General features: G+C 37.5%; 1 protein-coding gene and 1 long non-coding RNA gene across 3 annotated transcripts; both read left to right on the forward strand.

The window, feature by feature from the left end:
• The first annotated feature begins 29889 nt into the window (after positions 1 to 29889).
• On the forward strand, positions 29890 to 44787 carry LOC117965777 (uncharacterized). Of its 2 annotated transcripts, XM_059016619.1 has the most exons (5): positions 40203 to 40608; positions 40698 to 40733; positions 41767 to 42081; positions 42736 to 43044; positions 43762 to 44787. In XM_059016619.1, exons 1-5 carry the CDS (start codon positions 40578 to 40580, stop codon positions 43896 to 43898), a joined length of 828 nt encoding a protein of 275 aa, XP_058872602.1. In that variant the 5' UTR covers positions 40203 to 40577; the 3' UTR covers positions 43899 to 44787. The 2 variants fall into 2 exon arrangements, 1 of the variants encoding a protein (XP_058872602.1); XR_009320149.1 differs by lacking the exons at positions 40203 to 40608; positions 40698 to 40733; positions 41767 to 42081 and adding exons at positions 29890 to 29970; positions 32356 to 32671.
• Positions 44788 to 45742: 955 nt separating this feature from the next.
• Positions 45743 to 52928, forward strand: LOC131723158 (uncharacterized). The gene is made up of 2 exons (XR_009320150.1): positions 45743 to 45858; positions 52154 to 52928. It is a non-coding gene; the product is annotated as an uncharacterized LOC131723158 (long non-coding RNA).
• The last annotated feature ends 19161 nt before the right edge of the window (positions 52929 to 72089 follow it).

A 72089-nucleotide genomic window follows, 5' to 3' on the forward strand; every position in this document is an offset into this window, starting at 1 on the left:
TTGGTTATCTTTATTGTAGCTTAAGAGTTACACATAACTCTGTTCCCCTCCCTTGGTACACAGAAGAAACAACGCTAAATTAAATGAGGAGCAGAGCAGTAAGATGTGTCTTCCCTCTACACCAAAATCTTCTTCTCTCCTCTAATCTCAAAACAGGACACAACAAATATCACAATGCAACATTTCAGCATTTGGGAGGTGACAGTTTTTCCATCAGGTTCGCTCAGAGACACACACCCTTATTGTCACAAGGCACTGTGTGATAACGTGCCACTCGACGGGGGATATCAGCTGTCTGTGGCTGACCTCCTGGAACTCATTCCAGACTGCAGGCCTCCTGGTGAAGACTTCCATCCCTATTCATTTCTAGGGCTGTGCTGATACTCGTACTCGGGATTGTTTTTAAGAAGTATTTATCAGCAGGTATTCAATTGATCCCTTCATTAACGTGTTGATTTCAAAACAAGAAAACCTGCCCTTCACTCAGGTTTACAATTCAGTACCAATCAATGAGAATGAACTTCTGCATTGTCAGGCCAATTTTCAATTGTTTTGCTTGTGAGCTAATTTTGCACTGCTCCACTTTTCATAGCTTTGCTCCACAATACTATTTTCAATCCCTCGCTCCACTGGTGCTTTTGCTCCTGTGCATCTCATTATCTCAGTGCACCTGTTACTAAGTTCCAATTTCCAATCTGACCAGAAGAGCAAAAGAATCAATTTAGCTCCATATTTTACACTTCCTTTATAGTGATGTGAAATGAGGAGCGAGCTGTAAAACAGCATCATCCATGTAAATCAGTTTGGACTGTCCACAACGGTTTTCTATTCAAATGAGAAATCATAGGGTTACCATGTGGCTCCAGATTAACCGGACGCTGTGAGACAGAACGGGATTTCAAACTTGCCCCTAAATTGAAATAAATGAAGGTGTAAATGAACCATCCTTAGCTACAATTAATAATGGTGCTTAAATACCCGCATGCGCGTCAAATAATTGTATTATACCAAGAATGAATTGCAGCCAGTCGCTATTTTTTTCTGTTTGTTAAAATTCAATCGCCCATATTATTCTGCAAATACAATATCATCATCATCTCATTGCTCTATCGATAAATTAGCTATTCATTAAGATCTGATCAGAAGCAGCTGATCAGTGTGAATTGTTTGCTGCGCCCAAGCAATTCCACCACAGCAGGATTAATCTCAGCAAAGGTGGAGCTCATTTATACGTGAATTACTTTCAATTTAGGGGGAATTTTGAAATCCCGGTCTGTCTCAAAGCGTCCAGTTAATCTGGAGCCATATGGTAACCCTAGAAATCACAAACAGTACTTTTTAAATGCATTAAATGAATTTTACCATTTCCAAACTTAGTTACTACAAGATGTTAGAGGGAAGCTGGGGGGTTTTCTCAAAACATGGAAACCTCTCAAAGATTATGTCCCTGCTTGTTAGCCCCAAGCACCACACTTAGAGAACACTTGTTTAACTTCATGGCTCCGACTCTCTCCCAGCTTTGGTGCGTGATGCTCCCACCGTCACTCGCTTTAAATCAACTCTCAAGACCCACTTGTTCTCTTGTGCTTTCCATGCTCTTTAAGCCAGATTATTATTATTATTTATTTCTTAGCAAACGCCCTTATCCAGGGTGACTTACAACGGTTACAAGATATCACATTATACATTATTTCACATTATACAGATATCACATTATTATTTTACATACAATTACCCATCTATACAGTTGGGTTTTTACTGGAGCAATCTAAGTAAAGTACCTTGCTCAAGGGTACAGCAACAGTGTCCTCCACCAGGGATTGAACCCACAACCCTCCGGTCAAGAGTCCAGAGCCCCTAACCACTACTCCACACTGCTGCCCAGATATACTTTTTTATGCATCCACTATGTTTTAGAATTTTCACATCCTAGCCTTGTATTTATTATGCAATGTTTTTCACTGTATTTAATGTATTATGCATTGTTTTTTTTTACTGTATCATGTAAATCACTTTGTCAGTTTTTGGGTTTAAATTGTAATTTTCTCTAGTCGTGTAACACATATGGGGCTGTGCGTTCGTCTACCTTTCTGTCCGTATGTATTAAATATTCTCACAAAGCATGAAATGCAGGAGTGCAGAAATAAAGGTAGAACAGTATTCTACTTTATTATTTTTATTTACTAGTCTGCAATGTGTTTAGCTGTAATCAGATTAGTCTCTACTCTCTGCCTGAGTGAATGACTGACCAAGTTTCACAATGCAATAAAATATGGAGTTGATGTTTTTGATCAGATGGCACGGAAGTATTCCATGAAAGCTGAATCCCGACGGTGGTCTGTTCAGGTGTTTTACAATGCATTGGACCTAGCAGCCATCAACTCCTGGGTATTTTACAAAGAATGCACTGAGAAGAATTTACCAAGGAGAGTATATATTTTACAGTTACAGTTACATTTTACAGCAACTTCGCAAGAAGCATTTGGAACAGAGGGAGACTACCCTGAGAAGCTGGGGCGGAAACGCACCCCCGGTGAACCTGAAACGAGAAGATTGCCTCTTGTCACAAAGAAAGAGCTCCTTCTGTGAGTTAGCTAGAATAAGCTTAGATCCTCAGATTGCAAGGGAAGCAATAGCACATGAGATGCTTAAAGATTGGGTTTGGATGGGGGTCCCCTCTTACTCACTAAGAGAACCTCCCTCATGTAGCTAAAGGAAGCATAGCAAAAGTCGAGAAAGTGTGACACTAACCCACCAAAAGGATGGACCCCCGGCTCCCCGCTAAAGATGAGTGCAGACAAACAAAATGACCTTCAATGCATATACAAACAAAAAGAAAGAAAGCATTTAACACAACAAAGAGGGTTAGTAACTGGCTCCCTACTAACTATGTGAAGACCCTCCGCTCAGTGGAAAGGAAAAAAAAAACTTTCTTTTTTGGGGGAAACCTTTGGTGGTCCCGATGGAAGGGTTGTCCCCACTCTGGACATACTAGCAATAGACGGTTGTGCAGAAGAGATCTGGGGAAGAACGTATGTATGATTCAACTGCTGATGCAGTCCAGTGCCCATATTTTTAATTAGATGCTGGTTAATCTTTGCTGTTGCTGCTGATGTGGCTGCCCTGATTCTGAATGGATGGGGAGTATGGAATTGCGGGGGAAGTCCTGCTCTTTAAACCAATGTGGACAGATGAGATGTGTACCAATGTCTGGATATAACAGTCCGGTTTGAATCGATGAACAGGGGGTCAGAATTTGAAATAGGTTTGTGTTCTGCGATATATTTCTGCATGGAAGCATATCGGCATAGAGGAGAGCTAAGTAAATTGACCTTGCCGAAGCTGATCGTTTTGGAAATGCACAGGAAGAGGATAAAGAGGGAATCTAAGATGAGTATGACAGCAGACCACATTTTAATGTCTTTATTAGCTTCTAATGAAATACTGATGTAGGAGTCCAAGTTTTGTGCTGTTGATGACACAGCGAGTAATCGACATATAAATGTCCGTCCCTGGTGGATAATGCGAATAGCAAAACTGAAATGGCCCAGCACAGGAGTGGAGTGCACGTTTCCTGATTGTTTTACTGATCTGGGGCAGCAATGTGGAGTAGTGGTTAGGGCTCTGGGCTTTTGACCGGAGGGTTGTGGGTTCAATCCCAGATGGGGGACACTGCTGCTGTACCCTTGAGCAAGGTACTTTACTTAGATTGCTCCAGTAAAAACCCAACTGTATAGATGGGTAATTGTGTGTAAAAATAATATGTAAAAAATAATGTAATAGTATGCAAAAATAATGTGATATCTTGTAACAATTGTAAGTCACCCTGGATAAGGGTGTCTTCTAATAAATAAATAATAATAATCTGAAAGTTCTGAGTAAGGGAACGAATATGGTCGAGTTTAGATACTAAAAGATAACTTTTCTGTGTCCAGTATGATTCACAGAAATTACATTGAAAGAAGGCGGATGATTGTTTTTTCCTCTGAAAGCAGGACACCAACTTCTAAAAATAAACTTTTAAGATTGGTGACCGCTTCTGTTGGTGGACCTGAGGGAGGAGAGATCAAGTGAAAGTCATCGAGTAGGTGGAGCAGAAATGGACCATGATATGAATTGAGAAGTATCCAGCATAAAGCGTATCAAATATTTTCGGGCTGCTGCAGCAGCCAGAAGTTAAAAAAAGAAAATGTTCCTTCCCAGCATATACCAAACAGGTGACGGAGATGGACTGGCATTACTTTAACCCTTTGCGGTCCATTGTCGGACCTGGTTCGACATTGCAATTATTCCTATCAGGTCCATTGTCAGACCCTGTCCGACATCATTATAGAAAAAGTCGAGAAAACCACTCAATGGCCGAGTGGGAATGACAGGAGCCGAGACAAGTCAAAAAAAAAGGCGTATCTCATGAATAGTCATACATGGCCCTGGTATCAGATAATGGGGCAGATTTCCAGAAAGCTTTTGACAAAGTCCCGCATAAAAGATTAATTCTCAAACTGAACGCAGTAGGGATTCAAGGAAATGCATGCACATGGATTAGGGATTGGTTAACAGGTAGAAAACAGAAAGTACTGATTAGAGGAGAAACCTCAAAATGGAGTGAGGTAACCAGTGGTGTACCACAGGGATCAGTATTAGGTCCTCTGCTATTCCTAATCTACATTAATGATTTAGACTCTGATATAGTAAGCAAACTCGTTAAATTTGCAGACAACACAAAAATAGGAGGAGTGGCAGACACTGTTGAAGCAGCAAAGGTCATTCAAAATGATCTAGACAGCATTCAAAATTGGGCAGACACATGGCAAATGAAATTTAATAGAGAAAAGTGTAAAGTATTGCATGCAGGCAGTAAAAATGTGCATTATAAATATCAGATGGGAGATACTGATATTGAAGAAGGGAACTATGAAAAAGACCTAGGAGTTCATGTTGACTCAGAAATGTCTTCATCTAGACAATGTGGGGAAGCTATAAAAAAGGCTAACAAGATGCTTGGATATATTGTGAGAAGTGTTGAATTTAAATCAAGGGAAGTAATGTTAAAACTCTACAATTTTTATTATTATTATTATTTATTTCTTAGCAGACGCCCTTATCCAGGGCGACTTACAATTGTTACAAGATATCACATTATACATTATTTCACATTATACAGATATCACATTATTTTTACATACAATTACCCATTTATACAGTTGGGTTTTTACTGGAGCAATCTAGGTAAAGTACCTTGCTCAAGGGTACAACAGCAGTGTCCCCCACTGGGGATTGAACCCACAACCCTCCGGTCAAGAGTCCAGAGCCCTAACCACTACTCCACACTACAATGCATTAATAAGACCTCACCTAGAATATTGTGTTCAGTTCTGGTCACCTCGTTACAAAAAGGATATTGCTGCTCTAGAAAGAGTGCAAAGAAGAGCAAACATAATTATCCCGGGTTTAAAAGGCATGTCGTATGCAGACAGGCTAAAAGAATTGAATCTATTCAGTCTTGAACAAAGAAGACTACGCGGCGATCTGATTCAAACATTCAAAATCCTAAAAGGTATAGACAATGTCAACCCGGGGGACTTCTTTGACTTGAAAAAAGAAAAAAGGACCAGGGGTCATAAATGGAGATTAGATAAAGGGGCATTCAGAACAGAAAATAGGAGTCACTTTTTTACACAGAGAATTGTGAGGGTCTGGAACCAACTCCCCAGTAATGTTGTTGAAGCTGACACCCTGGGATCCTTCAAGAAGCTGCTTGATGAGATTCTGGGATCAATAAGCTACTAACAACCAAACGAGCAAGATGGGCTGAATGGCCTCCTCTCGTTTGTAAACTTTCTTATGTTCTTATGTTCTTAAACAAGATGGCTGCCTGTGAATCAGCACACAGAGAACGGACATTTGCAGAGCTTTTTTGAGATGTTATAGTAATAAAATAATGACATGGATCGCATTATTGAGGAGTTTGGTGATAAAACGAGTGATCAGGAGATGATTGATCGGTATGTACGACTATTATTATTATTATTTATTTCTTACATAGGTGAAAGCTATAGCAAACGAAAGGGTGGGGCGGGGCTGGAGATGCCTAGTGAGTGCTTTGTTGATATGCAGGGCCATTTAAACCTGTTTGACTGTGAAAAAAAATACTTTTAAACAGCGCGTCTAAAATTAACTTCGCGTGTGAAAATAAATTAGACCTGGCGTGCCTGACACGCATTTAATAAATGGACTGCAAGGGGTTAAATGCGTCTGATATATCTGCTTTTGCTAACTAGGAACCAAGACCTGCTAATTTAATTGAATGAATTGCGTCTGAGATGGTAATGTAGTGTAGAGAAAACTGGTCATGAGGAAGTTTAAGTGTTGGAGAGAGTCACTTTGGAGTTACTGGGAAGGTGGCTTTGGAATGGGTGACCCACAGAAACCGCACACATGGATGTTTTTGCACTGTTTAAAAGTGCATATACCTGAGTTGACATTATTACAGATGTGCTTTCCTCCTGTGAATCTGATTATTTGCCTGTTCTTTGTCTTCCCTTGTAGATTGCTCAGGGCTGAAGAATGGATGGAGTTAGGGATCGATATTCTGTTATAGAAACAGGGAGGAGTGATGCCAATTGCTGATCTGGAGGAGGTTGATGCTAAAGCAGCATTTGGGCAGAGAGAGATTGAATAGCCAGTGGAAGCGTAGACCCCACATGCATTGGCTCTGAGAGTGCTGAAAATCCTGTTGAACAGATCTAAATCAGGTTATGCCCAGTCGATGATGTGGTTATCTGATGCCAAAATAGCTGCTGCTTTTGCTGTAAATGATCGGTTGAAAAACATGGTTCCTCCATATCTGACAGATAGCTCCACTATGTAGAATTTGTAAGAATCTAGTTCTTGTCTGCGGTTTGGGTATACTGAACATAGCACATCCCTGTCTCTGGATTTCAGCGTGACTGATAAATCTCCACATTCCACCACTCTATGGTCCAGAAATTCAGATGTAGCCATTAATAGAGAAACCAGATTAACGTCCTTTCCTTCAATTATGCTTTGCCAAATCTGTGGGGATACTGAGTGACGATGGGCAGTGGTTGAGGTGAAGGAACCATATGCTGTGGCAGTTGCAAGGTTGTAGATCAGAGGCTCGACCATAAGGACCGGTGTTGTTATCAAACTGGGAGTGACTGTAGCTGCTACAGAGGCAGCTGAGTTTAGTGCAGGAATGGAAGAAAATACTTTAACTGCGGAACCTTGCTTCGCTTGCTTGATGTTGGACACCCGTTTATCCAAGTTGAGTTTGGTATTGACTGAGGATAAGGTATCCGCAAATGGTGGCATGAATACTTTTATTTCATTAAAAATCCGAGAGTGTTCCTGCTGAGTTTCGTTGACTGGAGCGGCTGCTTGCTGACCTGATGTGCTGGCTACTGGAGTAGCTTGGTCTGAGACAGTCTACCTGCTGTCTGACCTGGGCCTCTGAACAGCCGAGCACGGCTGGGGAGTTTTCTTGGGTAGAATCTCTTGGGTTTCCTGATTGCTCCTTGCCGGGATCTCACTGCCGTTTTTGAGGAGGATCTTTCTGAGTTTGTTGAGAGTCCAGTCTTTAAAGTACTGTCGCTCTGGAGGTGTATCCTGGGCCTGGAGCCACTTAGATCGATGGGGATTGGCTCCTTGGACGGTGGGTAGTATGCTGTCCTGCTTGGGAGGCACCTGTTCACATGTTACTGCGACGTCTGATAGAGGAAAGAATGGTGGGCTGACCATACCATGGGTTAAAGCTGTCAGAGAATATTCCGACACAGACAAGAAGTTATCTTTGAAAATCTCTGAATCCGAGGAAGAGATGTGTGGTAAGTACACCATGCTTGATTTTTCATTAATTCTTTACTCTGAAAGAAATTGCTGGGGGTCTTGCTATCTGCTTAGGTTCACAACCAAAATGAAAAATCACAAGACAGAGGAATAGGGTGTGACTAATGTTTAAATAGGAAGTAGATTTGATTGATGATAGGAGATCAGAGGGCAGTGAGGAGCCTAGCTCCCACCCCCGAACCACACTTAATAGGTTAACATTTGTTGGGATGGAGTAAAAGCCGGAATGGCCCAGAATGGCATTTTAATAAATACAGTCGTATTAAAAAAAACAGCAGAGGAAGTTACATACACTTTAGAAGAATGTTTTAGGAATGAGAACCACTGTCATTAACACATTCTGGCCCAGAACCGCTTTAGTAACACCATAAAGGACCCAGATCCTGGTTACACACCTTTGCTGCACATCATCTTTCTTTCTTTATTTTTTTAAAATTAATTTTCAATAAATAACATAACATCAATATTAAACTACTAACAGTAATTCATTCACATAAACGTTCGTCAACATGTTTATAAAGAAAAGTACCCCTCCCCCACCTGATACAGTCTTATAAGAAATGATGTTGAAATAGAAATAGTCAAATATAAACAGTTCCCGCCACAGAACACCTTGTGTTAAGAGCCACTCACATGCTGTTAATCCAGGCCTATAAATTGATATACCTTGATGGCCACATGTGTGGGCTTACAGTGTGTGCAGTACAGTAGTTATATAAAGGAAACACACATTTCTATTGCGCATGAGTTCCCATTACTGTATTATAATCTCATAGTATGCACTGTTACATTTAGTTGTGTTACAGATTGAGGAACTGTATAGTGTTAGTTTCAAAAATTAGTTCAACAGCATTCTAATATGCCTTGGAAAGTTAACTTAATCATGATATGTAAGTAATATGTCTTTAATACTTTTTTATGTCAGTAAATTTGAAATGTTGCTTTTCTTATTTGTAAAATGATTCATTTGTTTTTCAGTTTTTGCACTTGGAGATGTGCTGCTGGTTTTGATAGGTATGTGTGTCTCTGACACGTTCACATAATAAGATACAATGATTTAAAGCTTGATTACATTAGAAATGAATAACATTTAGGGTGAAATTCACAGACATTTACTCCATTTACACCATTATCCATGAAAGAATAAACACACACAATGAAGTAACCCAACCTGAAATTCAGGAATTGAATTCTTAGGTATTCTTATGTTGTTTATTTCTAGTTTTCTCACATTAATGGGTGTCTTTATCTTTTCAGAAAGAAGTGGTGCAATGATAGTTGTGTTTTTCTACCAAATGGCATCACTGTTACTATTCTGAAATGCTTGAACTAGGGCCAATTTGAAATAGCTACATGCAATAAACATGTGTTTATAATATTACTGATAAATGTATTAACATTTGCGGAGGTGTCTCTGATAAATTTGCTTTTTAAGTGACCCTGGTTTTAACCACGTTCATAAATAGAGATGACTTAATTTAAACGTTGTCTTGTACGGAATTCCTCAACATCTTCACTTTTATACACTTCTTACATAACATCTACAACACAAACGCACAAGACCATAACAAAAAAGAATTAAACATATCTAAACTTTTCTTCTGGTTACAGATAACTGATTTTTTTTTTTACTGAATTTAACTTTTATAATGCCTTTTGAAACACACAAAAAAACTGTACTATTGTTATTGGATTAAATGTTCCAGATCACATGAACACAGAAAAGTGGAGTTTTCAGAGAAGAAATTGTCTTTTTTTAATTTCCTGAAAACTACATGTTTCAAACAGATACGTGTCCATATGATCATGTTCTTATTTGCTTGACAGATTATTCTCTGTCATGCTATTTGTATTTTTTTACAGAGCCACTCCGTACAGCTATGATTCAAATTGGGAAAACAACTGTACTGGAAGGGGAGAAGGTTGAATTCAAATGTGTAATTTCAGCTGTGCACGGAGGACAACCAGAGAACAAGGAGAGGAATTGGTTCCATTTATATAAAAACAGAGAGAAGATCACCTCACTGCTGGAGCCCAGAGGAATGGCAGCTGTCACATTTATAAAACAAGACATCAGAAAGAATGATGCTGGAAACTATACCTGCATGTATGGAAATGAGAATCCAGGAGATGTGAAAAACATCAGCCATGGTTCTTCAGTTTATCTCAATGTACAGGGTAATTACAAATAATGATAAAAGACATGAATGTAACTTTCTGTGAAAGAAAGAAACTGATTAACATTAAAAATATCAAACATAGGACTAGATAAGGTGTTTTTAACTATAACAAAAAATTACAAAAAACAATTTGAAAATGCTTGGCTTTGTTCTAAATAGATGGGTTTATTTTTAAATGGATTTGTGTTACAACTTTTAGATCCTAAATCATTCAAATAATGTTATTGTACTTGAAATGTATATACATAATATACTGCTCATTCAGTCAATTGATGAGTTTTTAAAACTAGTATTAAAACTGTTTTAAGATATTTCAGCTAAATTTCTCATACTCTAAACTCCCACTAATCCAATCCATGCTATGGTAATTAAATGCTTGCTGATATTGGATGGAGAAAGTTCAATCTTATAATTATGTGAGAATGTATGAAATAGCTGTTTATGAATTTTTTATTCAAATGGTTCTGATTTATCATGAACTATAACTTACAAAAATATATAACATAAGACTAGAGAAGGTGTTTATAATATGATACAGATTCCGATCAAACCATTAATCGGAACAGGGTTTGGATTAGTAAGAGTCTGTTTGTTATTTTTAGATACGCTCACACTTCAGCTAGACAAACCGAGCCCAATGGAAGGAATGGATGTATCATTTACATGTATGATACCAGCTGAACTCAGAGAAGCAACAGGAAAAGAAGGATTTTTCCATCTATATAAAACTGAAAGCCTTGTCGATTCACAACCCCATCCCAAAGACGTACCAGGTGTCACGTTTTCCATTAAAAATGTTACGTGGAATGATACTGGAAACTACACCTGTATCTATGGAAAAGAGAAGCTTGTAAACTCAGCAAACAGCAAACGCAGTCGCCCAGTCTACCTTCATGTGACAGGTAAGGACTGAGCTGAATACTTTGTGACACAGTATGGGTCGACTCAGTTGATCTAAACGGTGGCCCATACAGCCTCCATCTTTTAATCATCAGATGAGGGGACTTTGTGAAAAACAACATCTGTAAAGGTGTTTGTGAGTCTTCTTTTCAGTATTTTTAGTAAGATGAAACTAATGACACATGTCATAGGTGGAGCTCCGCTAAAATCGTAAAGATTAAAATTAAAAATACTTTTGGGACATATAGTATAGGAAAATAAATATAATAAATATATATATATATAGTAACCAAGCCACTACTCACTCGGGTTCGTTGCCCCTTTAAAACACCAACCAAGGACACAGAAATGGATTCTAAAGCGCTGACGCGCTCTTTTTAATAATCACACAAAAACAAAAATAAACAAAACAAACACCTAGCTCTATACAAGCACTAACTAGACACACAGAACCTAAACTAAATGGCAGGACGGCTAAGCCGTTTACCTGCTACACAACTCCAACAAAACCACCCAGGTTTACACTGTGCACACTTTTAACGACTGCATGGAAGCAGAGCACCCCTTCTGCCTCCTTCTACTCAGCAGCCCTGAGTACCCTGCACCTGGATAATTAATAATAAAACAATTAACAAATTAAATTAAACAATAAAGCAAAACAATTTAAATTAAGAGATGTGCATTTGCACATGTTTTTTCATGCAGGTAGGATTAAACCCCTCCTTGCTGTGTTACACTATACATATATATATATATATATATATATATATATGATTTACTTATTGCATTGTGTGCTGTACAGCACTGCAACGACTAACATGAAATAGTCTATGATATATTCTAAAGCTGGTATGTTTGTCTGCTTGATGACATGTTAACTATTGTGTCTCTCACGTGGTTTCAATCAGACACTATATTGCTTTGAAATGTGACAAAGATCAATTTCCATGTAGTTCATAAATCTGGGGAGGTAATCAGAAGTCCTAGGTTTATTAATTATTTAGAAAAGAAACTGCCACCTCAGCTTTAGTTTCTAATTTGTGTTGTTTTTGTTGTTTATATTCCCACAGAATATATATATATATATATATATATATATATATATATATATATATATATATATATATATATATAATATATGGGTTAGTTTCTTCAAATGAAACCATTCTGACAGGACTCACCATGAAGTACAGTACGCTAATATTATGCTAATACAGCATGCTAATAGGGGAAATTCATTCACCCATGCTTTTGATATTATGGCCAAATATGTTTAATTGAAAGTGACAAGATTTCACCTGGTAGAGTTAACAGTGCCATGGGAGGACGCTGTAGATGAGGCGTATGAGAGGAAGAAACTGCGGTATGCTCAACTAGCCACTGAAGCGGAACAGCGAGGATGGAGAGTTCGGGTTTACCCAGTGGAAGTGGGTTGTCGAGGATTTGTGGCACATTCTACAACCCGGTTTCTCAGAGACGTCGGATTCAGTGGCCAAGAGTTGCGTTGCACAGTGAAGAACTTATCTGAAGCAGCAGAGAGGAGCAGCAACTGGCTGTGGTTGAGACGGAAAGATTCTGGCTGGGGACAGGTAAGTAAGCTGGGCTGAGTTGAGTGGGGGACGGAGGGGGGTGATGCTGGGACGCCAGAATCACCGTCGAGCCCTCTTGAGGTGTCATGGGCTAGTCGACGAAACACTGAGGATGGAAGGTGCCCACTTGAAAACCCCAGAGATGTACCCTACTTAGCTCAATCCAGACGGTTGTCATGCTGATGCGCTGGGGAGGCCGCACTTTGGTTGATCCCCGGAGCCAGCATCGCAGCCGTTGTGTGTGCTGATGCGCCAGGGAGGCAAAATAAGCTGATCCCTGGAGCCAGCATTACACTTCAGCCATTAACACCAGACAGAAGGATATCTACATCATCATATGGAAGGAAACGTAAATGGATGGAGACACATATGGATCACATTAGTTTACTGTAAAGCTACGTCTTAGTTGGTGCTTATCTTGGCGAGAGCCGAGTTCAAATCAGCATGAAGTTTTAACATCTACTCTCGTGTAATGGAAATCATGATGGAAGTAGATAAAACTCCGGACAGGAGAACAGCTGTGGATCCAAATACTGCCACTCAAAATGACTCCCTCTGATGCTTCCCCCAGAGTGATTCATTGAAACCCTTTTTAACATGACTACAGATAATCAGGTTTATACATTATAGGAGCGGTATTTAGATCTCCCACTATCCACATCATTACAAAGAACACATTATCATCACATTAATATTGATCTGAATTATTAAAATTATTAAACAGCTGGCAACTTTTTTTTAGCCCAATGGTGATAATTTGCTATACGTTGTTGCTTATGTTCCCACAGGAGATATGACAACTCCAAACACATCTAACAAGACCCAACAGACAAATGGAATAGGCAAGTGTAAAATAAGTGATAAGTTTACTGATAGAAAACACAGTTATTTAAAGTAGTACAGGTTTTAGAAAGCAAAGTAAATTCTTAAGTTGTTAACCAGAGTCAGGATTAACCATTAAATAACCATTAAATGAAATAAGAAATAACCATTTCGCGATTTGGGCATTTAAAATTTATCAAAGAATGAACAGATTTTGAAGATGCTGCTCAATCTGCGAATAGCAAAAAATGGGCATCAAGTGAAATACAAACTTTAATACAATATATTTTATTGAATGGACATAAAATCAGTAAATTATGTTCGAGATACATGTCATTGATTAATTATTGATGTATTTATTATTTATGCAGGAAGTTAACCCATTGAGACCGTGGCATTATTTGCACGGGGGCTGTGGTAAGCAATTTAGGAGGATAATGACCGCAAACATTCTTCAAGCAAGTTTGGATTGTTCCCACCTTGTTATTTAGAAAATACAGCTTTAGAGGAAAAAACGAACACATTTAAAATGGATTGTTTTGTTCATATTATAAGAGTTCTGTATACACAGATTTAAACTGCAAAGCCACATGTCAATCCATGTTTGTCTAATCATTTTTTAAGCGAAAGAAAGAAAGAGAAAGAAAGAAAGAAAGAAAGAAAGAAAGAAAGAAAGAAAGAAAAGTATGCTTATTAAACGTTTCATATTCTCATAAATCGCTGGAAGGTCTGTACCACCACTTTTTAGAAAACAGGTTTTGCAGACCCTCCATCAGCAGCAGACAGTGCCACGCCTCTGGAATAAAGACAGAGACTGCCGTTTGACAACAAGAACACCTTCCTAAATGTTTTTTTTTTATTTTAGATGATGACAACTTTGATAAATTGGCATTTTCAAAAGAAACCGTATTGAGAGCTCCACTGGGATACTGAGCCTCATTGTAAAACATCGATTTGATTGTTTAGATAATAACAGTGAAGTAAAATGAAAGTAGTTAATCAAATTAGATACATAAAGACATTTTTAAAAAATCACAATTTAAAATTTAGGAACATACAAATTACGGAATTTTGTATTTGTTTTTGCAAGGCTTACTGCTTGGGATTCAGAATTGCACTGAACTCGCTAACTCGCACAGAAGCACTTCTTTGTTTGACAAAACTTGTTGCTGCTGTATGAAGAGAACATTTGTTTTCTTTGGGTACATTTTTCATTTAACCTTTCATTTCGTTCTTTGATAATTTGAAATGTTAATGTTAATTTTAATTGTTAAATGTTCAAATCGTGAATTGTTATTTTTGTTGGTGATTAACCAAATCCTGACTCTGAGTGTAACATATATACTGTATCAGAAATGATATTTGAATCAGAATGGCCACAGCTCTGATTATTGGTGGTACATATGGACATTTTCATACCAGATTAAACCAACTCCAAAAACTAGGCTTTCTGGAAAGCGTGATTATTGTGTGTTTGGTGTAACTGCTCAAAAACCAAGAATGTATGTCTTCACTGTGGAGCATACTGTATGTACCCTATCCACATACTGCAAGATCAAGTCACTGTAAAAACAGGATTGGATTACATCTGTTTTAAACACATTGTGATCACACTTTTATGTCAATAGGTTATTAGTGAATTATAGAATCTGTTTACACATATTTAACTGGATCTTACAATGAATCCCATTTGTATGTGGATCCCCCCAGGATCTCTTCTAGCTCTGTGCCTGGGTGCAACGGTAGGATCTGGGGTCCTTGTGCTGTTGTTACTGCTGATAGGAGGAGTGCTGAAGTGTCTGCAATCCAAACGAGGTAGGGCACAGCATTCTTCACCACAATGGATACAAATGAAGTATGTTTAAATGATGGTGACTTCTTCATCTCGCTGTGTCAATTTATTGTGACCCTCAATCATGTTCAATTCTATATTAAAGCATGATTCTTGGGTGAGTGTTTACGCAGTCTTCCATTGTTCAGCCTTTGGTGTAAAATAAATATCTTGATGTTACTGATGCATAGTGTGTCACTAGCTGTTTTCACCACCATTCAAACTAGGAAACTAATCTATTCGATACAATTCCATTCCAGACCCTGTTGTCCAGACTGATTCTGCATACGCCACGGAGGTGAGTCCTATATGTTACATGTCTCTCAAACAATTAGCTTGTACATATACAGGTTCTTTCAGATTTTAATAGATACAGAGGAAGTTTGAGTGTGTCTAAATCCCGGGAAAGACAGACGCGGTGCGGCACGCAAGGCATTTTGCCACCTGTATCACTGCCGTTACTTTCATATGGTGCTGGACAGATTAAGCAATCACAGCCAAGTGCGCACAACACATGTTTGCCAGGAAAAATCATGAATGAAACTGTTGTCTACGGAGGTGTCAAAGCACCCTGATGTGTTTGATCCCTCCAGTATTTCATACAAGGCCAGGCAAGTCAATATTTTATACATCGCCCCTGATAAGCATCCTTCCTGGCTTTTTTAAAAATTGTTTCTGTAGTTCACTACATTTTTACTAAATAACTGGCTGTAAAAGGATATATTTTCTAACACTTTAGAGGTAGGCTACTTGCTGTCAGCAACATATTGTATGTTTCTTTGCTAAGCTCAGGTCACTCATTTCATACACCTGCATATAGATGACAGAAATACAACATTGAAAAACAAACCAGTGTTTTTATTTAGTAGATTATATGAGGGGGGGGGCATTACAACTATGGCCAAAAGTTTGCATCCCGCCCTATAGAATTAATAATGTTATGTGAACATACTGAAATTACATATCACTTTGTAGTTTTGAAATCTAACATGAAATACTGTACTACTATTGCAGTTTCCAGTAGCATTTTGACATACCATTTTGCAGTTTCTTAGATTGCATGATGTTAAATAACATTTTGAAATTGTGTTCATATAGCTTTTTTTTTAATTATGTCTGCATCCTAATATTTACAAGGTGATGCAAAAATTTTGTAAATTATATTCGAGAACATAGCCTATGGTGTGGTACTGACAACTACTGTTCCGCGGAGTGCATACCGCTCCTGTTCGTCCGGGTGCTGACTAGCGGTACCACACAGTGAAAATACCCAGCGGTGCCACGCCATGCCTGTCTGTCTGTCTTGAGCTTAACAGCTCATTCACATGAGCCAAATAATGCATGATAATCACATGCTGAAAACATGACTGTGAACAAAGTGAATGATAATGACATGGTTTCAACACATTGCGCACTGTTTAGGTATTATTTTTAGTGATGTGGATAGGGTATAATAAGAAGATATTGTGCAGCTACTGGTATATATTTACAAATGGAAAAAAGGTTCTTCTTTTATTTGTTTGTATCTCTTTGTTTGGGCAATTCCTTTAGTACAGTTTAGACATCCTGATCACTTTCCAATCTGTTAAATTATTACAGAATAAGCTGGAGCAGCCTTCAAAGCAACAGGAAGACACACTCACCTACTCAGAAATAAACACTGCCCGTGTCACCAAGAAGAAACCCAGCTCTGCACCTGATGAAGACAATGTAACATACGCAACAGTTAGAATTTCCACATACTGAAAACCACTGGGGAAAAATGAATGTTGTTTTGAAAAATACCTGAATAGTCAATCAAAATGATCTTTCCCTTTTATCTACATACTCTCTGCTTTCATTCCTACCAGAATAATCATACAGAGTCCAATCTGAGGGAGACTATTTAGTTATTGGCTCAGAACTGACAAACCATTTGAGATAAATAATCTAAGAGACTGTGGTGGAATATGTCAAACAATAGAAGACACATTGATAGCACTCTTTCATGCAATATTATTTTAATATTATTATTTTATACCCTTACCCTAACCCTAATAATTTCTCTGTAAATCTCACCTGGCTTCGAGGATCCAGGACTGAACAACTTGCCTCATGCCAGCCCGACTTACCGGTACTCTAAATGACAAATCATGTGACAACATGACCTTTCAACTATGCCAGCCTCACTTACTCCAAATGACAAAGAGATCTGGATAATCATTTCATTATTGTTTGAAAGCAAGATCAGTTCTGAATTCTCAATGAAGTGATTTAGTTTGCACTGAGGTGTGGTGTGAATGCAAAAGGGTCTAAAATTAGGTTAATTTTGCAACAAACCATATCTGAAAAGGTCCTAAAATGTTTACTATTTTTAAAGCAAAACTAGTTCAGTAAAATGAATCAAGTTCAATTCTTTTCACTTTTTTCCAGACTGAATTGGGTTAATTCAGAATAGTCCCAACAGTGAAACTAGAGTAAAACATTTACGACAATACACAAAGTTCAGTATAGTAAAACACATAGCAATGGCAATCTGACGTTAATTCATAACATTGGAATGGGAATTAGAAAACGTATGTGAATTTTGGTGGGCTCATCTTAGCCCCCTACAAGCATTCATTATCAAGCAGTTCTGTACAACTGCCAGCATACTTGAGAGAGGCCCAAGACTGAATGTCCAGCTTGTAAGTTGTTTAAAATTGTAAATGTTATTTTTTACTTTCAAAAAAACTTGATAACAGCTTTGAGAACCTAATCTGTTGTGTTATGAATGAAAGCCAGAAATAATTTTTATTTACTGTTGTTCATGTGTTTCCTGTTCATACTGTAAAACAATTAGATGTACTTCAATAACCAGCAGTGGGTTACACAGACCCCATTTAGCAGCAGTGCTAAGTTACCTTACCTAAGGTACACAGGCAGTCCATGATTAGTGCTCATGTGGGTCTGTTCAATCAGCCACATCTCTGAGCTACAGCCACTTCAGCATGGCTCTGTATGTATTTAACTTCATTGTTAAGTGTACAATATGCATTTGTGTGGTTGTGTTGTCTGTTATCTATGATCTCAACTCACTGTTTTGTTTTCATCAGGGCCACTACCACCGGACATGTTTTGTATTGATGGTCTTTTATAATTTCTGTTTTAAATACTGTGGTTTGCTTAAGCGAGCTTCTCTGTCATTCTTGTCACTTCGCTACACATGCTAAAATTAAACACTGCATCTGCCTTGCACAATGAGGCTGTGAGTAGCATTGGCTTTCTCAGAACTTCTGTCTAATGTCTAAAAATAATTCATTTCTGTTTGTATATTAGTCATTTCTATTTCACCTCAGCCACGCATTGTCTGCTTTGTGCTTTCAGAGTCAGGGGTGCTGAACCCAGCATCTGGTTTCGTTGCTATATGCTGAGCTACATGCACAGTATGTACCTAACTGTTGTTATGTTTGCTCATGTTATCCGTCTGTTCCTCAAACTGTCACTAAGTCCTGGAGGTCATTGTCCGGCAGCTAAACTTAGTGACAAAGGATTGTTATAGACAAAATAATGGAACATTGTATTGTAGCCATGAGCCATACATTTGCATTTGTTCCCTTTATAACAGATGTAAATAAGTAAAGACATTGAAAGGAATGTGTGTCTGAATGATTCTGATTCTTAAGTGTAGTTAAGTGTTAATGTTTCAATATCATTATACATGTTCCAGTTCAATATGCTGTCCTTCCCACTCTGCCCATGATTGCTTCAGAAGAACCCCAGCAACTCATCCAGCATGTTTCTGAAATCCATTCCAGGTTGCCCTCGTCCACAAACTGGTAAAGAGTCAGTTTAGGAACAGAGGTGATATGTATGTCTGAAGATGTGGTGGACATACTGTTGGGGAAATCTTGAAAGCCTTGGAAGAAAGTAGATGGGAGTGAAAGACCTGAAGACCTCTATTCACTAGATTGTGAGAGAGTGGTCAGCCAAACAGAAAGGCAGGGACAGTGTGATTCAAAATCAGAAAAGAGCGCCCCTTTCATCCAGGAACTGGAATGTGGTACAACTTGCTGGGAGTGTGGATGTGTCCTGCTGTTTTTTTTTTGTTTTTTTTCAGTGGCGCTGCCCGGTGATTGACCCTCAACCCTGCCAAAGACTGATGGAAATAGATCCCAAACTCTGCACTAGGTTTTGTGAATGAAATAAATTGAATCGACTCCGCTTTGGTTTATGCAATGCAGCTGAAACTCCAGCGCCTGATGAAATGATTCAATGGGACACCTGTTTGAGCAATATACTTTTCTTTCAAGGAATATCTGGTTTGAAATTATACTGTTTGTTCAGGGACTACTATAAACCGAGAAGTCATATGTGAAGGCATCCTACTATATGGGCAGCAGTGTGGAGTAGTGGTTAGGGCTCTGGACTCTTGACCGGAGGGTTGAGGATTCAATCCCAGGTGGGGGACACTGCTGCTGTATCCTTGAGCAAGGTACCTTACCTAGATTGTTCCAGTAAAAAACAAAAAACGGTATAAATGGGTAATTGTATGTAAAAATAATGTGATATCTTGTAACAATTGTAAGGATAATGGTGTCTGCTAAGAAATAAATAATACTATATGCATTGTATGGCTGCTTACAACTCTTATACGTCTAGAGCTTCATTTGAGTGAAAGTATGGAACTGAAAGCAGGAAGGAGAGTTATCAGTTTTATAGCCTGGAATGTGGGTTGCAACAAATTAATGTAAAAAGATATATGAAAATGGCAGAGTAAGTGGAGGTCACTGTTTCTAAGACACCTGTCATGTTTACTGTTTGTAGGGATATTTTAGTACCTGATTCACTGGTGCATATACAATATTGTGACATAGTCATACTACACCATTGTTGTGTAAACCTGTTTAAGGAGGCATCAAACATGGACCACATCAGAACTTTTTAAAACAGTTTATAACAAACAGTTAAACTGATCAATAAAGAATTGCTGTTGATCTGTTTCTTTGATTGTATCAGAAAAACAGGTGGAACGGAAACACTAGGTCAGTATTATCTCCCCATATCTATGCAGGGGGCTGTGGTATTTCCATTACTGTGTCTTTAGGTGTGTTACAAATAGAGGACCGGTGCACCATAAGTAGTCACTGGACAGCTTGTAAAAATGACTTGGGATTTTAATGTAATAATGCTTTGTAAGTATAATTTATTTCATTACTTTTTTATGTGTGTACATACTCTTCCTATTATTTTTAAATAATCATTTTCAGGTTTTCAGGTATTCATTTGATTATGCCAGAAACAGACATGCATAACGGAAACACACATTTCTATTGTGCATGAGTTTCCATTGGTGTATTATAATCTCATAGTGTGCACCGTTATATTTAGTTGTGTTACAGATAGAGGAAACGAATAGTGTTAGTTTCAAAGATTAAGTAAACTGCATTTTAATATGCCCTGGAATGGGAAATTAACCATAATACGTACGTATTATTTATTTTATAACTTGTTTATGACAGTATATTGGAAATGTTCCTTATTTGTAAAATGATTCATTTGTTTTTCAGTTTTTGCACTTGGAGTCGTGCTGCTGGTTTGGACAGGTATGTGTGTCTCTGACACGTTCACATAATAAGATACAATGCTTGATTACATTAGAAATAAATAACATTTAGAGTGAAATTCACATGGCTGTTCACTCAAGTGTCTTTCTCATTGTTATTCCTGAAAGAATAAACACACACACATTAAACACATAAAAGCTGAAATAAACAACTCAGAAATTGAATGCAAGGTCTCTTAGGTATTCTTCGGTTGTTGATTTCTAGTTGTTGATTTGTAGTGCTAACATTAACGGGTTTTTCTATCAGAAATATTTATTTTTTTGCCTTAAAGATGAAACTATAGAGAAACAAAGTCAAGAAGACAAAGGCTTTGGCTAGTATCTTCATATCATACTGATAAAGGCACTGGCCTTTACTCAGTGCTAAATTGAATATTCCTATTGGATTAACCAGTCCAAGTCATGTGTCTTATTTAGTGTTCTGATATGCATGATATGCATGTTTAATACAGGTTGAGCACATGCACGGGTATTCTTCTTCTTCTTCTTCTTCTTTTTCTTCTTCTTCTTCTTCTTCTTCTTCTTATTATTATTACATCATGTAATATATGCTAATATTGTAATCTGTGGTTAATAACACATTTCAGTTATACAATGTCCATGTTTTTACTTGCTTAACAGATATTTCTGTCATGTGTTATTTTTCATTTTTTTATAAATGATTACAGAGCCACTGGGTATGACGATACTTCAAATTGGGAAAACGACTTTAGTGGAAGGAGAGACCATTGAATTCACATGTGTAATATCATCTGTGCACAGAGAACAACCAGAGAACAAGGAGATGAATTGGTTCCATTTATATAAAAACAGAGAGGAGATCAGTTCAATGCCAGAGCCCGGAGGAATGGGAGCTGTCACATTTATAAAACAAGACATCAGAAAGAATGACATTGGAAACTATATCTGCATGTATGGAAAAGAGAATCCAGGAGATGTGAAAAACATTAGCCATGGTTCTTCAGTTTATCTCAATGTAAAATCTAAGCACAGTGCAAAGATTAGCAACTGGCTGTCTCTATGTTAAGGTATTTTAGTACTGGGTCCAGTCCCAATTGGTTTCTGATGAGCAAGAGTCTACTGTATTGTTACTGTATATTATACAATTGCATGAAAAATTCCTGAGCTCTGATTGGTCAGCCTTGTACAAGACCTGTGATGTTATCCAGCTTAAAATAACGGATCTAGTACCGGCAACCTCCTCACTGAAAACCTAGACAAACATATAAATCTGCCACGACTGTCAATAACAGAGAATAAATAACACAATTCCTGAAGTGAATTTTACCTTAAACAACAAGACAACTTTGGAAAGCTAGTCTGGCAAAGAGCCATCAAAACACAGAGAAGCCAGGAGACCAAACAGCACCTCTCAATGAGAGAAAAAAAAAACTGACAGCCTAGACAAGATATTTGACAGAAATGATAAATCCATGAACGACAAACCAACTGGGCAGGCAAAGCATTTTATGACTGGGTGAGTGAGAGTAACACAAATATAGACTTGAAAACTGTCATGATAGAACACCTTAATACAGTTCTACGACAATTTTATGACTGTTAGAAATAGCTCCAGAGAGCCGTACGGCATAAGCAGCTACATGGGGCTCAAAGCGGGCTTAAACATATACTTAAATGGACCGCCCCTGAGTCATAACATTAATATACTATTAGGCTGTCATAGTTAATACTTTATTACAGTTATAAATGGAAAACAGGAACTAGTTTATGAGGTGGAATGTTATTTCCACATTTGTCTAACTAAATCACCTTTAAACATATGAAATTAGTTTTATTTGCTATTTTTACAGTGTGAGCCATTGCATAATAGGAATAATGCACTCCAGGTTGTGTGTTGCCCTATCATGCATTATTCCTTTATTTTAAGCTGCTATATACTGATAGATTATGTAATATTTGCACACACTTAAGCTAGATAGACAGAGTGCAATGGAAGGAATGGATGTATCATTTAAATGTATAATAGCAGCTTCACTCAGGGATGTCGATTCAAGTGAAGACAGAGTTATTAGGAATATGATACAAACTCAATAATGGAGCAATAGAACTCAGAACCGCTCAGAATGAGTGATAATTGCAAACCCTGTAAAACAGTAAAAGTAATGTTAAAAAGACAATTCATAACCAATGTACTGTAATAACACATTTATATGTGTATTGCCCAATACTGTTTGTTTTTCATTCATAAAAACACTTTTTAATAAATGCTGTCTATTCAATGTGTCTGTTACTGTGATGGGGTACATATGTGCGCTGTATTATTATTATTATTATTATTATTATTATTATTATTATTATTATTATTATTATTGTTGTTACCTTTTGTGTATTTATTTGCATTATGCATTATTATTTTGAATTGTGTATTGTGGCAAGGATAGGGTGAATTCTCCATCCATAAAAACCTTGAGAAGAATGTAGCTGGAGCCTTAATGAGGTAATTGCTTGAACTGATGGGTAGTTAAGGCTCCAGCCACAGTATATAAGGACCCACTCTGGTCTCTAAGGGGGTGGTTGGAGGTACTAGTTTAATTAGACTTTTTGTATTTGGTTTTGTGACCCTTTTGTTTTGGCCGTGTGCCCTTTTGTTTTGGCCGTGTGCCCTTCTGTTTTGTGTTTACAACAGTGTTTTATTTAGTTTGAAAAGTCTTTTGTTTTTATTTAATAAACATACTGCTGCGGCAGTGTTCAGCCCCTCATTTCAGAGTTTTGTGTACTGCTTCCTGGTCTTGTCACACACTACACGGCAGACAGTTACTAATGTTTCTTTCTGTTCCATATTACAGATTTTTACATTTAAAATGACCTGTGATTTTACTGTTGATGCAATCTACTTTTTTGAATTCACAGTTATTTTGTACTGACGTGAAGTAAAAATGACTATGTACAAAAATTTTAAAAGTGCTCATTTTCTGAGCACCTGCTCTCAGATCTCAGATGCAGGTGTTCAAAGTGCTGCTCGATTCTTTGTTTTTTAACACATGCTGTGGTTGGCAATCTGTTCTTTGGAATTTCTGTTTAGCTTCTCTGATGGGATGCTAAGTTATTTCTAGGTGCAGGAAGCGTCTATCACAAAAGTCCACCATTAAAAAAATAATAAATAAAGTGCTGCAAACTTAATCAGAGACAATAAGCAAAAAGGCACTTTTTTCCTCATTTGATAGAAACAAAAACACAACCAATAAAGTTACCAAACTGCAAATAAATAACAGTGTTGAGTCTGTTATCTCACACACATTACATATTTGCTTCTTTTCATCAGGGCACACTGTAACCACCAAATGACATGTTGTGTGTTGATGGCCTCTTAAGATTTCTATTTTAAATCCTGTGGTTTCCTGAAGCAGTGTTTTAAGAGCCTTTCTAAGCTTGCTAAAATGAACTCTGTACACGTCTCGCACAGCCAGGCTATGAGCAGCACTGGCTCATGCGCTTGAAGAGTCCCAGCCCCCCGTGTTCTGATGGGTTTCCATGCAATAGGCTTAGCTGCACACAGAGCATGGACTGCCCTGTTGTTATGTCTGGTATGTTATCTCAAGCTTTCCAGCTGCCCCTTACACACTGTCTCACAAACTATGTCTCTGGCACAGCTAACATCAGAGGATTAGGATTGATTTGTAAATTGTGAAACTGTATTAAATGCTAATGTTTAATAATCCCTTATAAATGCTTTTAAATAAATAAAACTTTATTTGTATTCCTGTTGGTATTTCTTGTAGTTTTCAAAGCTTTTGTTTCAATATTTTATAATAAGTGAAGGTGAATATCCACGGTTTACTCTTTCACTGCTGTTATGCAATTTCTTTACTTTGAATTAAGTTTGGGGAGGAATCAAATTTAGGCATAAGCTCATAAATAACTGTTGACTGGCTGCCACAGTGTTAGTGCTGGAGCTCAGCCTGCATGCTGACTGTTGATTTATTACACAGTGTTAGTGCTGGAGCTCAGCCTGCATGCTGACTGTTCATTTATTACACAGTGTTAGTGCTGGAGCTCAGCCTGCATGCTGACTGTTGATTTATTACACAGTGTTAGTGCTGGAGCTCAGCCTGCATGCTGACTGTTCATTTATTACACAGTGTTAGTGCTGGAGCTCAGCCTGCATGCTGACTGTTGATTTATTACACAGTGTTAGTGCTGGAGCTCAGCCTGCATGCTGACTGTTCATTTATTACACAGTGTTAGTGCTGGAGCTCAGCCTGCATGCTGACTGTTGATTTATTACACAGTGTTAGTGCTGGAGCTCAGCCTGCATGCTGACTGTTCATTTATTACACAGTGTTAGTGCTGGAGCTCAGCCTGCATGCTGACTGTTGATTTATTACACAGTGTTAGTGCTGGAGCTCAGCCTGCATGCTGACTGTTGATTTATTACACAGTGTTAGTGCTGGAGCTCAGCCTGCATGCTGACTGTTGATTTATTACACAGTGTTAGTGCTGGAGCTCAGCCTGCATGCTGACTGTTCATTTATTACACAGTGTTAGTGCTGGAGCTCAGCCTGCATGCTGACTGTTCATTTATTACACAGTGTTAGTGCTGGAGCTCAGCCTGCATGCTGACTGTTCATTTATTACACAGTGTTAGTGCTGGAGCTCAGCCTGCATGCTGACTGTTCATTTATTACACAGTGTTAGTCCTGGAGCTCAGCCTGCATGCTGACTGTTCATTTATTACACAGTGTTAGTGCTGGAGCTCAGCCTGCATGCTGACTGTTGATTTATTACACAGTGTTAGTGCTGGAGCTCAGCCTGCATGCTGACTGTTGATTTATTACACAGCGTTAGTGCTGGAGCTCAGCCTGCATGCTGACTGTTGATTTATTACACAGTGCTGCACTTGCATGAAAAGCCTCTATCCTGTTTTCCTGGCTACATAGAATGGTTGTATCTTGGTCTCATTAAAGAAAAGGATCTTGGCTAAAATAATCAGCTGTGGATCTCAATGTCACCACCATTTAAATAATTTAAAATATGAATCTTACTCATTAAAATATTTCTACACACATAATAAGAACTAAATACACTAACATGCACTGTTGCCCTTTATTCATTTTTTGAAAGTGGTGGTATTTAAATCCATTGCTGTCCCGATCAGTTGAATATTCTCCATAGTCTCTTAAAGTCGTTCTGCTTAATCAAAATCGATACTTACTGTAAACCAATATTCTTAATCCCTCTCTTATAGAGGCCAATGGACAATAAACCGGCCCATCCTCAACGCTGTCCTTTGATCTGCAGTGCAGGTGTAACACGTCTTGTAATACGACACAAACAACTCACAAGTTACAAAGAAATATCCTGCGAGGGAAAGGAGAGATCTACAAAAAGCACCACTTTGTGAAAGCAAAGTAAAAGTGTTGCTCTCTTGTGTTCTCTGATAGCATATACAAGCTTATTGTAAGGCTGCATGACATTTAGTTGTTTTTTAACAAGTTTCTGAATTCAACATTGCTGATTATATAAAGTGTTACTGAACACCCTGCAGTGTTTACTAGAAACACAATACTTTGCTTTTGCTGTGTCTGTTTTTCATACCTTCTTCAATTTATCTGTGTTTTTTTTCACACATCATGGAAATACATTTCTCTGGAGTGTTTTTTTCAGGAGAAGATCCATTCTCTTAAAACATCACAGTGTATCCAGATCAGGCTCCAGCTTGTAACAAAGCTGGTGCTCTGAATGAGTGGTGAGTTGTGGGAACAGGAAATTAGCATTGTTACAAGAGGGAGCATGAACTTGATACACTGCAGGGTGATTCATAATTCACACAACAATGTCAGAGATGTGTTATGATTTCCATCTTGCACACTGAACATACAGCACAGAGCTGCAGAGTGCTGCTGACATTGCAGGGTTACATTTAGCTTCATTGATCAAACACGCTTTTTATTATTTACCACAGAGATGAAAGGGCTTTTCTTTTGGTTGTGTTTTTTAAAATTGTTTTGTATAATAAAATATTTTGATCTAAGTTGTCTGATTTATTATTATACCTACTTGTCCAGGCTGCCTATACCACTGTTTTACACCTTGTGACAGGGTATCATCATGGCCAAGCTGTTACCTGCAGGTAGAGAGACTCAGAGACACAGAAGCTGCAGTTTCAAGCGTTAATGCACACTTTTAATAAACAAACAAACAGTACAAAAACACATTTAACAAACAAAACGGCACAAGGGCCAAAACAAAAAGTCAACACAGCGACGTGGCAACACATACCTCCTCCTCGATCACCAACTTTAATTCTATTATTAGCACCCTTTTTATACACCTGTGGCTGGAGCCTAATTAATCATCCCACATTCCCACGTGTTTTGACAGGGAATAATTTAACCCCCTCCCTGCTAAACCAATATTCCACACACACATTTCACACCGGCAGGGCTTTCAGAATTGTTTTCCCTCACATACTACATAAAGGCACTAAGGTTCATGATCTGAATCTGTACTACTTTGATAAACCTGCAAACTCTAAGGGCCCTACTTCAATTACAGCTGTACCATAACCTGAAATAAGGTACTTTTGCATGTTGTGAAAAACAGACTCTAAGAGTGTGGAATTTTTGCTTGTACAAGCATGTAAATATAAAATGCCAGCGAGAGTCCTCTATAAACTACTGAAACTAAAACTACATCTACTGTCACTTAAATCTGTTGAATGTATAAAAATGGCCCAGTTAGCATAAAGGGTTCAGCCATGGGAAATCTACAAAAATGACTGAGTTATAAACCAAAAAGGATTAGCCCTGTAAAGTTGTGCAGTAATGTAAAAAAGATACAATTAGGCAAACATAACCTCACTTGTTATTCATGACGCTACTAGTTCCTACTGTAATAACAATGAGGGCCAAGTTTGCCCCAGTTGTTTCTTGTTTAAATTTTAAATTACATATCTACAGGGCTGCCCTTTCTGATAACTTGACTGTTTTTAGTACTTGTGTTGCACCTCCAGTCAGGACCAGATCAAAATGTGCTACTAGTGAGTTTCATTAAACAAATAAAATGGAGCCCCCTACTTTCCTATATAATTGATTTTGATAATTCACTTATTAAATATTATCTACATTCCCTCTAGAAACACACACAGTAGCTTCTGTGTAGTGCATCAATATGTTAGTTTGATCATTATTTATTTATTTATTTGTTTTTGGGCACTTTTTCTCCCAGGAGCCTGTCGTGTGGAGAGAGTCCTGCCCTTCCATCCGTGTGCTCATCAAACCACCTTCTTAAAAATATTTTTTGGCCTGTGGTCCTTGTAGTATACATCTCTTGTTAGTTAGTAAAGAAAATCTTGTACTTCAAAATCTCATCTTTTCTGTTTGTTATCTTTGTGTGACATAAAGAACCCTTTGTCTATGTTTGGCAGGGCCAAACCTTCATGAACATATCCTTCTTCCTTCATTTATTTTAAGGGGCATGTAAGCGGGGCAGAGCAGTTATAACCATTTTATTTACCACTGGAGTTCCCCCTACTCCTTACAAAACCAGTTGGTGAAGTGGTCAAAGTGGGATTTAAGGGTGTATTTTAGCCAGGGGTCACATATAGAATTGATCTTAATCATTCACTTACTAAATAATGTCTGCATTCCCTCTAGAAACATACACAGTCGCTTCTGTGGAGCACATTCATTAAAAATACATACTACTAAGTATCAAACTATGTCTAAACTTAGCAAGAGTCAAAAAGTTGAATTATTTTGCTCTACAGACCTTTGTGGCCATATAAGATTATAGTGCCGCAATAGTTGTGGTTTCAACCTTGTTTCTATGATAAACTCTGATTTTCAACCATTAATATCTCAGTAATGGTGAGGGGTATAGTGATATCCTTTGGAACATGAACACTTTGTGACATTGTCTCTTTAAATCTTTAAATAGGATTAGCATTTTAAATGCTAAAAGGGATAAAACGTTAACATTTCCAATGTACAATCTGAATTAAAATGCCATCTTTCAGCAGATCTGGAGGAAAAACTTATAACAGCTACAGCTATAGTACTCAGCAACGAGATAGCAGTCTCTACTGACTTAACTCCCTATGGTGATTCAAACTTGACTGGATTTGTAGCTTTACAGTTATTTGGATTTTAATGTTGTTTTTTGTGGTGTGCACATTTGAGCGTTTGGGAGGTGGCAGTTTTTCCATCAGGTCCGCTCAGAAAGAAACACGCCCTTCATAATACAAGGCACTGTGTGAAAATGCTGCCCTCTTGATGAGGATATCAGTATCTAAGTTTACTGATCCTGTTTACACACCGTTGCTTCCTAACCCTAACCCTAACCCTATAACACAAGGCACTGTGTGCTGCCTAACCCTAACCCTATAACACAAGTCACTGTGTGATAATATTCCGCTCCATGGTGGATATCAGCTGTCTTTGGCTGACCTCCTGGAACTCATTCCGGGCAACAGGCCTCCTGGTGAAGACTTCCATCCCTATTCATTTCTAGGGCTGTGCTGATACTCCTACTCGGAATTGCTTTTAAGAAGTATTTATCAGCAGGTATTCAATAAACCCATTCATTAACGGGTTGATTTCAAAACAAGAAAACCTGCCCTTCACTCACGTTTACAATTGGGTACCAATCAATGAGAATGAACTTCTGCATTGCTTGTTTTAAAAGCTGATTGGAAGATTATTTTCCTCTGATCCGGGATGCTGACATTTTTACTGCAGTACTGGCGAACCAACTGATGCCACTTCAAAACCGCCTTCAATTATCAGTGTATATTATGCGCTAGATATTGTGTATCTGAGTTTTCTGATCCTGTTATACAGTGATTGCACATGTGTAGGCTTACAGTGTGTGCTGTGAAATAGTTGCACGCTTTTTATTAAGACATGAAAAATATTCAGTGTGTGCATGAGCAATATTTTTAGTTGCAGTGTTTAGATGACACCAATGAGAGAGTGTAAAAGGCTCAAACTATTTGTTTATCACTCTTGATTGTCTGTTGCCACATTGGTATTCATCTGATTATGCCAGAAATATACTTGCGTAACGGAAACACACATTTATATTGCGCATGAGTTTCCATTACTGTATTATAATCTCATAGTGTGCACTGTTACATTTAGTTGTGTTACCAATTGAGGAACTGTACAGTGTTTATTTCAGAGATTAAGTGAACAGCATTCTAATATGCCTTGAATGTTAAATTTGTCATGCTATGTAAGTATTTCTTTAACCTTTCTTTGTCAGTAAATGTGACATGTTAATTTTCTTATTTGTAAAATGATTTTTCAGTTTTTGCACTTGGAGACCTGCTGCTGGTTTTGACAGGTATGTGTGTCTCTGACACTTTGCATAATAAGATACAATGGTTTAATGCTTGATTACAATAGAAATGAATAACATTTAGAGTGAAATTCACAAATACATTTACTCTGGTGTCTTCAGCACCATTATTCTTGTTAGAATAAACACACACTATGAAGTTACTCAACATGAAATAATCAACTCAGGAATTCTTAGATATTCTTATTTTGTTTATTTCTAGTTTTCTACCATGAATGGTTGTCTCTCTTTTTAGAAAGAAGTGGTGCCCATGATATTTTATAGTAAAGGGCTTTGTAAATTGCACCCTTGTGTTTTTCTTCCAAATAACATCACCGTTACTATTCCAAAATGCTTTACCTAGGGTCATTTTCAAATAACTACATGCCATAAACATGTGTTTATAAAATGAATGAAAAATGTATTAATATTTACGAAGGTAGCTTTTTCTTGTATTGTCAAAATGATAAATCTGTATTTTCAGTGGCCCTAGTTTAACCAGTTTTAAAAAGAGACAGATTAAATGAAACTTTGTCTTGGATTATTTAACAAATATATACCTCATATACCTCTGGGCACATTTTAAAAGCAGTTTCAGCAACTGCATCGGTCAACACTACAGCAGCACAACACATTCATCTGAAGAGCTGGCAAACATTTCATGTCGGTTCATTTCATGTGTTCTGAAGACCTCGACATCTATACCATTGTTTACATTTCTTTATCCTTCGTAACATGAATGCACATAACCATAACACAAAAGAATACAAAAATCTATCTAAACCTTTTTCCTGCTTACATTTCTGCTTAATTGTACAGATCACTTTTATAATACCTTCATTGAAACAGCTATGCTTGAAATCGTGAGTTGAGAATTAACAATACACATTTAGTTAACATGCTCACTATTGTCACTTTATTACCGAAAACAGTTGATTTCTTTATCAATCTGTGCTGTTAATAAACTGTAATTTGTATTTTGTAAGTAATTCAGCTTTCAAAACTAAAGTACAGTTTTCAAAAAAATAATAATATTAAACCCAGAAAAGTGGCATTTTCAGAAATCAAATGGTCTTATTTAATATCCTGAAAACTGCATGTTTCTAACAGATGTGTATGCACTGAATGTTCAAGTGTATATGAAACATCTGTTAACATGTGTAGTGGGTTTTTTTGTAAGAATTCGACACAGGAAGCTTGGAACAGTGGTCTTATAATCTTTAATACGATGCGCAAAGGAAGCCAGCAAATGCATTCAGAACACAATTCTGACTTGACTATCAGCCGAATACAGAGAGATTTATATGTACATTGACGTCATATAGGATGAACAGAGACTTTCCTTAAAAGGAGTCGTTTTTCATAGTTTTTGTCATTGTATGTTCATTCCTGCACGTATTCTTGCGGTTTAGGCCTTGTTCTCTATTATAGTTTCTGTTGTCTAACCTTTTGCTGCTGGAGCATGCCACGATTTTGCAGAAGTAGAAAGACATTTAAGCGGAACTGCGCCCTGAGTCCTAAGCCGAAGCAATATTCTATATATGGAATAAAATGAAAACTTATAAGCAAATACTTAATTAATAAAAACACATTTATTTATACACAAACATCATGGGCCTCCCATCTTCTTGTTCAATATCCAGTCGTTGAGGTGATCACCCTGTTAGCTCACACCTTACCCGCACATACAAACTTACTCCCACCTCTCTTTGTATCTAAACTAGGCACATGTCACTTCTGGCTATCTGGCCAGACATCTTATTGCGCCTCCTGAGTCTGTGTCAGGATGGAGATGTCTGGTTCACTTCTGTTAGGAAAACCACAAATGTTCCATCTGACATTTGCTCAGCTAGAAACCTGCAAATGCAAACTTATACTATCAACGCAAATGCTCCCTGCAGATTAAGCATTAAATGTTAGATATACAAATATTTAGAAAATATAAATTCCCTCCACTCATGTTATTAAGGTGTTGATGATTATTATCAAGGTAATATAGTTTATTACCATTTCTAGTGATACTGCTTGTGGAAAGCTGTGTGGTTTCATGTTATGCCTCAGGGTACATGTTTTACAAAACTGTATTTCTACTGCTTGATATTATTAGTATTATTACTTACCACCTATAGTATAATATAAATGAAGTTGATGTGCTACAGTTGTAATTGGTGGTTAAACACACACTTCAATAAGTGTCCATATGTCCACATCTTCCTACTTGCTAAACAAATTGTTCTCTTTCATTGTATTCGTTACATTTTTTTTATTTCATTTTTATAGAGCCAGTTCGCACAGCAATAATTCAAATTGGGAAAGCATCTGTAGTGGAAGGGAAGAAGGTTAAATTCAAATGTGTAATATCAGCTGTGCATGAAGAACAACCAGAGAACAAGGAGAGGAATTGGTTCCATTTATATAAAAACAGAGAGAAAATCAGCTCACTGCCAGAGCCTGGAGGAATGGGAGCTGTCACATTTATAAAACAAGACATCAGAAAGAATGACACTGGAAACTATACCTGCATGTATGGAAATAAGAATCCCGGAGATGTGAAAAACAATCAGCCATGGTTCTTCAGTTTATCTCAGTGTACATGGTAAGTACAGCACCAAACAATGAAGAAACACATGAATTTTTGTAAAATACATTAACTGATTTTAATATAAAAAATAACAGAAACACATTTGAAAATACTTAGCTTTGTTCTTTACTAACTACTTTTAGACCCTAAATCATTCAACTGATGTTATTTTCCAAATGTTTAGCGTATATAAATAATATACTACCCCTTCAGTCACTTGGTGATTTAAAATAAAAAATCCTGAAATTGTATTAAAAATATTTAAATTAAATTTCCTATACACTAGACTCCCACTAATCTGAATCATGCTATGCTAATTAAATGCTTACTGATATCAGCTGAAGAAAGTTAAATCTTATAATTATGTAGAATGTATAAAATAGCTGTCTCACAATCCCTAGGTTTAATAATTGTTGGTCTGAATTATTTATTAGAGAAACTACCACCTCAGCTTTAGTTTCTAATTGTTGTTGTTTATATTCCCACAGAATATATGACAACTCCATCCCAACAGAAACTGACAGACAAGTCTGTGTTTGTTTTGTTTTGAATTCAGTTTTCTGATTTAAATTAAAGGTTTGGACAAAATAATTAAAACTGTCTATTTCACAATTACAATAAGAACATAAGAAAGTTTACAAACTAGAGGAGGCCATTCAGCCCATCTTGATTGTTTGGTAATTAGTAGCTTATTGATCCCAGAATCTCATCAAGCAGCTTCTTGAAGGGTCCCAGGATGTCAGCTTCAACAACATTACTGGGGAGTTGTTTCCAGACCCTCACAATTATCTGTGTAAAAAGTGCCTCCTATTTTCTGTTCTGAATGCTCCTTTATCTAATCTCCATTTGTGACCCCTGTTCTTTGTTTCTTTTTTCAGGTCAAAAAAGTCCCCTGGGTCGACATTGTCTATACCTTTTAGTATTTTGAATGTTTGAATCAGATCGCCGCGTAGTCTTTTTTGTTCAAGACTGAATAGATTCAATTCTTTTAGCCTGTCTGCATACGAAATGCCCTTATACAGTAGGGGTAGTTTCTTCAAATTAAACCATTCTGACAGGACTCACCATGAAGTACAGTACGCTAATATTAACCCAGTAGAACTGACCTGAACCATACTCTTTCACAATTAAAATACAAGTAGATGGAAGTAGATAGAACTGCGGACAGGAGAACAGCCGTGGATTCAAATACTGCCACTCAAAATGACTCCCTCTGATGCTTCCCCCAGATTGACTCATTGTAACCCTTTTTAACATGAATAGAGCTAATCAGTGGAATGAGGTCTGCACATCATTGCAAAGAACACATTATCATCAAATTAATGTTGGTCTGAATTATTAAAATTATTTAACAGCTGGCAACTTTTTTTTAGCCCAATGGTGATAATTTGCTACACGTTGTTTATGTTCCCACAGGAGATATGACAACTCCAAACACATCTATCAAGACCCAACACACAAATGGGATAGGCAAGTGTGAATAACTCTGTTTTTATAAATTTCCATGAACTTAATAAAATCACTTATTTCAAAGTTCAAGTTTTAGAAAGTAAGTTCTTAAGTTGTTAATAATAAAGGCATGTGACAGAGATTGAATGATTCTTGGTGTTAGATCCCCCCTCCGAGCTGTGTAAAGGGAACAGAGTACCTTGGACTAGTTGGCCCGACAATTCATTCCCAGGGTTTGGTGGAAGTCGGACATCTAGAAAGGGGTCGGAGTTACGGTACACTACTACTACGCGGATTGGAGGAGCGGATGTGCTAGTTAACCAAGGGGTCATGGTTGACGGTATGAATAGGGGATGTAATGGTTATGCTATTGACCGAACGGACCAAGTGTTTTTGTTCGTTTTGTCAGTCTGTCTAAAGTCTACTGTTTGTCTTGTTTGTTAGACTAGACAGCTAACACGATCTTGAGCTGTCGCCCATGGCCAACACAAAACCCAGACAACAGAGCACTAACTGTTCACAAATTGTACTTTCACCACCCACACTGCAGCACTCACTGGGAGAGGTGACCGTGTTTGTGTGTGGTGTTGGACATTGTTATTATTTATGGGACTGCCACCTTTCATATCCCTGTGCAATGCACATTGCTGTGTCCTATTCAGGGCCGGTCTTAGTCTGTGTGGGGCCCTAAGAGGGGGTCCTAGAAGGTGCCCCCCACCCCCAAAAAAAATCCCAATTAAAAAAAAAAAAAAAAAAAACCCACACATTATGTCAATCAAACCATAGGCTACTGCTCATCTTCAGTAATCAAGTAGGCAAGCCATACTGCACGTGTGCTGTCACTTAAGTGAAATAAAAACTGTTTGCAAACATTATCCTTTTTATATAAATCTAAAATTATATTTGACCGATCTACTTATCAAATCCACTTGTAACATTTCACATTTGGATACTGCACATTCAGCTGCAGTTTTGAGTGCTCTTTAATTTTTGCTGTGTAAATTACACTAAAACAATATGCCCATCATGACTTTTTTCTGAATATTATAGCCAAGAAGCAGCTTTATTTTATACCACTCTGCATTTACAAGTGTACTTCCAAACATTTAATACCTAGATACCTATTCAGACCGCTGGTGTGGTGGTCCGTCTCACTTTGATAATACTCTTGAATTCATTAATTGATTAAAAGTAGCCTACTCACTTTAAGAAAAGCCTCCAGTAAAACTTTAAAAGACAATGCTGCACTGTTCTGTGCCTTGTCTTGGTATTCTTCAATGGAATGTAAAGACGGACAGGCTATTGATTAGCCTATCAGACAGCTAACACTTAGATGCTGATTTTTTAAAAATAAATTTCTTATAATCAAGTACACTCACATGAGGAAACATGTCCACTTTATCAGTCAGAAAGTGCAAATGTGGTAATGTTACATTGGTAAGCAGAAATCAATATTTTGAAGATTATTATTGTAAAGAGTCTGAATCGGATTAATTTACTTTATAGAGCAGATTTTTATTTGACGGTTTGTCTAGATATGGCAGCAGAATTCCTTATTGCCGCTTGACTTGAATTTCTTTAGATTTTTTTATTTTCCTTTTACAATGACCCGACTCGTACTTGCGAGGGGCCGACGTAATAGTCGCGAGACTGTTTCGACTCTGAAAACGTCATATAATTTGTGACGTATGTGAGGCCCTAGGCCACCACCTTGCCCTAAGGCCGGCCCTGCTCCTATTTGTTTTCTGTTTGGTCATCAGACCCCTGGATTAAAATATACCACTTGACACTTTGCAACAAAGCACTAATTGATTTATATACTGCACCAGAAATTATAATTGAATCAGAATGGTCACAGCTGCGATTATTGCTGTTACATATGGAACATTTAATGTCAGATTTAACCAAGTCCGAAAACTAGGCTTTCTGGAAAACGTGATTATTGTGTTTTTGGTGTACCTGCTCAAAAACCAAGAATGTATGATTTCACTGTGGAGCATACTGTATGTACCCTATTAACATACTGCAAGATTAAGGCATTGTAAAAACAGGATTGGATTACATTTGTTTTCAACACATCTTGATCGTGCTTTTATGTTAATAGGTTATTAGTGAATTATATAATTTGTTTATTGAATTATATAACATTTTGTCATATGTTAACATATAGATGAGAAGCTCAGGTGGGTCTAGTTTGGCTCACAGTAAAACTTCATAATCCCTGTCTTGTGTCCCCACACAGCCTGTATAACCAACCACTGATTCTGTTTTCTCCTCAATGCAGAGTCGTACGGGCTGGGGAATGACATCAGAATCTTCCTATCCCTGGGGATCCTTCTTGTGCTCTCAGTTTTTGTGGGGGAAGACTTCAGGAGCAGACAGAGGAAGCACCATGGGGATGGTAAGGAAGCTTCCCTTATGGATTAAATATAATTGCCTGATTGATCACAAATCTTTCATATATACACACAGCATGAAGTCATACTGGACGACTATAGTGCATATATATATATATATATATATATATATATATATATATATATATATATATATATAGTGACAGATACAGGCTCTGCACATGGGTGCACATATGTGTGTGTGTGTGTGTGTGTGGTAATGAAGATTGTTTAATTGTGTGATTGTTTCATTGAAAAGTGTGGAATGTGGCCAGGTGGTGGGTGATTGAATGATTCACAATTACCCCTTGTCACATCCTATAAAAGATCAAGGGAATTAATGTTTGTAGTGGGTTGTGTAGGTGAGTGCTGGGAGAGGAAAAGAAAGAAAGAAAGAAAGAAAGAAAGAAAGAAAGAGTGCACCAGGAATGCTGTGCTTGGGTGCTGTTTTGTTATATTGGGTTTATTTTGAAGAAGAGTATTGGGTTTTTTTTACACTTTTGATTTGTGTTAGTTTTGTTTAAAAGTTTGTAACAAAAAGCATTTGAACTGCAAGTTATTGTGTCTGGGTACTATTTTCAAGGGTGCACGCCAGATTTGGCCAGTCCGATACACCACAATATATATATATATATATATATATATATATATATATATATATATATATATATATATATATATATATATTAAAGAATGTTTCCACAAAGTTACAAAACAGTTCTTAGTAATGGTGGGCAATGTAATGGTCAAGGATAAGTAATGGTCAGGACTCTAAAGCTGCTCTCCAATCAGCAATTATAAAGTTACACTTGTGTTTTTAATTTTGGTTAAATGAATGTTTTTACGCAAATAAACTGTATGTATGTGTGTATATATATATATATATATATATATATATATATATATATATATATATATATATATATATATATATATATAGTGACAAAATCCTTCTTTTGTAGTAATATTGACACTTTCTATGATCTTGACGGCTGTCTTCTAGTGCAAATGAGTTAGTCCAGACAAACAGCAATTAGCTGGGTTTGCTGAAGATGGTTCTAAAGGCTATTTGTACCTAATAAAATGTTGCTCTCTTACAGACACCAATGGACAATAAACCAGCCCATCCTTCAACGCTGTCCTTTGATCTGCAGTGCAGGTGTAACACATCTTGTAATACGACACAAACAGCTCACAAGTTACAAAGAAATATCCTGCGAGGAAAAGGAGAGATCTACAAAAAGCACCACTTTGTGAAAGCAAAGTAAAAGTGTTGCTATATTGTGTTCTCTGGTAGCATGTACAAGCTTATTGTAAGGCTGCATGACATTTAGTTTCTGAGTTTCTGAATTCAACATTGCTGATTGTTTAAAGTGTTACTGAACACACTGCAATGTTTACAAGAAACGCAATACTTTGCTTTTGCTGTATCTATTTGTCATACCTTCTTCAATTTATTCATGTTTTTTTCACACCTTATGGAAATACATTTCTCAGGAGTGTTTATCAGGAGAAGATCATTTCTCTTAAAATCATCAAAGTGTATCCAGATCAGGCTCCCGCTTGTAACAAAGCTGGTGCTCTGAATGAGTGATGAGTTGTGGGAACAGGAAATTAGCATTGTGACAAGAGGGAGCATGAACTTGATACACTGCAGGGTGATTCATAATTCACACAACAATGTCAGAGATGTATTATGATTGCCATCTTGCACACTGAACTTACAGCACAGAGCTGCAGAGTGCTGCTAACATTGCAGGTTTACTGTTAGCTTCATTAGTCAAACACACTCTTTATTATGTAGAATAAAAGGGTTTTTCTTTTGGTTATGTTTATTTTGTTGTGCATAATAAATATTTTGATCTAAGTTGTCTCATTAGTATTATTCCTACTTGTCCTGTCAGCCTCTAACACTGTTTTTCACCTGCAGAATTGTTTGTACGAGTATGTTAATGTAAAATGCCAGAGAGGACCAGCACTCAGGACCAGATCAGAATGTGCTACTCGTGAGTTTCATTAAACAAAAACAAAAAAAACAACAAAAAAAATGGAGTTGACAAATTGAATGCCTTTAAAACTCTTTCATTGATGCAAAACATGAAATGGTATCCAATCAGTCAAATATATCGCATACTGTATCTCAATTTAGAACTTACTCAGAACACAATGAATATATCCAGTCATGTGAATTTAAATGTATTACAAGGACCAATACGATCCAATCGTGCAACTTTAAATACATTGCAATGATCAGTAAGATCCACTAGTGTAAGGTTAACTATACCCCAAAGGATGGTACAGAAACATTACATTACAAAAATTTAGATTAGATTAGATTACAAAAATACGAAAGAAAAATAGCAACCTACTTTTGATCTAATGATGTTTGCATTCCTTCTAGAAACATACACAGTAGCTTCTGTAGAGCGCATTTGTTAAAAATACATACAACCAAGCATCAAACTGTGTCTAACCTTTTGCGGTCCTATGTCGGACCTGATTCGACATTGCAATTTTCCCTTTCCGGTCCAATGTCAGACCCTGTCCGACATCATCAAAAAGACATAAAAAACAGGTCTCTAGTCGTTATTTCTCCGGAAAAAGCCGAGAAAACCATTAAATGGTCGAGTGAGACCATTAGGAGCCGATAGAAGCCGAAAAAAAGGGGCGTATCTCATGAATACAGATAGCCCGGTATTTATCGGTATGCACTACTATGTAGATGTATGTGAAAAATACAGCGAACAAGGGGTGGGGCGGGGCTGGAGATGCAGTACTGAGTGTCCTGTTGATATGCAGTGCCTTTTAAACCTGTTTTACTGTGAAAAAAAATACTTTTAAAAAGTGCGTCTAAAATAAACTGCGCGTGTAAAAATAAATTGGACCTGACACGCCTGAGACACGCTGAATAAATGGACCGCTAAGGGCTAATCTTGTGGAGAGTCACAAAGTTGGATTCTGCTGCTCTACAGCCCCTAGTGGCCATGTGATTTCAACATCATTTCTTTTTTAAACTCCAATATTCAACCATTAGTATATTGACATTGGTAGAGGGTAGAGTGGCGTCCTTTCAAACATGAACACTTTGTTACATTGTCTCTTTAAATCTTTAAAAACTCTTTCAATAGTATTTAAAAGATAAGAGGGGTTAAAATGTTAATATGTTCAATGTACAATCTTAATTATAATGTTATTTTCCAGCAGATCTGGAGGGAAAACTGTACTAGCTACAGCTACAGTGCTCAGCATTGAGATAGCAGTGTCTGCACTTCATTCCCTATGGTGGTTAGAATTTGACTGGATTTGTGGCTTTACAGTTATCTTGATTTTCATGTTGGTTTTTGTGGCGTGCACATTTGAGTGTTCGGGAGGTGGCATGTATCAGATACTCGTACTCGGAATTGCGTTTAAGAAGTATTTATCAGCAGGTATTCAATAAACCCATTCATTAACGTGTTGATTTCAAAACAAGAAAACCTGCCCTTCGTTCACGTTTACAATTGGGTAATAATAATAATAATATCTTTATATAGCGCATTTCATAGTGGACCACCATCACAAAGTGCTTTACAGAGGTAGGCTGTGAACTGTGCATTGTATGCAGTGTCACTTAGACTTAAAAATAGTCAAATATAAAAAAGGTTTCAATTACATCAGTTCCTTGATTTAAGAGCAATCACCCTCACATTGTGTAAATACAGGCCTACATGTTATACATTGATTGCCACATGTGTGGGCTTACAGTGTGTGCAATGGAATAGTTTCACAGCCTTTTATTAAGACAGGAACAATATTTTTAGTTGTCGTGTTTAGATGATGCCAATGAGAGAGTGTGAAGGACTCAAACTATTTGTTTATCTCTCTTGATCGTCTGTTGCCACATTGGTATTCGTCTGATTATGCCAGAAATATACATGCATAACGAAAACACACATTTCTATTGCGCATGTGTTTCCATTGCTGTATTATAGTCTCATAGTGTGCACTGTTATATTCAGGGAACTACATTTGAGGAACTGTACATGTGAGGAACTGTACAGTGTTAGCTTCAGAGATTAAGTTAACAGCATTCTAATATGCCTTGGAATATAAACGTTGTCATGATATGTAAGTATTATTTATTTGATAACTTTTTTATGTCAGTAAATTTAACTTGTTCATTTTCTTATTTGTAAAATGGTTAATTTGTTTTTCAGTTTTTGCACTTGGAGACGTGCTGCTGGTTTCGACAGGTATGTGTGTCTCTGACACAATAAGATATAATGATTGATTTATTTTTTATTTCTAAGCAGATGCCCTTATCCAGGGCAACTTACAATTGTTACCAGATATCACATTATTTTTACATTCAATTACATTATTTTTTACACATTATTTTTACAAACAATTACCTATTTATACAGTTGGGTTTTACTGGAGCAATCTAGGTAAAGTACCTTGCTCAAGGGTACAGCTGCAGTGCCCCCCACCTGTGATTGAACCCATGTCCCTCCGGTCAAGGGTCCAGAGCCATAACCATTACTCCACACTGCTGCCATAAGCCTATTTAATGCTTGAAACGAATAACATTTAGGGTGAAATTCACAAGGTCGTTTACTCTGAAGTGTTTTCAGCACCATTATTTCTGAAAGAACAAACACAGTGTATATGAAACATCTATTAACATGTTATTGAGGTGTTGATAATTACCGAGGCATTATAGTTTATTACCATTTCTAGGGATACTGCTCGTGGAAAGCTGTGTGGTTTCATGTTATGCCTCAGGATACATGTTTTACAAAGCTGTATTTCTAGTGCTTGATATTATTAGTATTATTACTTACCACCTACAGTATAATATAAATACAGTTGATATGCTACAGTTGTAATTAGTGGTTAAATACACACTTCACTAAGTGTCCATATGTCCATATTATTATTTATTTCTTAGCAGACGCCCTTATCCAGGGCGACTTACAATTGTTACAAGATATCACATTATACATTATTTCACATTATACAGACATTACATTATTTTACATACAATTACCCATTTATACAGTTGGGTTTTTACTGGAGCAATCTAGGTAAAGTACCTTGCTCAAGGGTACAACAGCAGTGTCCCCCACTGGGGATTGAACCCACGACCCACCGGTCAAGAGTCCAGAGCCCTAACCACTACTCCACACTGCTGCCCTGTATCTAACTATATCTTCCTATTTGTTTAACAGATTGTTCTCTTTCGTGGTATTTTGTAAATATATTTTTGTTATTTCATTTTTATAGAGCCAGTTCGCACAGCAATAATTCAAATTGGGAAAGCTTCTGTAGTGGAAAGGGAGAAGGTTGAATTCAAATGTTTAATATCAGCTGTGCATGAAGAACAACCAGAGAACAAGGAGATGAATTGGTTCCATTTATATAAAAACAGAGAAAAGATCAGCTCACTGCCAGAGATCAGAGGAATGGGAGCTGTCACATTTATAAAACAAGACATCAAAAAGAATGACGCTGGAGACTATACCTGCATGTATGGAAATGAGAATCCTGGAGACGTGAAAAACATCAGCCATGGTTCTTCAGTTTATCTCAGTGTACAAGGTAAGTACAGCACCAAACAACGAGGAAACACCTGAATTTTTGTAAAATACATTAACTGATTTTAATATAAAAAAAATAACAGAAACACATTTGAAAATACTTAGCTTTGTTCTTTACTAACTACTTTTAGACCCTAAATCATTCAACTGATGTTATTTTCCAAATGTGTAGCAGATATAAATAATAGACTACTTCTTCAGTCACTTGATGATTTAAAATAAAAAATCCTGAAATTGTATTAAAAATAATTTAATTAATATATAAATTTATAATAAATTTATATATTAATTTAATTATTTATAATATAATATAATAAATTTCCCATACACTAGACTCCCACTAATCTGAATCATGCTATGGTAATTAAATGCTTACTGATATCAGCTGAAGAAAGTTAAATCTTATAATTATGTGAGAATGTATAAAATAGCTGTCTCTGAATGTTTTATTCAAATGGTTATTACTGATTTATTATCAACTATAACAAAAAATATCAAACATAGGACGTGATAAGATGTTTCTAATATGGTACAAATTACAATCAGATCACTAATCTGAACAGAATTTGGATTAGTAAACCTCTACTGTTTGTTATTGCATATATTTAGGTTCATTCTGAAGGCATGTTTTTAACAAGTTAAAATGTATTTTCAGAGTCTCGCTATCAGCTCCTACTTCAGCTGGACAAACACAACCAAATGGAAGGAATGGATGTATCATTTAAATGTATGATACTAGCTGAACTCAGAGATGCAGCAGGAAAAGAGGATTTTTTCCATCTATATAAAAATGGAAGCCTTGTCGATTCACGAGCCATTCCCAAAGACGTACCAGGTGTCACGTTTTCCATTAAAAATGTTACGAGAAATGATACTGGAAACTACACCTGTATCTATGGAAAAGAGAAGCTTGTAAACTCGACAAACAGCAAACGCAGTCGCCCAGTCTACCTTCATGTGACAGGTAAGGACTGAGCTGAATACTTTGTGACACAGTGGGGTCAACTCAATTGATCTAAACTCTGGCACATACAGCCTCCATCTTTCAATCATCAGATGAGGGGACGGTGAAAAACAACATCTGTAATGGGGTTTGTGTGACTTCTTTACAGTAATTTACAGTAATTATGAGAAAGATTAAACACGAAATGTCCCAGGTGGGGCTATACTACAATTGTAAAGATTTAAAAAAAAAAAATGGGCCAAATGGTCTAGTAAGCAAAATAGCACAGCAATCTTAAAAAAAAAAAAAACATAATAAGCCTTTTCATATTACTCATTACTGTAATTTACAATTTTTTTAATGTATTTACTTGTTTCAATATTTACTGTACTGCACTGAAAAGACCATCATTAAATAGTCTATGATATATTCTAAAGGTGGTATGGGGGTAGAAGATGGAACTGAATCTCCTTTAATGTTTGTCTGCTTGATGACATGTTAACTATTGTTCTTCAAATGAAACCGTTTTGACAGGACTCACCATGAAGTACAGTCCCCACAAGATGAGGATTATATTTTATAGGGGCGGTATTGAAATCTCCACTATTGACAGCATTAAAGAGAACACATCATCATCACATTAATATTGATCTGAATTATTAAAATTATTAAACAGCTGGCTACCTTTTTAGCCTAATGGTGATACTTTTCTACACGTTGTTGCTTATGTTCCCACAGGAGATATGACAACTCCAACCACATCTATCAAGACCCAACAGACAAATGAGACAGGCAAGTGGGGCCAGCACTTTCAGCTCCAAAACGAGAGCACGAGCTTCGTTTATCCTCAGAATGGAAGAAATAGGCTTGAGTGAAGAGCTCTCCTCAGTTTCAGTGGAGAGCCATCCTCGCTGAGGTGCCAGCACTGTCTGACCTCCAAGGCTGGGGAATGAACTTTATTTACCCCCAGAGGAGAAACTGAGGGAAAGGGAGTGTGTGATTGTGCTTGTGACTGAACATACCAGTGTGTGATTGTGCTTGTAACTGAACATACCAGTGTCTGATTGTGATTATGACTGAACATACCAGTGTCTGATTGTGCTTATGACTGAACATATCAGTATCTGATTGTGCTTGTCACTGAACATACCACTGTGTCAGAACGCCCCCCCCCTCCTATCTCAGTGGAGAGCAGTCCTCAGCTGAAGGGAGTCTGAAGTTGCAAGAGCTCTAAGTCTGGGTAGTGAGCTTCACTTGTCCACAGATAGAACACAGTTGCAGAGGTGGCGTGACTAAGAGGAGGAAACAAGGGGGGTGAACAGGGTTGAAATGGCTAGCTGCTTGACAGTGAGAGGAGGAAACAAGGGGGGTGAACAGGGTTTAAACAGCTAGCTGCTTGACAGTGGGATGAGACCCTGCTCCTGATCCTGCCCCTAGACCACAACAAGGCTACAATAGAAGGGCAACACATAGCAATGAATAGAAATGCAGACATCTTCAAGACAGATGGTGGTGCATTTTAATTCATGTAAACACTCAAAATGACTCCCTCTGATGTTTCCCCCAGATTGATTCATTGAAACCCTTTTTAACATGACTACAGATAATCAGTGGAATGAGGTCTGCACAAGATCATTAAAATTATTAAACAGCTGGCCACCTTTTTAGCCTAATGGTGATACTTTTCTACACGTTGTTTATGTTCCCACAGGAGATATGACAACTCCAACCACATCTAACAATACCCAACACACAAATGGGATAGGCAAGTGTGAATAACTATATTTTTATAAGTAAACCTATCACTTATTTTAAAGTAGTCAGAGTTTTAGAGAGAAAAGTACATTCTTAATGTGTCAATATTCAAGGCAGTAAATAATTAACATATCAGATATTATAATTCAATCAGAATGGTCACAGCTCTGATTATTGCTGGTACATATGGATAGTTTCATGCCAGATTAAACCAACTCCAAAAACTAGGCTTTCTGTAAAGCGTGATTATTGTGTGTTTGATGCACCTGCTTAAAAACCAAGAATGTATGACTTCACTGTGGAGCATACTGTATGTACCCTATTCACATACTGCAAGATCAAGGCACTGTAAAAACAGGATTGGATTACATTTGTTTTAAACAAATCTTGATCAGGCTTTTATATCACTAGGTTATTAGTGAGTTATATAATCGGTTTACACATATTTAACTGGAAAAGTAAACACAGTGCAGTAAAATTGTTGTTATTCAAGAACTGTAATTATACAAATATTCTGTGGATGGTGTCATGGTTATTAAAATAGATTGTTCAGTCCCAGAGGTTCCAAAGTTCCCAGTTCATTCTCTGGGAATGAACATTTTATTCTAATAACCATGACACCATCCACAGAATTTTTGTATAATTACAATTTGAATTGAATAATAACAATTTTACTGCACTGTGTTTCCTTTTCTTTTTAAACACCTGAAGAAGGGCTTTTGCCCAAAATGTCCTGAAAATAAAATATTTATTTAATCTTTTAAACCTTTTGTGTACATTTTTTAAAAACCTTTTATTTCATAAGCCTTCAATTTTGTACACTGCAGTTTTTATATATATATATATATATATAATATATATATATATATATATATATATATATGTATTTTATATATTTTATTACCTGTCTTGTGTCCCCACACAGCCTGTTCAACCACTAATTCTGTTTTCTCCTCAATTCAGAGTCGTACGGGCTGGGGAATGACATCAGAATCTTCCTATCCCTGGGGATCCTTCTTGTCCTCTCAGTTATTGTGGGGGAAGACTTCAGAAGCAGACAGAGGAAGCACCATGGGGATGGTAAGGAAGCTTCCCTTATGGAGTACATACCATTTTCTGATTGATCACAAGTCATTCATATATACACACTGGATGAATAGAATACTAGATGAATAGAGTGCAGTGTATATATATATATATATATATATATATATATATATATATATATATATATATATATATTTATATTTGTGGTGCAGTTAATTAAATAACTGTAAATATGATCTTAGGTTAGTCTGAATTTATTCTTTATTCTCTAAACCTGACTAAATAAAAATATACTGGGACATGTTGTGAAGTTGAAACAATAAAAAAAAACATATGTCAGTTGGAATAAATAATCACCAGTTAAAAAAAAAAAACTTCTATGATATCTAAATTTATCTGGAATGAAATGGGTCCACGTATTCGTCTATCAGTACTGCAACGCATTAAAGTCAATGGTGGATTGTCTCTTCCTGATCTTAAATGATACTATTGGGCTTTTCAAGTTAGGGCTTTAAAAGCATGGACCAATGTAGACTCAGAGATCGCCTGGCGCAAGTTCATAATTCATAGTCCGCCTACACAGATTACAGACTTATTATTTACTGGCATCCCCAAGAAAACCCTAAATTTCAAATTTGGCCCCATTGTTGCAAATTCAATAAAACCTTGGTACGATGTGGAAACATTTATGGGAAGCCCCTTTAAAATTTCTCAGTCATCCCAATCTGGAATAATAATCATTTACTGATGGGAGGTAAGCCTCTTTTATACCCTGTTTGGTCAAATAGAGGTGTGTTTAGTTTTAAAGATATTTTCAACAGTAAAGTCCTTCAGACGTTCCAGAAACTCCAAGAAGACTTCTCTCTCCCAGGTTTTTCTTATTTTTGATATTTAACTCTTTGCGATCCTATGTCGGACCAGGTCCGACATTACAATTTTCCCTTTCCGGTCAGATGTCGGACCCTGTCCGACATCATCAAAAAGACGTAGAGCCTATGTCTCTAGTCGTTCTTTCTCCGGAAAAAGCTGAGAAAACCGTTCAATGGCCTAGGAGGACCATGTTGTGGTCTGAGTTTGCCAATGTCTCTCTGACCTCTGTTTTAGTTATTCTGTCTTCATTATTTGAAAAGACTAAATCAAGACATGCCTCCCCTCTAGTCGGTGCCTTGACAAATTGTCGTTTCCACCATTTCAATTTCGTCCGTCGTGCTCCCCACTGGGTTTTCCCATTTTATGTCCCCCATTAGTATGGCTTCTCCTTTTACATGCATTTCTAATGTCATTAACAGATTATTTTGCTCGGTGTCCATTATTATGCCCTTTGAATTTTTGTCCATTATTCTGACCCATATTGATTTATTGATTTGGCGTTGTTTTCTTCGTCCAGATTTAAAACCTGGGCTTCAAGACTATTTCTTATGTATAGTGCTACCCCTCTGCCTCTTCTGTCCTGCCTGTCTTTCCTATACAGTGTGTACCCACTATTATATTCATTTGCATCACTTTCAGACAACCAAGTTTCTGAAATACCTATCACATCGTAGTTACTTGTTAGTGCAGTAGCTTCAAGTTCTAACATTTTGTTTCTTGTCAGACTGGTGCATTGTACCTACATATGTTTTCACAGTGTCCAATTGTGGCTGCGTTTTGGGATAGAGCAGCTCAAACTATTTCTGAGCTGACAGAGGTTCAGATAACAAAAAATCTGGTTCTGTTTTTAATGAACGATGATTCCTCCCTGGGCCTCTCTCAACACCAGAGCAGGATACTTCTGGCAAGTTTAATCATAGCCAAGAAATCTATCTTACGGCTTTGGATAGACCCTACTCCTCCTGTGACTACTACCTGGCTCTCAAACTTCAGAAGCATTGTTCTTTTGGAATGCTCCACAGCCAGGATTAATAGGGCATGTCCAATGACTATACAGGCATGGAGTGCAACTGCAGCCAATCTGACTACTTTAAATTATTTGAACTTATCTTTCGGTGTCTTTTTTCCAAATGTGCAAGCTGTGGCAAGGGTGTAAATAGTTATTTATTTCGGTTTTCTGTGTTTGTTTTTTTATTAAAAAGAAAAAGGAAAGAAAAAATAAAATAAAATAAAAAAAACAATTGAGACAGAGAAAGAATAAATCTTGGTTATAAATCTCCCTCCCGACCTGTGAGGGTGCTGTTTAAAGGGAACAGTGTTCCCTGGACTGGATGGTTTGGCAATTCATTCCTGGGAAATGTGGAAGTCGGCCATCTAGAAAGGGGGAGGAGCCACAGTACACTAAGTCATCGCTCCAGACAGGAGGTGATGTGGAAATCGTGGATTGGAGGAAAAGCGATTGCACTCGCTAACCAAGGGGGAGTGGTTGAAGGTACAAAAGGAGATGTGGTAAAGCAAACTGTTCCTTTGTTATAGTTGCGAGAGAACTGCTGAAGGACTGTAGAGTAACCGTGAGTGCTTTGTGTTTGTTTTGTCATTCTAATTGTACTCGTTTGTTCTTGTTAGACGGCTAACAGGTACCGGAAGCTGTCACTAAAGGCCAGCACCAACCTGGACAGCACTGCGCTACTGTTCACTAACTATTTCACCAATTGCACATTAGCACTCACTCTGTACATGTGATCGTGTTTGTGTTCTGTGTGTGTTTATAGTGTGTTTATTATTTCTGGACTGAACCCCGAGGTTTCACTGTGCAGTACAGCCAGGGATTATTATTTACGGGTGCCAAATGACCCGGATTATAAAAATAAATAAAGGGTTGTTTGGCCCGTGAACTTTGTTGTCTGTCATCTGTTTAAGCATTGCATCACATCTACACCTGCACACTGCAAATCAGTTTGCCACAATCATAAAAAAAGAAAGGAGACACCCACCAATGGAATGAAATGAATCAATGTATTGAATTTGCAGATAAACATGCCCGTAAATGATTCATTAATTGAATTTGGCCCATGGCCCATTGGATCTCAATAGCTGCCCCTACGCTGGCAAAACTATAATCAACTAACTATACTAATTGAGGCCACCCTCTCCCTAGGCAAGGCACTCTGCAAGGTGGAGGCAGGTGAGGAGGGGGACCAAACAAACAACGAACGATAAGAGCTGTAGATGAAAGCTGGTAATGGGGTTAATTAAAATTTTAGAACCCCAACCCTTTTTGTGTTTGGTTGTCTTGCGAATGACCCCATCGCAATGCAGAAAATTCACTTAACACGGACCTGATCTGAAGAAGATCATCCAAAGACACAATCTAACTCAAGCAGTAAGCAGCAATGTCACAGTATGCGTCAGTCTTCCAATTAAAGCAACAGTACCACATTAGCTGTGTAGTACACAACAGAGGACCATCATTGGTGGAGTTTCCATGCGTTTTTTTTTTTAACTCGAGACATTTGCTCAAGAAAAATGTCTTGTGTAAAATGCTTTTTGGGGTTTCCATTCGCTCAATTTATTTTACTAGAGTAAACTGGGCTTTTCACCAGACGTCATGCAAATGAAGGGGAAAGGTCGGGGTTGATATGTAAATTAGCTATGCATAAAGTACTCGTACTGTTTTTGAAGATTACTAGTGAAATTTTGTTAAAATGTGGTTTCTGTGCGCAGAGAACTTGTACACGAGTAATCTAAGTTGCTGTAATAAAGCAAAATACCTCGTGCCTGGTTGGTTAATAATGTGTTTTACTGCTCTTGCCCAAATTGTTTTTTAAATGTCATTTGCAGGGTGGCATGTCATTTGTATTGAATCCGTTTCAACTCATTTATCTTACGACTCATTCATTAAAAATTAACTGGGAGGTATAAAATGAAACTGACCAACAGAAGTATTACAGATCACCATGGCTGAAAACCGGCGGAGACGTAGGACTCTAAAGCTCTGTGCCACACATCTTCCACGTATGCTCCTAAGGCTGTCTGGATTGGGAACCGTGGATGTTTTGCCTTTGTTCGGGAGCTTAAACCACCAAACATCCTCTACCAGCAAATCCTTATGTCTTGTTATCTAATGCCAATGGCTAACGAAAGGACGGTTTGGACACTTACTCATCCATCTTGCTGGTGGGAAGAGGTTGTGCTGCATCACTCTTTCATAGATCTGCAGTAGATGGAGTCCTTTCGCATCATCGGGGCAACATTCAGCATTATAGTGGAACTAGTAAAGGAGATATGCAGCCAAAAAGGAATTACGTACGGCCTCCTGTGCCAGTGGAAAAAAAGAGTGGTGATTGCTTAGTATAGGCTGACATCCTCAGCTGAATACAGGGTTAGGGTTACTCAGCTGAGTACAGGGTAGTTAGCAATGTATTTTGGGTGCATAAAACCACAGTTCATCTTTGTACTTACAAGTTTGTCAACTCCCTTGTTCAGAGGCACTGCAACACGTACATAGCTATGCCAGATGTAACTGAAGCAAAAAGCAGTGCTCTGCAGGACCGTTCTGCTTCTCCCGAATGGCACCTCTTTGATTGTTAAGTGGCGGGCGGACGTGCGTTGTCTTTGGACATAGCTGGATCAAAAGCAAGGGAATTCCTTTACAGACATTTAGTAAGCAGCTCACTTGCTCTTCGTGTTTAACTTTAGCGTCATTTTTACAACAAGGGTATTCTCAAACAGCAGCTTTAATACTATAATCATTATCATTAAGGTGAACTACACCACCGCTAACCGTAAAACCACCTATCAACCTAACAACTGACCTGCTCCCTTGCAATATTTACAGTGATGTCACTAAGGATAAACATTGTGTACTTGTCAGTATTCTTGCAGCAGCAGCATTCTGGACCAGTTGCACTATTCAGATAATTTAATTAATGTTATTTTTTTTTAGAATTAAACAAATGTAGAATGTTTAAGTTGCTATTGATGTGTTATTTTATTCTGAATAAAGCAAAACTGATGGTACTCTGTTGTGTACTGCACAGCTAATGTGGTGCTATAGCTTTAATAGGAAGACCGACGACGTCAAAATGATCTAGACAGCATTCAGAACTGGGCAGACACATGGCAAATTACATTTAATAGAGAAAAGTGTAAGGTACTGCACACAGGCAGCAAAAATGTGCATTGTAACTATCATATGGGAGATACTGAAATTGAAGAAGGAATCTACGAAAAAGACCTAGGAGTTTATGTTGACTTAGAAATGTTTTCATCTAGACAATGTGGGGAAGCTATAAAAAAGACCAACAAGATGTTTAATTTAAATCAAAGGAAGTAATGTTAAAACTTTACAATGAATTAGTAAGACCTCATCTAGAATATTGTGTTCAGTTCTGGTCACCTCGTTACAAAAAGGATATTGCTGCTCTAGAAAGAGTGCAAAGAAGAGCAACCAGAATTATCCCGGGTTTAAAAGGCATGTCGTATTCAGACAGGCTAAAAGAATTGAATCTACGCGGTGATCTGATTCAAGCATTCAAAATTCTAAAAGGCATTGACAATGTCGACCCAGGGGACTTTTTCGACCTGAAAAAAGGAGGTTACAAGATTAGATAAAGGGGCATTCAGAACAGAAAATAGGAGGCACTTTTTTACACAGAGAATTGTGAGGGTCTGGAACCAACTCCCCAGTAATGTTGTTGAAGCTGACACCCTGGGATCCTTCAAGAAGCTGCTTGATGAGATTCTGGGATCAATAAGCTACTAACAACCAAACGAGCAAGATGGGCCGAATGGCCCCCTTTCGTTTGTAAACTTTCTTATGTTCTTATATGTTCTTATGAGCACTGTGACATTGCTGCTGACTGCTTGAGTTAGGCTGTGTCTTCAGAAGATTCTGCAGATCAGATTCGGGTTAAGTGAATTTTCGGTCAACCCCACCCTGAGCACAAAAAGATTTCATTTTAATTAACCCCGACCCGATGTGGTCGACCAGATCTAGATGGGGGTGTATGTCTGGTTGGGGTCCTAACATATATGTGATTCGATGATTACATATTAGATTAGGGGGCAGATTCTCCTTTCAGAAAAACAACTACATTTCCAATGTATTTTTAAAATATGATGAAATATGTATTATATGCAATATATTTGGTTATCCAAAATATATCGTAATATACTGTTCAATCAATATATTAGACTGTATTTTCAAATATATTGTAATATACAGTGGAACCTTGCTTAATCAACCTTCAGTGTGAAGTGCACCCCACTGCACCATCTGCATTCCCAAAAAGAAAAAAAAACTATGTTAAATAACCTCAATTATACAATCAGCATGCTGTACACTGCCAATGAGTTTTTAAAAGGAAAAAATGAACTGTGTGGATGCAATTAGCTGGGTTTGCTGAAGATGGTTCTAAAGGCTATTTGTACCTAATAAAATGCTGCTCTCTTACAGACACCAATGGACAATAAACCAGCCCATCCTTCAACGATGTCCTTTGATCTGCAGTGCAGGTTTAACACCTCTTGTAATACGACACCAACAGCTCACAAGTTACAAAGAAATATCCTGCGAGGAAAAGGAGAGATCTACAAAAAGCACCACTTTGTGAAAGCAAAGTAAAAGTGTTGCTCTCTTGTGTTCTCTGATAGCATGTACAAGCTTATTGTAAGGCTGCATGACATTTAGTTTCTGAGTTTCTGAATTCAACATTGCTGATTGTATAAAGTGTTACTGAACACCCTGCAGTGTTTACTAGAAACACAATACTTTGCTTTTGCTGTATCTATTTTTCATACCTTCTTCAATTTATTCATGTTTTTTTCACACCTTATGGAAATACATTTCTCAGGAGTGTTTATCAGGAGAAGATCATTTCTCTTAAAATCATCACAGTGTATCCAGATCAGGCTCCCGCTTATAACAAAGCTGGTGCTCTGAATGAGTGATGAGTTGTGGGAACAGGAAATTAGCGTTGTGACAAGAGGGAGCATGAACTTGATACACTGCAGTTTGATTCATAATTCACACAACAATGTCAATGAGATTTGTTATGATTTCCATCTTGCACACTGAACTTACAGCACAGAGCTGCAGAGTGCTGCTGACATTACAGGGTTACTGTTAGCTTCATTAGTCACACACACACACACTCTTTATTATGTAGATGAAAATGGCATTTCTTTTGGATATGTTTATTTTGTTGTGCATAATAAATATTTTGATCTAAGTTGTCTCATTAGTATTATTCCTACTTGTCCAGTCGGCCACCTGCAGAATTGTTTGTACGAGTATGTTAATGTAAAATACCCGAGAGGATCAGCACTCAGGACCAGATCAGAATGTGCTACTCATGAGTTTCATTAAACAAAAACAAAAAAATGGAGTTGACAAAGTGAATGCCTTTAAAACTCTTTCATTGATGCAAAACTCTTAAAGATTCCAAATGGTTTTAAGAATGAAATGGTATCCAATCAGGCAAATATATTGCATACTGTATCTCAATTTAGAACTTACTCAGAACACAATGAGTGTATCCAGTCATGTGAATTTAAATGTATTACAAGGACCAATACGATCCAATCGTGCAACTTTAAATACATTGCAATGATCAGTAAGATCCAGTAGTGCAAAGTTTAATCTATTATTAATCTAAGGCTGGTACAGATCCAAACAATGATATTGCCCACTCACAATGAACCTGAGACAGCAGGCTGATATTAATAAACACACAAAACCAAAAACTAAATGAAGAAAAAGCAATGATGCAATTAAAGTATTTCTGTAAACAACAAAAATACATTAGATTACAAAAATGCAAAATAGAAATAGCCCCTATTTTTCTATATAATTCATCTTAATAATTAACTTTTAATGATGTTTGCATTCCTTCTAGAAACATACACAGTAGCTTCTGTAGAGCACATTTGTAATAAATACACACAACTAAGCATCAAACTGTGTCTAAACCTGGGGAGAGTCACACAGCTGGATTCTGTTGCGCTACAGCCCCTAGTGGCCATGTGGTTTCAATGTCATTTCTTTCTTAAATTCCAATTTTCAACCATTAATATCTCCACAGTGTTAGAGGGTAGAGTGACGTCCTTTCAATCATGAACATTGTGACATTGTCTCTTTAAATCTTTAAACACTCTTTCTGTAGGATTCAAAAGATAAAAGAGGGGTTAAAATGTTAATATGTCCAATCTACAATCTGAATTATAATGTCATTTCTCAGCAGATCTGGAGGAAAAACTGTACTAGCTACAGCTATAGTGCTCAGCACTGAGACAGCAGTGTGTGCTGACTTCATTCCCTATGGTGGTTACAATTTGACTGGATTTGTGGCTTTACAGTTATTTTGATTTTCATGTTGTTTTTTGTGGCGTGCACATTTGAGTGTTCGGGAGGTGGCAGTTTTTCCATCAGGTCTGCTCAGAAAGACACACGTCCATATCACAAGGCACTGTGTGAGAATACTGCCCTCTCGATGGGGGTATCAGCTCTTTATAGCCAACCTCCTGGAACTCATTCCAGGCCGCAGTCTTCCATCCCTATTCATTTCTAGGGCTGTGCTGATACTCCTACTTGGAGTTGCTTTTAAGAAGTATTTATCAGCAGGTATTAAATAAACCCATTCATTAACGTGTTGATTTCACAACAAGAAAACCTGCCCTTCACTCACGTTTACAATTGGGTACCAATCAATGAGAATTAACTTCTGCATTGCGTGTTTTAAAAGCTGATTGGAAGATTATGTTCCTCTGATCCGGGATGCTGACATTTGTACTGCCATACCTGCGAACCAAAAGTGTAAACTGACTCCACTTCAAAACTGCCTTCAGTTATCAGTGTATATGATGTGCTAGATATTGTGTATCTGAGTTTACAGATCCTGTTTACACACCGCTGCTGCCTGTTATCTTTCTTTTTTTTAAATTAATTTTCTACAAATAACATGACATCAATATTAAATTGCTGACATGAATTCATTCACATTAACATTCATAAATATGTTAATAGATTTAACTCCCTCACCCTCACCTGATGCAGCCTTAAAAGAAATAATGTCGAAAATAAAAATAGTCAAATATAAACCCACATTGTGTAAATCCAGGCCTACATGTTATACATTGATTGCCAGATGTGTGGGCTTACAGTGCGTGCAATGGAATAGATTCACTGCCATTTATTAAGACATGAACAATATTTTTAGTTGCAGTGTTTAGATGACACCAATGAGAGAGTACGAAGAACTCAAACTATTTCACTCTTGATCTTTTGTTGCCACATTGATATTCATTTGATTATGCGTAACGGAAGCACACATTTCTATTACGCATGAGTTTCCATTGCTGTATTATAATCTCATAGTGTGCACTGTTACATTTAGTTGTGTCACAGATTGAGGAACAGTACAGTGTTTGTTTCAGAGATTAAGTGAACAGCATTCTATTATGCCTTGGAATGTAAAAGTTGTCACGCTATGTAAGTATTATTTCTTTGATAACTTTTTGATGTCAGTAAATTTGACTTGTTAATTTTCTTATTTGTAAAATGGTTAATTTGTTTTTCAGTTTTTGCACTTGGAGACTTGCTGGTGGTTTTATCAGGTATGTGTGTCTCTGACACTTTGCATAATAAGATACAATCATTTAATGCTTCATTACATTAGAAATTAATAACCTTTAGAGTGAAATTCAGAAGGCCGTTTACTCTGAAGTGTCTTCAACATCATTATTTCTGAAAAAACAAGCACAGTGTATATGAAGCATCTATTAACATCTTAATAAGGTGTTGTTGATTATTATCGAGGAATTATAGTTTATTACCATTTCTAGTGATACTGCTTGTGGAAAGCTGTGGGCTTTCAAGTTATGCCTCAGGACACATGTTTTACAAAGCTGTATTTCTAGTGCTTGATATTATTAGCAGTGATTTTTTTAGCAGTGATTTTTTTAATTAGTCTTGAAAATATATTAAAATATTTAAACTAAATTTCCCATGCACAAGACTCCCACTAATCCGAACCATGCTTATTCAAATGGTTCTGATTTATGATCAACTATAACTTACAAAAATATCAAACATAAGAATAGATAAAGTGTTTTGAATATGGTACAGATTATGATGAATCTGAATGGGGTTTGGATTTGCAAGAATCTACTGTTTTGTCATTTCATATTTTAGCTGCGTTTTGAAGGCATGTTTTTAACAAGTTAAACTGTATTTTCAGAGTTAAGCTATCAGCTCACACTTCAGCTAGACAAACACAACCCAATGGAAGGAATGGATGTATCATTTAAATGTATGATACCAGCTGAACTCAGAGAACCAGCAGGAAAAGAGGGTTTGTTCCATCTATATAAAAATGGCAGCCGTGTAGATTCACAAGCTGATCCCAAAGGCATACCAGGTGTCACGTTTTCCATAAAAAATGTTAAGAGGAGTAATACTGGAAACTACACCTGTGTGTATGGAAAAGAGAAGCTTGTAAACTTGACAAACAGCAAACGCAGTCGCCCAGTCTACCTTCATGTGACAGGTAAAGACTGAGCTGAATACTTTGTGGAGTTGATTCAATTGATCCAAAGAGTGGTATACCATTGTAAAAACTGTGTGTGTGTGAGTCTCTTTAGATTGAATTGTGTTGAGGTTTAGCCCATTTTACAATATATTTCTGCAGGTTATTTTTGACTTTAACAAAGTTGGGAGGTTAGGTTGTAACAATTAATCTTGATTAATCTTGTACCATTGTGTCAAACAGTTGAATTGATTCGACCCCAAGTGCATTTATCTGTATTTTAGTTAGCTCATTATTCATATATTTGTATCTATATTTATGTCAACATTAATTAATACATTTTCAATCGATTTATGTATTTTAGAAAAAAAAATAATTAATAGCCTAATATATATGAGGTCATATTAAAATAACATTAATGTGTTTGTACACATTACATTACAGTATGTACAAATATAGTTATGTACAATAGGCTTAAACAGTACAGTAGTAAAATTCAATGAATACCTAGCAGGCTTTGTTTTAGTCTGTCCTACACGTAATACAAAACAAACCATGCTGATGCATTGTAGGCTTCACATTGTTGTAGGATGCGTATATAGTAAAATATTATTTTATTTCTGCATATTTTCTTTTATCTGTCTCTCATATTTTTATCCCTGCCACCACCAGTAAGTAAGCTCCTTCACCTGTTGTCAGTAGAATAAATATCATGCGCAACTTCAGACCTGTTGACACCCGCAATTTGTATGCTAATTAGAATTTTTCCAACTGGTATTTTTGCTTTTAATTAGTTAGTAAATAGGGCTTGACACTTTGGAAATACCATGTGCAGTCATCTCAGTTTTCCTCCTGCAATTCTAGCCAAATTACTGCCGCTTAGTAAATGAGGCCCTAAGAGTTTGGAATTTTTGTTTGTACAAGTATGTTAATGTAGCACCAGCACTCAGGACCAGATAAAAATGTCATACAGAGTTTCATTAAACAACAACAAAATGGAGTTGACAAAGTTAATACCTTTAAAACTATTGATAAAAAACACTTAAAGATACAAAATGGTTTTAAGAATGACATGATATCCAATCATGCAAGACAATAAAGTGCTTTTAGATCCTAAATCATTCAGCTAATGTTATTTTACAAATGTGTAGCATATATGTATAATACAATACTTCAGTCAATTGGTGATATTTTTTTTAAATTTGTCTTGAAATTGTATTAAAATATTTAAAATGAATTTCCCATGCACAATACCCATGCTCTGGTAATTAAATGCTTACTGAGGTCAGCTGGAGAAAGTTCAATCTGTGAGAATAAAATAGTTGTCTCTGAATGAGTTATTCAAATGGTTATGACAGTTTTATCATCAACTATAACTATAACTATAACTCAATCTGAACAGGGTTTGGATTTGCAAGAATCTACTGTTTTTTCATATTTTAGCTGCGTTCTGAAGGCATGTTTTTAACAAGTTAAACTGTATTTTCAGAGTCAAGATATCAGCTCACACTTCAGCTAGACAAACACAACCCAATGGAAGGAATGGATGTATCATTTAAATGTATGATACCAGCTGAACTCAGAGAAACAGCAGGAAAAGAGTTCCATCTATATAAAAATGGCAGTCATGTCGATTCACAAGCCGATCCCAAAGGTGTACCAGGTGCCACCTTTTCCATTAAAAAGGTTAAGAGGAGTGATACTGGAAATTACACCTGTGTGTATGGAAAAGAGAAGCTTGTAAACTCAACAAACAGCAAACGCAGTCGCCCAGTCTACCTTCATGTGACAGGTAAGGACTGAGCTGAATACTTTGTGTCACAGTGGGGTCGATTCAATTGATCCAAACACTGGTGGAATTTGTGAAAGTAGTGTGTGTGTGTGTGTGTGTGTGTGTGTGTGTGTGTGTGTGTGTGTGTGAATCTCTGTGTTCAGGTTTAGCACATTTGACAATAACAGAATGATCTCTGTATTTAGATTTGCCATGGTTTAGATAAATTGAATAGACCTGATTAATGTGTGTATGTGTTTATTAATTATTGAAAACGTTATATTTGTGACACACTGGGGTCTATTCAATTGATCTAAACAGTGGTACATACAGCCCTCCTTTTAGTCATCAGCTGAGGGGACTTTGTGAAAACCAACATCTGTAAAGGTGTTTGTGAGTCTTCTGTACAGTATTGTTAGTAAGGTGAAACTAACAACAAATGTCCCATGTGGCGGTATACTACAATGGTAAAGATTAAAATAAAAAAAATGCATTTGGGGCATTTCGTATAGTAAACTAAATATAATAAAATATGGTTTGCCATATAGAAAAGCAAAACAGCACAGCACAGTCTTTTTTTTAAATTTATTTACTTGTTTCAATGTGTGCTGTATTGCACTGCAAAGACCATCATTTAATAGTCTATGATATATTCTAAAGCTGGTATGGGGATGGAGGATAGAACTGAATCTCCTTTAATGTTTGTCTGCTTGATGACATGTTAACTATTGTGTCTCTCAAGTAGTTTCAATTAGACACGAAACTGCTTTAAAGTGTTGCAAAGATCAATTTCCATGCAGTTCATGAATCTGAAGAGATCATCACAAGCCCTAGGTTTAATAATTGTTGGTCTGAATTATTTATTAGAGAAACTGCCACCTCAGCTTTAGTTTCTAATTGTTGTTGTTTATATTCCCACAGAATATATGACAACTCCATCCCAACAGAAACTGACAGGCAAGTCTCTGTTTATTTTGTTTTCAATTAAGTTTTCTGATTAAACCCTCTACTGCATGACTTTTTGTTTCTTTTTATTTAAGGCATTCTGAATATAATTCTAGTTAGTTTTTTTTTTAATGTTCATCCCTCTCCTTGTCATTCATAGATTGTGTTGCCCAGAGGCAACACTGTGCAGTTAAGGCAGTAAAAACAAAGCACACACGGCTAGTTTTAGTGCTTTATTTCATAGGAAAAATCTAACTAGAAACTTTACAAAAGCAGTATATGTATAGAAATCAATGGCTTTCATGGTCAATATTTATAATAAACAAAATAACTATAAAAAACTGAACATGAATAATTTGTTTGTACATGTTCTCAGTTCAACGTAATTGTTTCTGTAAATCAAAAATATTTACTTATACTGTATCTCTTGGGCAGTAAGTCCATTCATTCCTATATTTGTTATTTTAATTGATGAGGAACTCTAGAAAGCAATTGCTTTCTGGTGTGAAGAAGACATACATACTGCACTTTTGGTACTAAAGAAATGTTTAGGAACGAGAAAAGGCCATTCAGCCCATCAACGCTCGTTTCTTGTTATCACACCATTATCCCCTACTGAGGGAACTAATTTAAAAGCACATACTCTAGTCTTTTTCAAATGTTCCCAGTGTTCCCAAGCCTACTGCTTCACCTGGCAGGCTATTCCATGCATTTATAACTCTCTGTGTAAAAAAGTGCTTCCTACCTTCTGTTCTAAACTTGCTTTTACTCGTCTTCCATGTATGCCCTCTTGTTCTTCTTTCTGTGCTAAATTTGAAGTAGTGTCCTGGGTTAAATTTATCTATACCAGTTATGATTTTAAAGACTTCAATCAAGTCCCCTGTTTCTCTTATTTTTTTTAGGCTGAAGATATTTCATTGTTTTGACCTGTCCTCATAGCTCATTTCATTCAGTCCTGGGATCAGCCTAGTTGCCTTTCTCTGTACCTTTTTGAGTGCAATGATATATTTTTTTGTAGTGAGGTGACCAAAACTGCACACATTATTCTGGGTGGGGTCTACCTAGGGCTTTGTATAATCTTAGCCTATCCTCTCTAGACTGGTATGCCATTCATTTTATACTTATAACCTGGATTATTACGCTGGGATTATTCACTCTGAATGCCTTTGCAACCTCATTGCTTGTATCGTCCCTTCTTTTATTTTATTATTTATTGAAAAGATTATGAAACGATTATCTATAGAAAGATTTATATTGGTTAGAAATGACCTCTCTTTGCATGATGTAGCTTTCAAGCAATGCATGATCAGTATGTACTTTTGAGCAAACTGCATGCTGTAGCTTTCAGGATACAAAATCTAATTTTGGAAATTAAAGCAGAAGGCGCCATTAAAATTCTCAAAAACCACTGGTGATTTAAATCATAACACTATTTTATAGACAAAGAGGAAAGTTTCTTAACTCATTTGCATACATTCCCTTTACAATGCAGCTTCCCGAAGGGCTGCCCCACCTCCTCACATTGCATCACACTGAACCCTGATTAAGATATATTTTGTTGCCTTATTATGGCAACAGCATCCGTTAGAGGGTTAAATTCAAGTTTACGACAACATAGTAAAAAATGTGTCTATTTCACAATTAGAATGATTGATTTGGAGTTAAGCATCATTGCATACAGTAGGGGTAGCCTCTTTAAATGAGACCATTCTGACAGGACCCCAGTAGAGCTGACCTATAATCTGAACCACACTTTTACAGAATTAAATACAAGTATAAAAACAAAATAAAGACTGGGCTGACATCATTAGTATGGCTAATATTATGATGCTCATTTTGGCAATACTATGTCCTCCTAAGGGAAATTCAATCAGCCATGCTTTTGATTTTAAGGTCAAATATTTTCGATTGAAGGTGTGGTGACAAAATTAGATAGAAGTAGAACTCCAGACTCATTTAAATAATTTATCTTGTTTATTGATACACCATCACAAGAAATATATATATGAAAAAGAAATGTAGCACCCATAACTAACATGCCATGCCATTAACTAGCCTGATTCATGGGACAGACGCAATGAAAGAAAAGGCTAGGAAGAGGTAGATTATCTCTCCCTCTGTCTCAATGGAGAGCCATCCTCTCTGAGGTGAGGCCAGTGCAGTCAGACCTCCGGCTGGGGAACGAGCTTCGTTTACCCCCAGAGTGGGAGAGAATGAGTGAAATAAGCTTGAATGAAGAGCTCTCCTCAGTCTCAGTGGAGAGCAGTCATCAGCTGAAGGGAGTCTGAAGCTGCCGGAGCTCCAAGGCTGGGAAGTGAGCTTCACTTGCCGCCAGATAGAACACAGTTGCAGATGTGGCGTGACTAAGAGGAGGAAACAAGGGTGGTGAACAGGGTTTAAACAGCTAGCTGCTTGTCAGTGAGAGGAGGAAACAAGGGCGGTGAACAGGGTTTAAACAGCTAGCTGCTTGACAGTGAGAGGAGTCCCTGCTCCTGCTCCTGCCCCTGAACCACAACAAGGCCACAATAGAAGGGCAACACACAGCAATGAATAGAAATGCAAACATCTTCAAGACAGATTGTGGTGCATTTTAATTCATGTAAACACTCAAAATGACTCCCTCTGATGTTTCCCCCAGATTGATTCATTGTAACCCTTTTTAACATGTCTACAGATAATCAGTGGAATGAGGTCCGCACAAGATCAGGTTTATGCATTATAAGGGTGGTATTGATATCTCTCATAATGTTGTTTATGTTCCCACAGGAGATATGACAACTCCAACCACATCTATCAAGATCCAACAGACAGATGGGATAGGCAAGTGTGAATACCTTTATTCTCACATTGCATCATATTGAACCTTGATTAAGATATATTTTGTTGCCTTATTAAGGCAAAAGCATGCAGTAGAGAGTTAAATTCAAGTTTACGACAAAATGTCTATGTCATATGTGTCTATTTCACATTTGGAATGATTGACTTGGAGTAAACCATCATTGCATACAGTAGGGGTAGTTTCTTCAAATGAAACCATTCTGACAGGACTCACCATGAAGTACAGTACGCTAATATTAACCCCAGTAGAGCTGACCTATAATCTGAACCACACTCTTACAGAATTAAATACAAGTATAAAAACAAAACACTCAAAATGACTCCCTCTGATGTTTTCCCCAGATTGCTTCATTGAAACCCTTTTAAAAATGTCTACAGATAATCAGTGGAATGAGGTCCGCACAAGATCAGGTTTATACATTATAAGGGTGGTATTGATATCTCTGATTATTCACAGCATCAAAAGGAACACATTATCATCACATTAATATAAGTGAATTATTAAAAATATTAAAGAGCTGGCTACATTTTTAGTCAAATGGTGATAATTTGCTTCATACTGTTGTTTATGTTTCCACAGGAGATATGACAACTCCAATCACATCTATCAAGAGCCAACAGACAGATGGGATAGGCAAGTGTGAATAACTTCATTTTTTATAAGTAAACCTATAACTTATTTTAAATTAGTCCAAGTTTTAGAAAGAAAAGTAAGTTCTTAAGGTGTTAGTAATCAAGGCAGTAAATAACTAATATATAGGGGTTGTACCGACAGACTGGAAAATTGCAAACGTAATACCGATCCACAAAAAGGGAGACAAAACCGAACCAGGTAACTACAGACCAATAAGCCTGACTTCTATTATATAGAAACTTATGGAAACTATAATAAGATCCAAAATGGAAAATTACCTATATGGTAACAGTATCCTGGGAGACAGTCAGCATGGTTTTAGGAAAGGGAGATCGTGTCTAACTAACCTGCTTAATTTTTTTGAGGATGAAAAATCGACAATGGATAATAGCAAAGCATACAACATGGTTTATTTAGATTTCTAGAAAGCTTTTGACAAAGTCCCTCATAAAAGATTCATTCTCAAACTGAACGCAGTAGGGATTCAAGGAAATGCATGCACGTGGATTAGGGAGAGATTAACATATAGAAAACAGAAAGTACTGATTAGAGGAGAAACCTCAAAATGGAGCGAAGTAACCAGTGGTGTACCACAGGGATCAGTATTAGATCCTCTGCTATTCCTAATCTACATTAATGATTTAGATTCTGGTATAGTAAACAAACTTGTTAAATTTGCAGACGACAGATATAGGAGGAGTGGCAAACACTTATTTTGAATGACAAAGGTCATTCAAAATGATCTAGACAGCATTCAGAACTGGGCAGACACATGGCAAATGACATTTCATAGAGAAAAGTGTAAGGTACTGCACGCAGGCAATAAAAATGTGCATTATAAATATTTTATGAGAGATACTGAAATTGAAGAAGGAATCTATGAAAAAGACCTAGGAGTTTATGTTGACTCAGAAATGTCTTCATCTACAATGTGGGGAAGCTATAAAAAAAGACCAACAAGATGCTCGGATATATTGTGAAAAGTGTTGAATTTAAATCAAGGGAAATAATGTTAAAACTTTACAATGCATTAGTAAGACCTCATCTAGAATTTTGTGATCAGTTCTGGTCACCTCATTACAAAAAATGATATTGCTGCTCTAGAAAGAGTGCAAAGAAGAGCGACCAGAATTATCCCGTTTTTAAAAGGAATGTCTTATCCAGACAGGCTAAAAGAATTGAATCTATTCAGTCTTGAACAAAGAAGACTATGCGGTGATCTGATTCAAGCATTCAAAATTGTAAAAGGTATTGACAATGTCGACCCAGGGGACTTTTTCGACCTGAAAAAAGAAACAAGGACCAGGGGTCACAAATGGAGATTAGATGCAGGTGCATTCAGAAGTGAAAAAGGGAGGCACTTTTTTACACAGATAATTGTGAGGGTCTGGAACCAACTCCCCAGTAATGCTGTTGAAGCTGACACCCTGGGATCCTTCAAGAAGCTGCTTGATGAGATTCTGGGATCAATAAGCTACTAACAACCAAACGAGCAAGATGGGCGGAATAGCCTCCTCTCGTTTGTAAACTTTCTTATGTTCTTATGTTCTTATCAGAAATTATAATTGAATCAGAATGGTCACAGCTCTGATTATTGCTGGTACATATGAGCAACTTTATGCCAGATTAAATCAACTACAAAAATTAGGCTTTCTGGAAATTGTTTATTGTGTGTTTGGTGTACCTGCTCAAAAACCAACAATGTAAGACTTCACTGTGGAGCACACTGTATGTACCCTATTCACATGCTGCAAGATCAGGGCACTGTAAAAACAGGATTGGATTATATTTGTTTTCAACACATCTTGATCAGGCTTTTATGTCAATAGGTTATTAGTGAGTTATAGAATCGGTTTACACATATTTAACTGGATCTTCCAATGAATCCCATTTGTTTGTGGATCCCCCAGGATCTGTTCCAGCTCTGTACCTGGGTGCAGGGGTAGGATCTGGGATCCTTGTGCTGCTGGTACTGCTGATAGGAGGAGTGCTGAAGTGTCTGCAATCCAAACGAGGTAGGGCACAGCATTCTTCACCATAATGGATACAAATGAAGTATGTTTAAATGATGGGGACTTCTTCATCTTGCTGAGTCAATTTATTGTGTCCCTCAATCATATTCAGCTCTATATTAAAGCATGATTCCTGGGTGAGTGTTTACTGCAGTCTTCCATTGTTCAGCCTTTGGTGCAAAAATATATCTTGATGTTACTAATGCATAGTGTGTCACTAGCTGTTTCCATCCCATTCAAACTAGGAAACTAATGTATTTGATACAATTCCATTCCAGACCCTGCTGTCCAGACTGATCCTGTATACACCACGGTGGTAAGTACTATATGTTACATGTCTCTCACACAATTTGCTTGTACATTTCCAGGTTCTTTCTTATTTAAATGGATACAGTTCAATCATTTATCATTTTAGTCAAGCAAAATATACTGCTGGAGACATGTCAAACTTGACCACTAAATTCTGCAAGCCGGACTGACTGATACATGTTTTTTCAGTATTTACCATCACTGTGTGAACAATACAGGTTTATAAGATCATGCAAAGTTATAAAAACACACATAAAACATTGGATATACAGAATCTCTGATAATAATCCAGGTACTGTTATTATTACTGTTTTGTAAAGTTCATTTAGACCTTATGTAATGAGTTGAGTGATTTGAATTTGCTCCAGGAAAGGGTATTTTGACATCTTTGGGTTCCATTGACTAATGGCTACATTTGCCCTGTAAATAGGCTGTAGGTGAAAACTCTTAGTTGAGGAGTGTATAAATTGTATTGGAACCTTACAGCAGGTATGGAGTAGAGGAACGTTGAGAGTGTCTAATGCCTCATTCACACAACCTAAGTAATGCATGATAATCACATGCTTAAACACGACTGTGAACAAAGTGAATGATAATGACATGATGTCAACATATTACACATTGTTTAGGTATTGTTTTTAGTAACGTGGATAGGGTATAATAAGAAGATATTGTGCAGCTACTGATATATATTTACAGATGGATAAAAGGCGGTTTACTTTTATTAGGTTGTATCTCTTTGTTTGGACAGTTTGTTTAGTACGGTTTCGCCATCCTGATCTCTCTCCAATCTGATAATTTATTGCAGAGTAAGCCTAAGCAGACTTCAAAGCAACAGGACGACACACTTGCCTACTCAGAAATAAACACTGCCCGTGTCACCAAGAAGAAACCCAGCTCTGCACCTGATGAAGACACTGTAACATACGCAACAGTTAAAACTTCCAGATACTGAAAACCACTGGGAAAAATGAATGTTGTTTTGAAAAATACCTGAATATTCAATTAATCAAAATGGTCTTTCTCTTTTATCTACGTACTCTCTACTTTCATACCTACCAGAATGATCATACAGAGTCCGATCTGTGGGAGACACTTTAGTTATTGTCCCAGAACTGACAAACCATTGGAGATATAAATAACCAAGGGGGACAGTGGTGGAATGTGTCAAACAATAGAAGACACGTTGATAGCACTTCCATCAATGCTGGGAGGCAAACATTTCTATGAAACCTTCTGCACAGGTTCTAGTGTTTAAAGAGCTAGTAGCATACTGTGTGTTTCCCTACAGGAGTGTGGGATTCTTAATCAAAGCTAACACACAATGCATTTCTTATGGTCAATCATTCTGGGTGGTTCTGGTTTTCTGTTGCTCCAATATTACATTCTAATAATTTGTGTGTAAATCTTACCTGGCTTCGAGGATCCAGGACTGAACAACCTGCCTCATGCCAGCCCGACTTACTCTAAATGACAAATCATGTGACAACATGACCTTTCAACTATGCCAGCCTCACTTACTCCAAATGTCAAAGAGAGCGGGATTATCATTTCATTATTGTTTGAAAGCAAGATCAGTTCTGAATTCTCAATGAAGTGATTTAGTTTGCACTGAGGTGTGGTGTGAATGCAAAAGGGTCTAAAAATAGGTTAATTTTGCAACAAACCATATCTGAAAAGGTCCTAAAATGTTTAATATTTTTGAAGCAAAACTAGTTCAGTAAAATGAATCAAGTTCAATTCTTTTCACTTTTACGACAATACACAGTGGTAAACCAAACAGTAAAGTTCAGTATAGTAAAACACATTGCAATGGCAATCTGACGTTAATTCATAGCATAGGAATCGGCAAAGAATTGGAAACTGCAAAATTAAAGTGCAACTAATATTAACCTTTTAAAACTGTTGAAAGAAGATCTTGAATCATTCCTAGTCTATCATTTTATATTCTGTATTTGTCAGGTTACAAAATGTATGTGAAGTTTGGTGGGCTCAACCTTATCCTCTATGAGCAATCATTATCAAGCAATTCTGTAGAACTGCCAGTGTGCTTGAGAGAGGCCCAGGACTGAATGTCCATCTTGTAAGTTGTTTAGAATTGTAAATGGTATTCTTTCCTTTCAAAAGAACTTGATAACAGCTTTTAAAACCTTATCTGTTGTGTTGTGAATGGAAGTCAGTAATGATTCTTATTTACTGTTGTTCATGAGTTTCCTGTTCATACTGTAATACAATTAGATGTATTTCAATAACCAGCAGTGGGTTACACAGACCCCATTTAGCAGCAGTGCTAAGTTACCTTACCTAAGATACAGAGGCAGTCCATGATTAGTGCTCATGTGGGTCTGCTCAATCAGCCACATCTCTGAGCTACAGTCACTTCATCATGGCTCTGTATGTATTTAACTTCATTGTTATAAAGTGTACAATATGCATTTGTGTGGTTGTGTAGTCTGTTATATGTGATCTCAACTCACTGTTTTTTTTTCATCGGGACCAACACCACCGGATATGTTTTGTATTGATGGTCTTTTATCATTTCTGTTTTAAATACTGTGGTTTGCTTAAGCAAGATTCTCTGTCATTCTTGTCACCTCGCTACACATGCTAAAATTAAACACTGCATATGCCTTGCACAGTGAGGCTGTGAGTAGCATTGGCTTTCTCATTCTTCAGTCTAATGTCTAAAAATAATTAATTTCTGTTTGTAACTTCATATGAGTCATTTCTATTTCACCTCAGCCACGCATTGCCTGCTTTGTGCTTTCAGAGTCAGGGGTGCTGAACTCAGCATCTGGTTTCATTGCTATATGCTGAGCTGCATGCACAGTATGTACCTAACTGTTGTTATGTTGCTCATGTGATCCGCCTGTTCCTCAAACTGTTACTAAGTCCTGGAGGTCTTTGTCCCACAGCTAAACCTAGTGACAAAGGATTGTTATAGATAAAAGAATGGAACATTGTATTGCAGCCACTAGTCATATATTTGTATTTGTTCCCTTAAAGGATCCAGGTGATATATGCTTGATCTATCCCTTGCTCCACTCAGTCTCTCTCTCTCTCTCTCTCTCTCCAATTAATTTACCCTTTTATTTATTGCAGAATAAGCTGAATCGGTCTCCACAGCAGCAGGACAACACAATCCCCATCACAGAAACACACACTCCCTGTCCCCAAGATTTCCATTACACGAGAGTAGATGTTAAAACTTCATGCTGATTTGAACTCGGCTCTCGCCAAGATAAGCACCAACTAAGACGTAGCTTTACAGTAAACTAATGTGATCCATATGTGTCTCCATCCATTTACGTTTCCTTCCATATGATGATGTAGATATCCTTCTGTCTGGTGTTAATGGCTGAAGTGTAATGCTGGCTCCAGGCATCAGCTTATTTTGCCTCCCTGGCGCATCAGCACACACAACGGCTGCGATGCTGGCTCCGGGGATCAACCAAAGTGCGGCCTCCCCAGCGCATCAGCATGACAACCGTCTGGATTGAGCTAAGTAGGGTACATCTCTGGGGTTTTCAAGTGGGCACCTTCCATCCTCAGTGTTTCGTCGACTAGCCCACAACACCTCAAGAGGGCTCGACGGTGATTCTGGCGTCCCAGCATCACCCCCCTCCGTCCCCCACTCAACTCAGCCCAGCTTACTTACCTGTCCCCAGCCAGAATCTTTCCGTCTCAACCACAGCCAGTTGCTGCTCCTCTCTGCTGCTTCAGATAAGTTCTTCACTGTGCGACGCAACTCTTGGCCACTGAATCCGACGTCTCTGAGAAACCGGGTTGTAGAGTGTGCCACAAATCCTCGACAACCCACTTCCACTGGGTAAACCCGAACTCTCCATCCTCGCTGTTCCGCTTCAGTGGCTAGTTGAGCATACCGCAGTTTCTTCCTCTCATACGCCTCATCTACAGCATCCTCCCATGGCACTGTTAACTCTACCAGGTGAACAAGGCGTGCTGATCCAGACCACAAGACAATATCTGGTCGAAGGTTAGTGGTGGCAATCTCAGGTGGAAAAATAAGCCGTTGACCAACATCTGCCAGCATTTTCCAGTCTCTAGCAGCTTCCAGTTGTCCTGGGCGAGGATTGGTTTTAACACCTTTTCTTGGTGGTTGCTCTCCTGGGCGGAGGAATGTTGTCTTTTGTGTGTAATGTTTTGATGGAACAGGTGACAACTTATTGGTCATGTTACGCTTGTCTTCCAATGCTAAGGCCAAACATCGCAGCACCTGGTCATGGCGCCAAGTAAACCGTCCTTGGCTAAGAGCCACCTTACATCCTGTCAAAATGTGCCTTAATGTTGCAGGTGATGAACACAAAGGACATGAGGGATCCTCTCCTACCCAGAGGTTTAGGTTCTGTGGTGATGGGAGAACATCATATGTTGACCTGATGAGGAAACTGATCCTGCTCTGTTCCATTGACCATAGGTCTTGCCAGCCAATCTTGCGTTGTTCCACACTCTCCCATCTCATCCATTCTCCCTGCTTGGCCTGGGAAATGGCCTTTATACACCTCATCCTCTCCTCCTGCTTTTGCACCTCGTTGACTACCAGCTTCCTCCTTTGAGCTGGGGCCGCCTTGTGCCATGTAGGAGGAGTTGAACTGAAACCAAGACCCCCTCTTCCATGCTGAACTTGCCCCATGATATCACCAATTCAAAGGGCAGCCTTTGCATCTTCCACAGCTTTCTTTGCCGCCCACTTTCTTCCAGTTTTCAACACAGGTGCTGCCTCCCTTACGCATTTATCGCGTGACTCTACTAATGTCATTTCCAGTCTGACCTTGGCGCACTTAAACTCCTCGGTTAGAGCAGAGACTGGTAGCTGCAGTATTCCTTTACCATAAAGTCCCACTCTGCTGAGGCAGCGTGGAACTCCCAACCATTTCCTGATGTATGAACTGATTAAAGCTTCCAGCTTCTCTACTGTTGTCAAAGAAACCTCGTACACAGTCAGTGGCCACAGCAACCTCGGCAGTAGACCAAACTGAAAGCACCAGAGTTTTAGTTTACCTGGTAGAGCGCAGCTGTCTATGCTCTTCAACCCTTCCACTGCTTGTTGTCTAACTTCTCCCACACGAACTGTGTCCTTTAGATCCCCGTCGTACCATCTCCCAAGACTCTTCACTGGCTTCTCAGACACTGTTGGTATTGCCTCACCATTAATGAAGAATGTTTTATCTACTACTTTGCCTTTAATTATAGAGATGCTCCTTGATTTAGTGGGCTTGAATTGCATTCGTGCCCATTCAATGATTAAAATTTACATAAGAATCTGACAGATATAATGCAGAATATGCGGTAACACTTTAGTTTAGGGATCTGATATAAGTGATTATAAACAATCTATAAACATGGTATTAATTATGCTATTAACAATTATATAATATGAATAGAAATGATTATTACACACTTTTGTTATTGCTTTTTGCACTTTTATAATTGCTTATAATGGATATAGTCTGTCTGTATTTTGAAGTCTATGTGTCTTTCTTTTTTTTATTATTTTTTTATAAAAATTTAGTCGTTGTCAATTATTTTGTATTATTTTCTTTGAACTGGCCAATTATTTGTAGGCTCAGCTCACCGCTAACACCCCTGCGCTGACTCTGGAGGGCGAAGACGAACACACGTTGTCCTCCGAAGCGTGTGCCGTCAGCCGACCGCTTTTTTTCACACTGCGGACTCACCATGCAGCCATCCAAGAGCTACATTGTCGGAGGACAACGCAGCTCTCGGGCAGCTTACAGGCAAGCCCGTAGGCGCCCGGCCAGACTACAGGGATCGCAGGTGCGCGGTGAGCCGAGGACACCCTGGCCGACCTAACACTCCCTCCCCCCTGGGCGGCGCATGGCTAATTGAGTGCAGCCCCCTGGAAGCTCCCATCCTCGGTCGGCAAAGGAATAGCCTGGACTTAAACTCGCGATGTCCAGACTATAGGGCACATTCTGCACTCCACGTGGAGCGCCTTTACTGGATGTGCCACTCGGGAGCCTCTATGTGTCTTTATATGCCTGTGTGTCTGTTTGTCTGTCTGTCATTATATGTCTGTCTCACCAATTCTATGGGGTTGCTTCGTTTTTGCAATACAGTCATTACACACTTTTGCCACTATTTTTTTTCAATTATAACGGATCCCTAAACTAAAGTGTTAGCGAATACGCAACATATGAAACTTCCAGATGCTGACTGTTGATGAGAAATCCACTGGGGGAAAATAGCCTGCTTCCTTTTTTGTAATAGTAAACCACCTCATATTCAATGTAAACCAAAATTATCCTTCTTTTTCATTAAAGCACTTTCTGCTTACATACCAACCAGAATGAAGAGTCAGATCATTGGGAGCCATTTTAGTGCTGGTTCCAGAACGGACAACACATTGGAGATGTAAAGAATCTGGCAGACTACCTGTCAGCTCTGCCAGCCCCTCTTACTCTCCTTTCTATACATGTAGGTGCTGCTGGACAAGGTTATATTGTCCCATTGTTTGAATGCAATGAGGAAGGGTATTCAGTGAAGACATTTCCAATTCTCCAGAGAAGCTCAAAAAGCCAGGTGAAGACAGATTTATTAGAAACATGATATGAACTCAATATTGGAGCAATAGAACCCAGGTGTTAAATCTGGAAGAAAAAAAATGCAGAATCAATATGCGTCAGAATAATGGATAAAAATTCAATGGGCATTATAATATGGGCATGCTATAGACGGCCAAATTCAGACGCCGAGCAAAATAATATGTTATACAATGACATTAGTAATGTGTGTAGCAAAGGAGAACCCATACTAATGGGGGATTTCAACATCCCCCATATAAAATGGGAAAACCCTGTGGGGAGCACGACAGCCAAAATTAAAATGGTAGAAATGATAAATGACTGCTTCCTAACGCAATTTGTCAATGCACCGACTAGAGGGGAGGCATGCCTTGATTTAATATTTTCAAATAACGAAGACAGAATAACTAAAACAGAGATCAGAGAGCCATTGGCAAACTCAGACCACAACATGGTCTCATTTGAACTGCTTTTAAAAACCATAAAAGTAACGACTAAAGCTAAGGTTTATGATTTTCAAAAGGCCTACTATGAAGGAATGAAACATTTCAAAAATGTAGTTCTAGAGGCGCAAAACGATTACATCTTAAAGCAGACGAAGCAAAATCTAAAATAAAATGTCGATAATTGTTTAATAGATCAATTAAAAAAATTCCAGAGAAAAAAGGCACTTTACAGAGCGTTTAAAAGGGACCAGGAACAAAATACACAGAAAGAGTACTTGGAACTCCAAACACAAGTAACAAAGGAAGTTAGAAAGGCCAAGAGAGAGACAAAAATTAACATTACCAA

The sequence above is a fragment of the Acipenser ruthenus genome, chromosome 53, assembly GCF_902713425.1.
Source record: "Acipenser ruthenus chromosome 53, fAciRut3.2 maternal haplotype, whole genome shotgun sequence".
Taxonomy (NCBI): domain Eukaryota; kingdom Metazoa; phylum Chordata; class Actinopteri; order Acipenseriformes; family Acipenseridae; genus Acipenser; species Acipenser ruthenus.

Excerpts from the sequence above, each read along its gene's own strand:
- LOC117965777 (XM_059016619.1), top strand. The coding sequence starts at position 40,578 with ATGCCTTGGAATATAAACGTTGTCATGATAT. Across the intron at positions 40,734-41,766 it reads CGTGCTGCTGGTTTCGACAG|AGCCAGTTCGCACAGCAATA; the intron begins GTATGTGTGTCT and ends TCATTTTTATAG. Across the intron at positions 42,082-42,735 it reads AGTTTATCTCAGTGTACAAG|AGTCTCGCTATCAGCTCCTA; the intron begins GTAAGTACAGCA and ends ATGTATTTTCAG.